A 60,948-nucleotide genomic window follows, 5' to 3' on the forward strand; every position below is an offset into this window, starting at 1 on the left:
ATGCTGAACCTACTAAGAGAGGAGAGGAATCATATGCAGGATCTGCAAGACTTAGCATGTAGGAGCTGCTGGGAGAGTATGCCTTGGAGGGGACCATAAAGCTGGACAAGGGAGAGTTTGTCAGGCTAAGGACACTGTTCCATGACACAAGATAACAACGCAAGGCCCTGGGAATCAGCTCTTGTGTGCTTCTGGGATGGTTTTGGAAGCTCGGGGAAAATGATGGTCCAAAATGGTATAAAGATGCCAGAACTGCTAAGATAGACTAAGTAGGAAATGATTAAAGACTCAAGAAGTAGACTTGTTAGAATGATCTATTTTAGGGGCACCTAGGTAGCTCAGTCGGTTAAATGTCTGCTTTTGGCTCAAGTCATAATCTCAGGGTTCTGGGATCCTGCACTGGGCTCCCTGCTCTGTGGGCAGTCTACTACTGCCTTGGCTCTCTCCCCTGCTTGTGCTCTCTCTCTCTCAAATAAAAATAAAAGAATTATTTATTTTATTAAAACCAGAAGACCTACCTGCTATTTTCTTCATGAGAACCCTGAGGATGACCATTTACCAGGACAATAAGGAACGTCCCAGCAACAAGGACCAAGATTATAGAGAAACTCTATTCTGGCTAGCTAACTGTAGGTTGCATTTTTGGCAGTAGATATTATCAAATGTGACTGTCTAATAGGAGTGGGGATTAGAGAACCCCAGGATAGCAAGGCTAAGTAACAGCACTCTACCTCCAAAAGTGGACTGGGTAAAAAGTAGTGGAGGGCCATGACTGAGTTATGTAAGAATATGCCTGGGATGCAAAATCAAGGAAGACACTGATTCTCAGGGTTGTGCAGGTACGAACCCTCAAAATGAGTGCCTCTTTAATGGTGAGGCATATACGGTTGCAAGGTTGGGAGGCAGTCAGGGGAGAGAACTTCCTGACCTATAGAAATCTCTGAAGAGGTTAATAGAATATGGTGTTCCTGAGGGTAAGGATTGGCCAACATAGGCATTGCATCATACGTAATCAAAAAAGTTCAAGAACGAGTGATCCAAAGACGGAGATAAACTGCTCCAATGAAAGTCATGATCTTTTGCCCAATTATGCTTTTTTTTTTTAACTTGGCAATATTCTTACCCATTCTCAAACTTAAAGACAGATTCCTTTGCAGAAGGACCAAGTAACACGATAGCAAGTATATACAGTAATATTTCTCCAATCCTTTACCAAAGGTAACTTCGGTGATTTGCTTTAGTGAATGTGCACTAGGACCTCTAGAGATGTGTTGGATCTGAGCTGTCTGTGATGCCTGGGAACAAAACGAACCACCACGACCCCAGTTAAAATAGGAGCTACAGGAGCCAGGCAATAAAATGATCCCTAGTTCATGTTTATCTCACCATGATTCATTGAGTTCATGGACCCACAAAGCAGTCATTTCTGTGGCTCTCAAGTGTACACAGTTTGTGGCAGTTTGTAGGACCTTTACATTAGTTCCCTGACCTTTAAAGTAAGAAAACCCATGTAAAAAGATCTACAAATGATATTAATACTGAAACACTGCATGATTTTCCCTTAAGATTAGGAATCAAAGCAGGGATATCTACCCTCATCATTCGTATTCAGCAATATATTGGAGGTCCTAGCTAGTGCAGTAAGGTAAGACAGATAAATAAAGGGCACTCAGTTTGGAAAGGCAGAAATAAAATTTTGTTTATTTTCAGACATGATTGTTTATTTGGTAAATGCCATAGAATGTATAGAAAACCTTCTCGTACCTATGAAAGAATTTCATAAGGTCACAACAGATGGCCAATATATAAAACTCAGTTGTATTTCTATACACTAGCACTAGCAATAAAAACTTGGAAATCAAAATGTAAAAAGTACTACCATCTCAAGGGCAATTTGCTAGGTGACAAAAACCGTTTTCAAAAGATCACATACTATATGATTTCCATTCTGTAAAACTTTGTCAAAGTGACAAAATGATAGTAATGGAGAAGAGATTAGTTGTTATCCTCATGGGAATGGTGGGCCAGGAGAAGGGTGTGAATATAAATATAGAGGGGTAGTTCAAGGAGAATCCTTATGATGAAAGAATAAAAAGTATATGTAAATAGTGTAGAGTTTCCACACACATTGAGCTAATGTCAATGTCCTGCTATTATCAATATCATTCTAGTTCTCTAAGATATAACCATCAGGAGAAACTAGGTCAACGGCACATTGGACCTTGTGATTTTCTGTGAATCCATAATTATTTCAAAATGAAAAGTTTTTAAAATGACACAACTCTATATGATGCCTGGTAGCTGGAAACTCCAAAGCATTCATGAAAGAAAGCAGAGAAAGCCTGATTAAATGGAGTGATGTATTGTGTTCATGAATTGAATTGAAAGACTCAATATTATTAAGATACCTGTTCTCCTCAAATTGACCTAGAGATTCAAAGCATTCCAAACCAAATCCCGGCAGATGTTTTGTAGAAACTGATGAGCTATTCCTAAGAGGTATATGAATAAGCCAAGGCCCTAAAATAGCCAAAACAAATTTTGCAGAATAAAATTTAAAAGACTCATACTTCCTGATTTCCTGACTTGTTATGAAACTACATGATCAACACATTGTGGTATTGGCATAGGAATGAACTTACGGATCCATGGAAAAAATAAAGTCCAGAAATACACTAACACACATACGGTTCATTTTAGACAGAGGTGCCAAGGTAATTAAGTGGAAAAAAGACAGTCTTTTCAACAAAAAGAAAAGAAAAGAAAGAAAGAAAAACTTTGACAACTCTCAGCCTTTACCATGTGCAAAAATTAACTCAAAATGTATCATAGGTATAAATGTAAAACTAGCCAATTTGGGAACTACTAGTTTAAAAGAGACAGTATTTATTTATTTCTCTATGTATTCCACAGTCTATTTTCATAACAGAAAAAAAGCTTCTGTAGAACTAAGATTTGGTTTTACCAATGTAAATATTTAATCATTTTAGTTTGACTAAAAATAAAAAATAAATTACTATATAAATTAAATTTTAGAAAATTAACTTCTATCTCTCATGGTCTTAATTTTTATTTGTATTTTAGCAAGTTTAAATGATGCATATCTACTATAAGCTGCTATATTCTAATTTTTTTGAAATTATTGTGTTTCTCCTGGTTCCTGAGCTAAACATAAAGGGAAAAAAAACTCCTTAAGAAAGACAACTATCATATGATCTCCCTGATATGAGGGAGTGGTGATGCAACATGGGGGCTTAAGTGGGTAGGAGAAGAATCCATGAAACAAGATGGGATAGGGAGGGAGACAAACCATAAGTGACTCTTAATCTCACGAAACAAACTGTGGGTTGCTGGGGGGAGGGGGGTTGGGAGAAGGGGGGTAGGGTTATGGACATTGGGGAGGGTATGTGCTTTTGGGCAAATTGGAAGGGGAGATGAACCATGAGAGACTATGGACTCTGAAAAACAATCTGAGGGGTTTGAAGTGGTGGGGGGGGTGGGAGGTTGGGGTACCAGGTGGTGGGTATTATAGAGGGCACAGCTTGCATGGAGCACTGGGTGTGGTGAATAAAATAATGAATACTGTTTTTCTGAAAATAAATAAATTGGAAAAAAAATAAAGAAAAAAAAGAAAACTCTTAAGCAAGAAAAATTTTCAGTTATATAAATTTGCATCGTTTAAGTGTAAATATTCATAATGGATGATAATCTTATTTTTAAGCCTAAAAACATTGGCATCAGTTGCTGATCTGTTAAAATGATGCAAGTACAGGATTAAGAGCTCTTTATAGGACTATTTGTGAATCAGAAATTTTTGGAAAACGGTGTTCCTTTTCTGACCATTTGCATCCGTCATTAGAAAACAGCAGCTTAGGGCACCTGGGTGGCTCAGTCATCAAGCATCTGACTATTGATTTCATCGGGTCTGATATCGTGGATCTCAGCGTCCTGAAATCCAGCCCCAGGGTCAAGCTGCTAACTCAGCATGGAGTCTGCTTGAGATTCTTTCTCCCTCTCTGTATCTTCTCACTGTCATATGCACACTCTCTCTTGTCTCTCTAAAATAAGTAAATAAATCTTAGAAAAGAAAAGAAAATGGCAGCTCAATCCATAGTTACCATTCATATATATTCTCTCTCTCTCTTTTTTTAAAATTTTATTTATTTATTTGACACAGAGAGAGAGAGAGATCACAAGCAGGCAGAGAGGCAGGCAGAGAGAGAGGAGGAAGCAGGCTCCCCGCTGAGCAGAGAGCCTGATGTGGGGCTCCATCCCAGGACCCTGGGATCATGACCTGAGCTGAAGGCAGAGGCTTAACCCACTGAGCCACCCAGGCACCCCTATTCTCTTTTTTATACATAAATTTTCATCTGAAATCTCTGATCTACCAACTGCCATCTCCCCAACTTTCTAGGGATGGGAGAAATCATTTCAAGAAGGAAAGTAAAGGTTATCAATGCTGACAGGGTGAATGTTGCATTAGGAAAAGGCCGAGGGGTATAGGGAGAAGAAGAGGGGCAGTAGTCTCATTTTGCATGGTAAACATTCGAATTAGTAAAGAAGCAGGCAGGAAACTGGAGAATCTTCTTCAGAAGAAACTGAACAGCAATAGAGAACACACCGACAAACACTGCTATTTGGGAAATCCTCTGAATGTGTAGGGCTATCAGTAGATTGCTAAAACAGAGACAGAAGTTTATATCTCTCTTATGCTACAATTCCGAAGTAGAGACATATTCGGGTTGGTTATCTGCTCTGCCCAATGAGGTCATCCAAGGATAGGATCCCTTCCCTCCTTGCCCCTCTAACATCCCCCGGGGCGTTGCCCTCATCACCACAGTGGAAACTGGCTGGCCAGCACCCTGTCAGCATTTCAGTGTGAAAGAGGAAGTGAAGGTAAGCAGCTTCCTTTTTAAGAAAGTTGAGTAGTAAGTTGCACCCGTTAGGCAGTTGCTCCACATGTGCCCTGCTGATATTTAAAGGGGTGAGTGCAGTTCTATTACTTAAAGGAGGTAAATCCTGAAAATGGATACCCGGAAACAATTAGCAGCCCCTCTGTAGCTCCTCAAAAGAAAAAATAGCTTACTGATTAGTCTCCCCAAATACATATAACTTAGATTAGCTTCTGTGGGCCTTGTCCTTAAGAATGAACGTATAAAGGACACCTGGGTGGCTCAGTGTGTTAAACATGTGTCTTCAGCTCAGGTCATGATCCCAGCATCCCGGGAGCCCTGTGTTGGGCTTTTCCCTCTCCCTCTTCCTGCCACTCCTTCTGCTTGTGTTCTCTCTCTCTCTCTGTCAAATAAATAAATAAAATCCTAAAACAAAAATAAAAATAAAAACAAATAAACATGTAGCCTAGAATCATCAACAACAGATGTTTCTGGAGACTAGAAATTCCAAAGAAACTATTATTAATATTCTGTATATGAATAGTCACTATATCCATAAAGAACAGAACACTTTTTATAAAAAATGCTGTGAAGATTTTGTAAAATGTATAAGACAATTAAAATACAAAAGCAAGGAAATATTCCTAAAGAACATGCAGGAGGGTCAAAACAGAGATGATGGGGCGCCTGGGTGGCTCAGTGGGTTAAGCCGCTGCCTTTGGCTCAGGTCATGATCTCAGGGTCCTGGGATCGAGTCCTGCATCGGGCTCTCTGCTCGGCAGGGAGCCTGCTTCCCTCTCTCTCTCTCTGCCTACTTGTGATCTCTGTCTGTCAAATAAATAAATAAAATCTTTAAAAAAAAAAAAAACAGAGATGATGGCATAGGAAACAAACAAACAAAAATACAAGAAAGTTATAGGATTGACAACAAGGTCCAACATGTGACCAGTAGAATATCCATAAAGAAAAAGAAAAGAAATAGAGATGAGAAAATTACAGAGAAAACTATACTCAAGAAAATTTCTAAAAGACAGTTTCAAATATACAGAAGCTCATGTTTTGCTTTCTAGATAATCATTTCCTAGGCAGCTCATTGAGGATGTTCTCTAAGAAATAGAGGAAATAAACCAAAAAGTGGAGAACGTGAGGCCAAGAAGCAAAAGCAAAGCAGGAAAACCAGTGTACAGATGTGAGAGCATGAGAACCCCCACTCATACTGAAGTGTGAAGCAGACACTGCCAAGTTCCTGTTGATATCATTCGGGCTCTACTGCACACTCAGGAACAACTTCAAGATGGTCAGTATCTGCTTTGTTTGCCCAGGCTTTTTCAAAAACTGCTGAAGGTTATTCTGACAACATGACAGCAGATCAAAAATACTAGGTAATTAACACTTCCCAGCTGCAGACCTTAATATCCTGAATATCCATAGAAGTTACTGTATCAATACCCCAGCTCCCTTGCTCTTTGAGTAAGATAACTCTCTGGTATGTCTTTGACATCCTTCAGAGTGTCCCCATGGGTTCAAGTCACCCACAGAGGTCTGTGGATTGACAATGCATCCCTTATTGGCTGCCTTCCCTCCTCTGTCTCACTGCTCCGCTCAATTTCTCAAATATTCGTAAAAACAGTTTGAGCACATATGGAACAATTCAGCAAGTATTGTGAGTGTATAACACACTTAAAATATCAATTATCTAACTATCTAACACTCACTGAACTCAAGAATGAGTTTTTGCAAGCAGAATGCAATATGATACAATACAAAAGGTAAATTAGGTTTCCATTCTATACCCCACCCAAATGTTTATTCTAATGTAAGTGAAGAGTGGACGACCTTGCTTAAGATATAAAACTAATTCAAATGGCACTTACCAAAGAAAAGGAGAAGTGGTGTGTTTAAAAATTGTTGCTTAATGATCGAAGACTTCTGAGTGAGGCTCGGTGGCAACAAGAGGGAGATGAGGAGGGTGTTGACACTTTCACTAGGGGGAGCAGGTGAGGGAAGATCCACGAAAGCAAGTCCATGAAGCAGATAGTTACCCATACCTCACCCTAAGGAACATTAACATCCTCTCTTCCGGGCCATGCAGACCTTGGAAGTTCATAGGAAGCACCACGGCAGGAAGCTTGGTACATAGAATGGGCATCTGTTGGTGTGCCCATCCAGGGGGGTCCCCAGCATCGTGGGGATGGTGGTGGGGGTAAAAAAATATATATATCTAGAAGAGACGTGTTGCTAAGGAAGAAGTACATGAGGCTGTGGAGGGGAGGGTCCGAGAGGACGGCTGGGACGATGAGCAGATGCCCCACGCACCCACCCAGATTCATGCAGGAGGACAAAGAGCCCCTGCTGCACCGGGGCCCCTCAGCGAGGCTGAGGGGGTTGAATGCAACGATTCACGTCAGTTTGTCTGTGTCCAGACAGTCCTAGAGCCAGAAGGAAAGGCGTGAGCTGCGAGTGGACTCCTGGGAAAGAAACGGATTCTCGGATTCTCGCATCAATGTCCTTCCCACCCTCCATCGTGCATCTCATTAACCCCCTGAGCTTTTCTGGTTCCCTCACTGATCCTAATCAGCCGAACCTCTTAGGATCATTACAAGGATTAAGTGAGAAAACTATGTATAAGGGACTTAAATCCGTGCCTGACATAGAATATGGACAACTACTTTTGTTAGTGGGAACTTCCAGTGATGCTATCAAAATAAAGAGTGACATGTAAAACAAAAATGAAATGAAATGAAGTGAAATAGAATAGAATAAAATAAAATGGCCATCTGATTGGATTTCCTTGGTTTACAGTTATAAAGCTCCTGCTAACAGGAGACCATGCTGGCAATCCAGTTTTGTTCTCATTTTTGTTTTTCTGTGATACGTCTGCCCACCTCCTGATAAGGCAAAGGCAACTATTTTTCTGTATGTCCTAAAATCTATTTTTAATGTGTGGTATAAAATTATTCAGGCTCTTTCCCTTCCTTGTCCTCAAAGCATCAGTGAGCATCCGACTGAACAAATTCCTCCTTATAAATTCTTCTGATAAGGCTTTTCTGTGCCTTTCAGTCTCACCTAGAAACTTAGCAGGCTTCTCTATGTTCGTGGATCAGATTTTCAGTAAATAAATTGGAAAATAGTATTTAAGATGCACACGAGAGGTGCCTGGGTGGCTCAGTAGGTTAAATGTCTGCCTTCAGCTCAGGTCATGAGCCCCATATTGGGCTGCCTGCTCAGCTGGGACCCCACTTCTCTTTCTGCCAGTCTCTCCTGCTTGTGCTCTCTCTCTGTCAAAATAAATAGATAATAAAATAAAATAAATAAATGCCCCCTAATCTAAATGACCAGCAGCTGATTTTCTACCCCTGAGAAAATGCCTGAGGCAGCCCCGGGGCTCATGGTGCACCCTCACACACTAAGCCAATAGGGAAAACTGGACATTTGCCATAATGGATTTTTAACTTATTTATAAATTGTAATCAAGTTGTTTTTCAGGCAGGTGTAGTAAATATTTGGTGAGACTGCACATAACAAAAGCCAGGAGTCTAGTGGTAGGTGAACGTCAAAGGACTCTCTAAGAAAATGAAAAGAATTCTGTTGGAGCCAACTAATACCAAATAATGCAGGGGTCTGATGAAGGGGGAGTTCTGAGTAGAGAAAGAGGGACAGGCCAGAAGAGAGGTCAAAGGAGAGCCACAGAGAAGAGGGAAGTACGGCCCAGGCCAGCTGTGATCTGCCCCTGTCCCTACACAGGAGGCTGCTGCTGGCCCCCCAGGGTGCCCTCCTCTACCAGCCTTTCTGCACCTGACCTTGAGCCCTGCCTCCAGAGCATGTTCAGTGGGGCTACAGGGTTGGCCGCCAAAGCTGCTGGAGCCAGGCTTCACCCATGAGAGGACAGAATCGGTGGAAAGATGCCCCATGTCCTCACCCCTGGAAGGACTACACAGAATGTGTCCCCCACACTCTCGGAGCACAGTCAGCCTCCCTGAGCCCCCGTCACCAAACACAATAATCACCCAAGTCAGTCTCCTTCCTTCAGCGGTCCTCCCTTTCTCACTATCCACTCGCTAAACACTGCTTTCCGGGGCCATCCTCCAAGGAAACCAGTGACCCACAAATCCTTGTCGAAGAGGAAATCCCAATTAAAATCTACAGATTTCCTAGAATCAGGAGCAGGCAAATAGCTTTCAGGACTGTCAGCAGAGACCTCTGTGTTGGGTCGGATTCTCTAAGTTTCTGTTGCCTCTAAAGTTCAGGGAAGGCCTCTGAGCCCCCAGGGCCTGTGCAGACTATATTTGGGGAAATAAGAACAAGAGGCCCGTGCTCCCCCAGAGAGGGCTATGAACAAAGAGGGAAGAGACAAGCAAAAGAGCTGGGACACAAATGAGAGATTTCAGAGGAGGCAACCCTTGGACGACGTGGCAAGTAGAAGGAACCGCAGTGTCCAGGGTACCCCAAGATGTATGGGTGATGGATGGGGGTTTCTCCTCATGGGTGGGACACCTGCTCAGGCCATGTCACCTTTCTTGTTAAGGACCAGGGAGGACCTGGGGACGCACAGGTGACTGCCATGTGGACCTCGTGCATCAGTCTGTCAGAGTTGTTTTCTCAAAATGGAAGAAGGAGGTCCAGGCACAGACACAAATCCCTTTCCTGTCAGGCATTCGTCGAGACGTAGCGTTAGTGAGGCAGAGGGCGAGCGCACAGGGGTTTGTAAAGGGCAGGACTCCCTTCAAATGGGGAGAACAAACTAGGAACATGGGGTGTGTTGACATTGACTCTAAATACTGAGGAGTTGAGGGATTAGCACGTGTGCAAGTGTGCAGTGAGGCGACCCGGGAAATGCTTGGCTGTGAGCCCAAGTCCAAGACTCTTAAACTCAGGAAATGTATTAACTTTCTGGAATGGGTGTGTTTAGGGACCTCATTAAGGACAGAGTCCTAATGACCACAAAGGCAAAATCATTTCTGATACATAATTTCTTTACTTGAAAAAAAATTTGCACTTTGTGTCCAGAAAAGGAAATCCATCAGGCACAAGATCATCAATAATTCTACAGTCACAAAGCACTAAATATGAACAAATTATCCTTTCTAGACATTTACTACCATAAATGATGGTGCAAAGGGGATAGTAGAGCTGATGACCTGAAGTGATCTGTATTGTATTGAAGGTGGCACATTTTTCTCTCTCTTTTAGGGGAAATTACAGTGTTGTCTCCATAGTATATTTCTTTTCCTTGTCTCTCCGTAGTTCCAGTAGTTCGATCTCCAAAGACAACTTATACAGCTCCATGGACATTTTCACATCCACTGGGTCAAGGAGACACTGAATGATCTTTCTGCCTTTGCGGACATGTTCACAGTCTTCGGAGATCACCTGAAAGAGAAGCAGAGGATGAGTGTGGTTGGGTGGCTTATCTCCAAATCAAGAAGAAGCAGGGTTGAGGAGGGACTCTTGGCAATGACAGGACTATAGCTCAGAGCCAAGACCAAGCCCAGAACTGCCTGGTGAGCAGGAAAACCAGAAAACATCTTGGGTCCCAACATGGTCCTTCCCGGAGGGATAGGGATCTGTTCTGAGACAGCTTCCTAGGGGGCTTCTGTGAGGACAGAGAGGTCCAGATGTTTCTGAGACCATCCAGAAATGGAGCACAGTGTATTATATAGTCTAGAAAAAGTCCCAGGTTCCTGAGACCCTCTTCTCCTTAAGGGACTTGGTTTTTCCTTCTCCTCCAGTGAGAGAGGAAAGCCTTCCACTCCTACTGAACCACAGTGTTCAAAAAAGAAACAAGTTCCTCTGAAGGACTCAGAACTGACTGCTGACAAGTCAGATCTCACCACCACTGTGGGCTGGAACAGTGCTTGGGGGAAGAACTCAATTTTAGGATTGGCTAACACAGGAGCTTTTCTTGAATCATGTCACTTACCCACTCACACTTGGGCAACTCAGGGTACCAGGTTCTGCTCTCTGAGCATGTGACACTTTGGGGACCAACCAATTCATAGCCAGAGTCACACTGGATGGTAACATTTGAAGATTGAAGATATTGATACTTAACCACAGACAGCTTTGCATGGGCTATTTCTGGTTTTGGACACAGCGCTGCAATGGAAACACAGTTTTAAGCAATATGTAAATCTAAGGAAAAAGACATGACAACAGGCTAGGATTATAAGAATTAACTATCACAGGTGCTGTGAATTGTTGTAGCTTTGGTTTTGGTAACAGTAATATTTGTTAGCATTCTGGTTGAGCGTTGGCCACACATTTATCAGACTCGGGCTGAACATTTTATGTGATTCAGCTCTGTGAGGTAAGGACTGTTATCACTCCCATTTTTCTGGGAGAAAGTTGAGATACAGACAGGTTAAGAAACTTGCCCAAGGTCTTCATACTTTTCAAGAACATGATAGGATATTTTAAAATGCATGTGACCCACGGTCCTCAGCTATCAAAGCAAGTATCCCTCATCTCTCGATCCCAGCAAGATATGAGCTATGAAATGTTCCCTCCTGTCGATTGGCCTCTATGTGGAATGGAGACTATGGTGGCCAGTCATCCCCAGAGTTGCTGATGGCAATGTGCTATTAACCTGTGTGCCTGTAAAAGTCAGACCTGACCTTGACTTGTCCTGTCCCCACAACACAGTAGGAGACCGTGGGGCCTTGCACGAGGCTGTGATGGAAGTCTTTACCACTTTGTGATGTTTGCAATTAGCCTATGAGAGCCCGCATTCATGCTAGTGCAAGCTTGCATGAAAATTTTGCCACAGGTTGTAGATGAACTGGGTCATTTGCAGAATTTTTCTGGAAATATACAGGAAAGTGGGCATAGGGGCTAAATTTTGTGACTGGGAGAAAGAGGAAGGGAGGTTGATGTTTATGTATTCTCTTTGTACTGTTTGCGTCCTGAACACAGTCACGATTTCAAATAAATCAAATCAAATCAAATCAAATGCTTCCATGCTTTTGTGACCCTTCCACCCACCCGACTGAAAAGGGAGCTGGAGTTACCTTTACACTGAGGGGCTTCGGGGGTCCAGTGTGAAGAACTGCAGGAGAGTTTGGCCTCTCCAACCAGAGTGTATCCTTTGTCACATCTATATATCACTTCATTTTGTATGAATACCCGCAATCTTTTCGTTTCTTCGTAATATCCGTGGGCAACCTCAGGAGGGAAATCACAGTCTTGACCTTGAGAGAAAAAAGTGAGAAAACATGAGCTTGTCGAATGTAAAAAATAACTCATTCCATAATTTTTGTGTTTTGTAGGAGGCTCCATTCTGTCCTGTCATCTTCTCTGCCCAGGGGAATACTTAGCCCAACCCCAAGACCTGGGCTGCCCTCCAGTAAGCCTCAGGCTGAGGAACCATTCTGGCCCCATCATTAGACTACCTAATGGTCATCTCATATCTTCAAATGGATAATGGGAATGGTTAAAATTAATACTTTGTTCAACCCCCATATTGAGTTCTTGGCTTTTGGGGTAAGACCTGTCATATCCAAGAAGTCAAGTAGAAGCCATTGATCTTGCTCATCCCCATCCTCCTTCAAGCAAAGACAGCATATTACAAAACATATCATATACCAAGGTGGAAGGGGAAATGGGGGAATTGGTGCCACTCTTAAAGAACTGAAGCTGCCTCCCCATTCCATTGCCATTTACTTCCCCAGTCTGTCTACAAGAGAAGTTAGGATTCTGGGGAATCATAGCCGACTATTCAAAACTCAACAACATTTTCGTTCTCATTTCAGATGTGATATCTTTGCTAGAGTAGATTTTTGTATCTTTGGTGAAATGATAACCAATGGTTTAGCAGATGCCGTCCTTCCATCGCTGTCTGAAAAGAGGGTCAGAGACAGTTTGCATACACACAGAAGGATCAAGTCATGTATTTGTAGTTTTAGCCCTGGGGTCTGATAACTCACTTGTCCCTGTCATAATTGAGTTTGATGATACTATGATTATCAGGACATCCACATTGATCCAATATGCCAATGGTCTCATGTTAATTGCATTGAATTAGCAGAAAGTAGTTAACATGATGATGCTATATGGTATGCATGGTTAAAACAAACAAACAAACAAACAGCAGGGTGGGGGTGTAGAGGAGAATGGGGCTTCCTGGGTGACTAAGGGGTTAAGGGGCTGCCTGCCCCTCAGATCATGATCCCTGGAGACCTGGGTCAAAGGATCATACCAGCATCAGGCTTCTTGCTCAGCGGGAAACCTGCTTCTCTCGCTCCCACACCCCTTGCTTGTGTTCCCTCTCTCACCATGTCTCTGTCGAATAAATTAATAAAATATTAAAGAAAAAAAAAGGAAGAAAGGAAGCAAATTCAGAAAGGTGGCTTCAAACAGATGTGTGTGCGTTTTGGACTGCAGGTTAATGCATAAGGATTGAAGGAAGGGAAGAAGACAGAGCAAACACCAAGAATCAAAGCAATAATTGAAAACGACAGCTGATTAATTAGATGTGGTCTATTTTCATTGATTCAGAAAGGAAAAGAAAACCAGGAAGGTTAAGAGACTGGCAACAAATTCTGGGGCAGTGATTTTTCACAAATCTGTCCGCTCTGAGAACCAGCAAGGTATACACAATCTTTTAGCTAATTTGAAACCTTCCCTTAAGAATCTCCATCACTTTGATACAAAGAAACTTCTAAATTAAGAAGCTTCTTAATTTCATAAGCTCTTACTCTCATCATATGCTGGTGTTTTGGGGTACCACATGTCATCTTCTTGGCATCTTGCTTCAAACCGATGTTTCTTACAACACTTATAATAAACTACATCTCTATAGAAATAAGTACAGCTATTCACAGAGCTAGTGCGTTGTGAAATGATTTCACCATTCTCCAGCTCTGGTACTGAGCAACATGGCTTGAAAAAAAAAAAAGTGAGACAAATAGTTAGTAAAATCACTGCACTGATACTCCCTTGGATAATAAACTCATTTCTGCTTTTCAAAGATTTCACCACTGAAGAGAGATTGGGGGAAAAGAAGGACACTCTGGGTCTGCTCTCCCTGCCCCTGATTGCTAAAGTCCTCCAACCCAGTCATTCCTTCCGACTAAATAATTTCATCAGGAGCCTCCAAACTAAGAAGTTGGATGAAACTTGCATGACAATGTAGATTTTCAGAAGTACTCCGAAGAAATGGCAAAAAGTCTGTGTCCTTATGGTCTCACTGGGACTGGAATCAAATAATGATAGTTTAGAATTATATATTTTCTAGAAACAAAAGTTTAAGAACATGTGCTAACCGTGCGTATTTAGGAGACCCTCTCCTGGCCTTTCCCACCAACGCTTTAACCTTAACTGCTGTTACTTTTTTATATGAACCCTCTTCTGTATGCTAATTAATCCATCTAGGCAAACATGCCACTAACATTCTCACAGCTGTATCTGTGCTCATATCCTCTCTCCTTTTTCTTTCTTTTTAAGGTTTTATTTATTCATTGGACACAGAGAGAGATAGAACACAAGCAGGGGAGACAGCAGAGGAAGAAGAAGCAGGCTCTCCACTGAGCAAGGAGCCTGATATGGGATTTGATCCCAGGACTCTGGGGTCAGGACCTGAGCCAAAGGCAGACACTTAACCAAGCTGAGCTACCCAGGTGCCCCCACGTCCTCTCTCCTACCTAGAATGACACTCTTCTTATCTATTTGCCCTTCAGTTCCATTTGCTTGTGAAGGCTTCTTCTACTGGCCCAGCAAACAGTCATCATTTATATCTCTGAGCTCCTACAGCAGTTATTAGGGAAAAAGTATATATCCTAACCAATTACCTACTGAGATTTTACTATAATCTGGACACTCTGTATACATTATGTGTATACTATGCCAAAATGTACACTATGTAGACATAGTGTACATAGTATATGTATTATGAATATGTATATGTATACATATACATAGTTTATGTATTATGATACTATGTACATGTAATCTGGACATTTCCTTTATTATCTCTTCCAATCATCACAACATCCCCCTATTATCTTCCCATTTTTTATGGCAGAAAACAGATCCTTGGAGAGGGTAAGTCTCTGGTTTCAGATGAGGTAGCTACTTAGTGGTAAAGATAGAACTGAAATCTGTCTTGCTCAAAATCCATGTTCTGTATGGTTTCAGTCTATACTCTCTAGTAATTATTTAACAGTTAATTGATACTATCCATATTCACATGTTTTCCCTTTTGACAGCAAGGAATATGTCCCAAGTATTTCTTTGTCTTTTCCCTTGAACAGGTACGTCCAAGATAAATGTTCCCTGTGTAGAAGTCTATGGTGCGTAAATGGAATTTTCTAAGCCTCAGATCATTAGAAAGCACTTTTTTATGAATTAACTCCACACATATTTATGCAAATTGATCCCTGTGAGACTGTTCTGCAGACATCGAGGCACATTCTTGCAATACCATAAAGACAATAAGTTCTAAGCACATAGATAACAAAACCACTTCAGTCAGTTTATAATAACGTGTTGAATAACAAGGAATGCCAACAAGATAGGTCTAAAAAAAAAAAAAAAGGAGAGAAAACCAAGACAGAAAAAATAAAGTTAACATTTTCTAAGAGAGACTGGAAGTCTATCCTAAGGTTTGGATAAAAGTTACTTTAATGGGTAAGATACAGGCAGGCATTTTGTGTTGGAGTGATGATGTGAGCAAGGGCTTAGGGGCAGCAGCTCGTTGTTACTAAGGATGAAGAAGAGGTAACCTTGGGCACAAAAGTGAGACAGATTGGAGTGTATCTTATCCTGAACATGGACCAGAAGTCAGGTGGGCTTTTGAAGGAATGGAAGAGAAGGGGATAAATAGAGAAAAACCTGAAGGAATTGTGACAAGTCTCTATGACTTGGACATAATCTAACCTCCCTGATTCATAAAGGAAGAGGAGCTAATGGAGCTCCGGGAAGACAATGAGAGTATTGCCGTGCAGTTAAGCTTTGGAAGAATAACAGCCATTTCAATTCCCAATGGAGGAGAAAACTTCCAAAGTAAAAAACTTTAGTATTCCCCTTAGAAAAACAAGTCTGGGGCACCTGAGTGACTCAGTTGGTTAAGCGACTGCCTCAGGCTCAGGTTATGATCTTGGAGTCCCAGGATCGACTCCTGCATTGGGCTCCCTGCCCAGCAGGATGTCTGCTTCTCCATCTAACCCTCCCCCTCTCATGCTTATTCTTTCTCTCTCTCTCTCTCAAATAAAGTAAGAAAGAAAGAAAAAAGAAAAGAAAAGAAAAACAACTTTGAAGTCACTCTGTGATATTAAGAGCACTCATAAAGCCTGAAGAGGAAGGGATCATTCTGGGACCCCAAAAATTAATCTTAATGAAGGATTACAAGATGGCCCCTTGGACCTCCACATTCTCTCTGCTTGCCATGGAATCCTTGTATCATTGGAAGTTGGGGAAATTGCCAACATCGCAAGAGTAGGATACATAAATCTCCATTGAAAAAGACAGAGCTCTTGGGAAAAAACTCTTCTCTGTCGAGTGATTTTGCCATTCCGAGCAAAATGCTCTATGTCAAATGTTCTGACAGACGGTTTAAGGCACAGATATGTAAATAATTTTTATAGTCTTAGAAAGTCTTTCTTTTACGGAAGAAATCACATCAGCAGATGAATAAGAAATATTACTTTCATTGGCATATTTGTCCTTATAAATGGAAAGAAGTACTCATGTCTGCATTCATAATCACACTAACTTAGTGGCCTGCAGGTCCTTGCAAACCCTTTCAGTGGGACAATTATTCCTTGACTTGCAATATAATACCTTAGACTTAATGTTTTCAGTTTATACGTGCTTTGTAATCTTACTCTGATAAATTCACTCATTATTTATAATAATATAAAATTTTGCTTTCCAGATGGCAAAAAATTCTACTCAATTATTAAAGCAACAGAAAAATCATGGACCCTATGGAAAAATTAATTCTTTGAAAATTGGAAATCACCCATTGAAATATAATACATTAATATAAAGACAAAAAGGATTTTTTTGTGACTAGATCAACTCCTCATGGGTTTGTAATATTCTGATTACTGAGCCATTATATCCTTTATGGGAAGGACTAAAATGATTTAAATATATTTCCTTTTTTTAATGTAAATATATTTCTTAATAAATACCCCATTGTACTTCTCCAAAATTGTACTGAATTATCACCATTTGGTTATATTTAACTAATTCTTAACCAGGAATTCTTTCTCATACTTGGTTTAAACTCTCCCCTCTTCCCTGCCACTCGTGTACTCACCGCACAAAATGGACGGGCACTGCAGTAGAAACAGAAGCCCAAGGAAGAACAGTGCAGGGAAAATTCTTTGCACCGTGGGGGACATGGTGGGGGCGTCTCAGAGACAGTGCACTGGGACTCTGTGTCCTCAGATTCCCTGAATCAGGCTGAAGAGAGGTTCTAAGTCAGTAGTAAATCGAGATCTGAACCAAGGAACTAAGTCTTGGTAAAGCCATAGATTCGAGTCACTAAAGGGGAGGGGCAGGGTCTAATGAGGCTCTCCAATTAAGCTCTAAGTCCTGGGAGTATGACATGAACTTGACGTGAAAGCTCTCTGTAATTCTGTATTTACAATTATAACCCTGAGAACTTCTCACTGTTGTGGGGGCACTTATTAGCTTCTTGTCCACATACCAGACATCATTTCTCTCTGAGTACTCGAGAAAAAGTAGGAATATGGTACAGTGTGTGTGTGTGGCAATTTCTTCTGGGATCAGGGCACAGTGCTGAGTTATGTTCTCTGCCATCTTCCAGGGATGTCCTGTCTTCATTCACTAGGGTGAGTTTCCAGTAAGAAGGCAGGAATAAAAAAGACGTGTAGTTAAATTTTCTTTCCAAACACGTCACAGCCTAACTGGAATAGAGAAAGCATGAAAGTCTATATTGTGAAAAGACAAAAAAATAGTCCCAACACAATTATTCTGCCAGTATTTAGTTTCTTTGAGTATCAGTGATGCCAAATTAACTGACTTTGGGATTATACCAGTTGGAGCGTAAAGGGAAATTTCCCAGAGGGATGTTTACAGCACAGATAGAGTGTGCATGGAAAATTAGATGGTAGAGGGTCAAGCGTCCTAAAGGGACAAGGGCTCGTGACAAATGCAAGGATTTCTCAGTGGCACTGGATCAGAGTGAAGGACCTTGAGCCCAGCATTATATTTCTGGAAAAAACACTAAATTATAAATTGTAGAAGGCATCTTTGTCAATGTCAAGACTTCATTGATTAATAACTACCTGGGCTAAAACTGGTCCCTTAATAACTATTTTGTCTTGCACTCAGATTATTTCTTTTAGTCTCTGCAAAGGGCATAGATAAAGACACCAACCTGACCTTCGTGTTTTCCCTCTTGGACCAGCCATAGATATTTGTTGCTTGAAGATACACTGATATTCACCCATAGAGGATGGTGAATACTGGAAAATGTCTGAAAATGACTCACACCACAAGTTGAACTCTAGTGAAAGCAGTATGAAGCATTTAATAGCCAAAGTGCTTAGCTCTCAAAAATAAAGAGGAACGTTGCCCAGAAATAAGTGAGCGGATCCCCCTAGAATACTGATGACAGCACAATTTCATTTCCTTCCTAGAGAGAAAGGAAAGTAAATAAATGTTTCACATGGTTGTTTCATTTTATCAAGAGGAACTAAAATACAATCTGAGTATGTCAGATAAAAGAGGTCATTTAAATAGTTTAACAGAAGATTTCTTTTCTAAAAAGTCCTTCTGCTTATTGACCATTTTCCCAACTTTTACATAAATTGTTGCATTAAATTTCTTCAAACAAAACTCTAACTCTAATTGCATTTAATTTCCTCAAACAAAACTCTAACATTGGTATTACATTTTACAGATGAGGGAATTAGTTGAGAAAGACTGAGTATACCTCCCCAAACATTTTTCATCAGCAGCCATGTCAGATTCTGAGCCCAAATCTGACTCAGATACCACACTCTTTCCATTAGGTCTTTTAGGGAATGTCATGAAAAAGATGAGACCACTAGTTGGCCTGTGAGCTGGACTTGGGCACTCGAAGGCTCCTGACGCCTCCCTTGCCCTTGGAATGTGGGTTCCACTCTCTCTCACTCCCCAGCCTGCTTCAAGGACATATCTTTGAGACAGTGATGTGGTATTGAGAACACCTGCATGGTGTATGTGACTGAGCCCAGCTTAGGCCTCTTTATAGATGGGCAGGTACAGGAATCCATTTGTCTTCTCACCGCCCAAGACAAGCCTCACAGGTAAGTTTCCTTTGCCTATCACACTGGCCACCTATCAACCTGGAGTGGCCTGCCTCTCTCTCTTCTGTCTCTCCCTGCCCTCCAAATAGAGGGGTTGGCTTCAAATTACACCCCTGCCCATGCTCTTTCTCGCTCTCAAATAAATAAATAAATAATTTTTAAATGATTTTATTTATTTATTTGACAGAAATCACAAGTAGGCAGAGAGACAGGCAGAGAGAGGGGGGAAGAAGGCTCCCTGCTGAACAGAGAGTCCAATGCAGGGCTCGATCCCAGGGCCCTGGGATCATGACCTGAGCTGAAGGCACAGGCTTTAACCCACTGAGCCACCCAGGCACCCCATAATAAAATAAAATTTTTAAAAATACATTTTAAAAAGCACTATGTGATACCACTGCACACCCAACAGAATTTCTCAAATAAATAAATCATAGCAAGTATTGTAAAGAACTTGCATGTTCTGCACAGTTAGGATGGGACAATATCCTGCAGCACAACCACAGTGGAAAACTGCTGAACAGACCCATATATCCTTCTTATGCTCCAGCAATTCTATTCTTAGGTTTTTGTTCATCAAAACGAGATGTGCTCAGGGACACCTGGCTGGCTCAGTCTGTCGAGCATGCAACTCTTGATCCCAGGGCTGTGTGTTCAAGCCCCATGTTGGGTGTAGAGATTACTTAACAATAAAATCATTTAAAAAAATAGACATGCTTAGCAAAAGACATGTGCAAAAATGTTCATAGCCAAAAACAAATCGAAAATAACACAATGTTTTTTAACAGTAGAGTGGATAAGTGAATTGTGGTAGATTCTTACAACGGTGGAATACTTAGAAATTAAAATGAATGAATGTCAACTGTAGACAACGTGGACAATTTGCACGAATATTATGGTTAGCAAAAAAAAATTAAGAGACATGGAAGTAAGAATGCATAATGTACGATTCCATTTCAATAAAGTCAAATAACTTAAAACCAATCCATGTTGTTAAAAGTGAGGATAGTGGAATTCTTCGCAGTGGGAGAGCGGTTGTTCAGTAACTACCTGGGAGGGGACAGCCAAGGGCTTTGGCAAATTTGACAATGTTCTTTCCCCATGCACCCCCATCTAGTTTCTAGTTACAGAAGTATGCTTACTTTAAGAATTTGATGACTTTTGTGCCCTCTTCTGTAAAGAAAAGGTAGGAGGTTTTAGATATGTTGGAATGTGGAGTAAAGTCATCCAGGCAAAGATAACAGTATAAACACATCTTGAATTTCCTGACCTACGTTCTTTCGAGGTACAAAAACAACAAACAAACAAGCAAACAAACAAAAAACCAAGGAAGTTAATTGCAGGCATTCGCATACCTTTTTATATCATTTTTTTGAAACATATGAGTGCATTAATCTACTCATAAAAATTGAAAAGAATAGTATTCTTCTGGGTTGCCTTATACTTACCCCTCTGAACACGTGAATTCTATAGTTGAACCAGAAAGAAAATCTGCCTTTCACTTCCAGTTTCCCACTGATTATGTCTCCTGGATTTCTGGATCTCTCTAGGAGAAAAATTAAAATGATGACTAGTGATTAAAATTACTTATAAAATATAACATGAGAAGGAAAATCTGGTGGAGAGTTTGAATTACTACTTCTAGATGAACTCAGAGATTTTTTTTCAATGCTTATCTCTGATCCTGACTTCATGAATTTTACTCTGAGGAAAAATAAGTGCAAACATTTATCCCATTTGTCTGATACATTTTAAGATGAGAGAAAAAAAATGTGCTTAGATTTTTTCATGCAGTTAGATCGGTGTGATAATAAAGGGTGTGATCCATGGACCAGTTATTCATACCAATGTAAGTTCTCAAAAATGTATGCCCTTGCTCACAGGGAAACAAGAAAAGGGGAAATATATTCAATATCCTTACTGTTAGAAAAATATCTCAGTGTGAATTCCTAACTGCCTTCTTCTAAAGAGTATAGGTGATAATGATTTTGAAAACTTTTTTGATCAAAGGTTTTCTTTGGAATTGAAGGATCATTAAGTTTCTAAGAGAACATCCCCAAATACCACAAAAGTACAAGTGAGAAAAATAAATGTTGATCCTGACACAAAAAACACTATGGTCCTATGAGCCTCTGGTATTACAAGTACTCAACTTGAACTGATTCTATTAAAGCCAGGATGGTTGACAGGGCAGTTCCGGATTTGAAGTCTGTCTCATACACCTTGTTTATTGGAGAAGCAAATGGTAGATCAGGTGGAGGACAATCGCTTGGACACTAAAATGACAATGAGCATCAAGTTGTAGAGCTTGGGACACAATGATAGCAATGCTTCAGCATAAGGCTTTTAGAACAGAGACAGACCATGATTTTCCTCTTCCATCAAAAGTCTTTTATTCCACTGTTCAATGAACCCATTGAGGAATCTTAATAATGCATGTTTGTTGACTGATGACAATAACAACAATAATGACAAAAAGACAGAAAATTTTCATCCGCTTTTTACTGTTTATGTGATAATTAGGTATCCTGATAATCATTGAATGGGTTATCTATAAACTTATTATACCTGCAGGCACCATACATGGTCACACAGAAGGCTTCTCAGAATGGGGGCACCTGAGCAGGTATCAGTCTCCTTATGTCTGACTTCCTCTTTCTTTGCCCTTCCTTCTGTATCCTGTGTCAAAGGACACATACAGGTAGTTGTTAAAGGAGTTGTTGCAAGAAGTGTTAAACACTGATGGTAAAGCAAATCAGAGTTATAGGAAAATGTTGAACCAGTAACGTTCAAAGAAGCTAGTAATTAAAGAACTTCAGGTTCAAAGGGCCAAATAGTCTGTGTTCCTGAGAAATCTCCATCAGTTTCTCATTCTGGTGAGTATTTTCACATTATACTTTGCAGCCACAAACTAAGCGGATGTACATTTTTGAGTGTGGATTTATCACTTACAGCTCTGAATTAGGGGACTGTAAGGAAACATGTTGTATCTATGTATTTTTTAAAAAAATCCATCCATGAAAAAGGAGCCAGATGTTGGACTTCAGAACTTCTGGCATCTAGTGGGTTGCAAATAGAACATGGGAAGGGGTACTCTTTTGAAGTTGATTCTTCCTTAAGTGCCCTCCCACAGCCCTAGAGTACCACATAAAGGTATTTTTCATATATATATATATAGGATATATATATATATCCTATATATCCTATAGTTAACCTTTTATCAAAGGTTTTTTTTTTGAAAAGAGAAAAAAATAAAAATCTTTTGGAAAGCATCATAAAATGGTCTTAAAAGAAATAAAAAAAAATTCAACAAAAGGGATGGAATGTAAAGCCAGAGAAATTTTCCAGAAAATGTGTGTAGGGTTGAAGGTAGGAATGAAGACAAAATGTGTAACAAAGGTACATAATCAACAAGGAGGTATGATATCAGGTTAATTTGATTTCCGTGAGGAAACATTATTAAAGAAATTGCATAAGAAAACTTCTCAGAACAGAAGAACATGAGTTTATAGATTGAAAGGGCTCATGAAGGGGCACCTGGGTGGCTCAGTGGGTTAAATCCTCTGCCTTTGGCTCAGGTCATGATCCCAGTATCCCGGGATCAAGCCCTGAGTCTGGTTGGGCTCTCTGCTCGGCAGGGAGCCTGCTTCCCCCACCACCCTCCTTTGCCTCCTCCCTGCCTCTCTGTCTACTTGTGATCTCTATGAAATAAATAAATAAAATCTTTAAAAAAATTAAAAAGGGGCTCCTGAAGAACTGAAAAAATAAAAGATAGCAAAGTGCAGTGACATATTTTAGAACACCGTGGGTAATGAGTATATCCTAAAAGTTTCCAGAATAAGGGGAAAAATCAGAAGTTTGGATGACCTCTTACTTCTCAGTATTGGTACTGGAATTAATAAGACAATTGAGAAATTCTTTTAAAATGAGAGAGAAAATTATTTTTACCCAGTTTTATATACCCAGCTGAATTCTCAGTCGAGTGTGAGAATAAAGACAGTTTCAAATATGTCAGGACTCAAATTTTTACTTCTTATGTATCCTTTCTTGGGTAGCTCCTAAAGAAAGTAACTTTAGGAAAGTTACTTTCTTAAAGAAAGTAACAAAAGCAAGCCTGCAGAAGACAGAACACCCCCTAAGGATGCAGCAGACACTGTCAGATGTCCTGTCCATATCACTCGGACTGTAACAACTCAGCACAGTCTGGAAAGCTTCCAGGTTCTGCCACCCTTTGCCCAGACTTCTTCCAGAACCATTTAAAGCTACTCTGATTTTTACCTGTAAGGATCAAAGGGAGATAATCCATACCTTTCAGAAGCAGATCTTAATTAACGACTGATGGAAACTAGTGTATCAATACCCCAACTCCCTCACCTTATGGCGATTACTTTCTCTGAGTGAGGTTCAACATCTTTACCAGTTTCCCTGGAACTCGGCTCTGGTCATCCTAATTGCCTGGATCACACACCCCTTACTGTTGGCTTCCCTTCCCTACCTCACTGCCATACTCATCTCCTGGTGTTTCCTGCCATTCCTAAACAAACCTTTTAACTTTAGTTCTTGTTTCAGGCTGCGCATCTGGTAGAACCCAAACTAAAACCAAGTGAGAGAATGAACTTTGGGAGAATGATCCATGGGGACAAAAAAGCAAGCTGATAAGGTTCTATTGTCCCTGAACATTCAGACAATATTGGTGGACCAAAAAATCTCTTGGAGCACTTAGGAGGAATTGGAAATAGAAACAAGGTTAACTAAGGAGGCAAACAACATCACTGAAAAGAACACCATCAACACCAGAGTATTATAAGGCAGTTATAAGGAAAAGAAACATGCTCACAGAACACTACTTGGTCCAGTGCAGTGATCATTCCATGCAAACATTATATTACTGATTTAACTAAAGTTGGGCAATAACCATATTGGAAAAAAAATGAAAAACAAAACCAGAAGATTGAATCTTTGGCTATAATCAATAGATTAATGGATAATTTATTTAAAAAGTGGGAAAAAATACAATTTCTAAAAGCATGGTGATAAATACCAGGGGAAAAAATGTTTTAAGAAGTAACTGTGGTTCTCTGGGCCTGGGGAAAAGGAATTGTGTGGGTCTGGTTAGCAAACGATTTTGTTAAATGTATGTATATTTAAAATTAATTTTAAAGATAAGTAGAGTTGATAGGTCAAGAAACAGCTGCACTTCTAATTTGGTTTATAATTTATAGAATTATACACAAAAATTAAAATTTTAAAGATAAAACTTAAATATAAAATGTGAAGAGAAATAGGAAAAAAAGTCTTGGAGTTATTTATGCCCACTTTTACTGTTTCAATATTTGTTTGCATATATATGCATTTATTTTAGATCATTTTAAAGGGATTTAAATGAAAGAATATATTAAAAAATGAAGAACTAATTCATATCTGTGTGATAATAAGTCTCTGCCCTGCTCTGATGTGCTCAGGGAAAATGTTAAGGAAGGAACCATGAAGGACTGATATTTAAAAGCTTCCGCCATGTTTTCTGTACAGATAAAGAATGAAGCCTGAGGTAGATAATTCTTCATGTGAACACATTAGTAATATGAAAATAGAAGCATACTTAGTTAGCAATTCAATTATAATCCACTAATAACGTGATGTAGAAGGTGACTTTTCAGATAGCACAGATACTAATTTTCCTTACGAAACTGGGAAAAACTGGGGCACCTGGTTGGCTCAGTCATTAAGCATCTGCCTTTGGCTCAGGTCATGATCCCAGGGTCCTGGGATTGAGCTCCACATTGGGCTTCCTGCTCTGCAAGAAGCCTGCTTCTTCTTCTCCCACTCTCCCTGCTTGTGCTCCTTCTCTTGCTGTCTCACTCTGTCAAATAAATAAATAAATAATATTTGAAAAAAAATATAGAACTTCCCTATGACCCTGCAATTGCACTCCTGGGTATTTACCCCAAAGATACAGATGTCGTGAAAAGAAGGGCCATCTGTACCCCATGTTTATAGCAGCAATGGCCACGGTCGCCAAACTGTGGAAAGAACCAAGATGCCCTTCAATGGATGAATGGATAGGAAGATGTGGTCCATATACACTATGGAGTATTATGCCTCCATCAGAAAGGATGAATACCCAACTTTTGTAGCAACATGGACTGGACTGGAAAAGATTATGCTGAGTGAAATAAGTCAAGCAGAGAGAATCAACTATCATATGGTTTCACTTATTTGTGGAGCATAACAAATATCATGGAGGACAAGGGGTGTTGGAGAGGAGAAGGGAGTTGGGGTAAATTGGAAGGGAGGTGAATCATGAGAGACTATGGACTCTGAAAAATAATCTGAGGGGCTTGAAGTGGCGGGGAGGTGGGAGGTTGGGGTACCAGGTTGTGGGTATTATAGAGGGCACAGATTGCATGGAGCACTGGGTGTGGTGAAAAAATAATGAATACTGTTTTTCTGAAAATAAATAAATTAATTTAATTTTTAAAAAAAAACAGGGAAAAAAAAAGAAAGAAATGGGGAAAAATTTTTCTTTCCCAGGCCACCTCAATATCCAAACCAAGCTGTTTGTATTGGTAAAACATTATTAAACACAAATACAAAAATATATACCAAGAATTTGAATGTATATAATGCATTTAAAGCATCAACTACCTAATTATATAAGATTCAGTGGACTCGGTAGTGAGGATAATTGCATGCAGTATGCGGGGAAACCCTACAGAACCAGATACAAATTCGGTTTTATTGTATGACTGAGAAAACATGTACTACAGTAAAGGAGTAAAGTCAAATCATGTGATGTAAATAATAATGAACTAGAAAATGAATTCAAACAACTTTAACAGAATATAAGCAAGCAAAGTCATGTTTGTAAAATTTTTGCTTAACGAAGGAAAATTTTCCTGAGTTGGTTTGGTGGCAAAGGAGAGGGATGGAGGCAGAGACACATTTGCTGGTGAAGAAAGGAGAGCCCATGTCTGAAAGAGGAATTGTCGAATATTCATTTACTTTTCACCCCAGGGAAATGGTCAGCATCACCTCGTCCAGTCCCGCTGATGTTAGACGAACAGAAGCAGAGACCCGGTGGCGAAACCGGGACGTGAACTGTTTGGGTTTTCTCTGCCTGCGGTTATAAAGCTCCTGGGAACACCAGACCACCCTGACAGCTCCATTTCTTTGAAATGATCCATCTGCTCCTGTCTCAGAAGGCAACGCAGTTGTGTTTCCACATGTTCTAAATTTTATTTTACATTTTTGGTATAAAATATCCAGGCTCCCTTCCTTCCTCTACTCAAACTCCCTAACGAGCGACAGATCAACCAAGTTCTTTTGTCATAAAATCTTTTGATAAAGACTTTTTAAGCCATTTCAGCTCATGAGCATGGTTAACAATAGCTTCCAATAGCTTTTGTAGATCATATTTTTGGTGCATCCTGTGGAAATAATAGTTATAACACAGAGATATTTAAATGGCACCAGCAGATCATGTGGCAATTCTATCTGCAGAGTGTCTGGGAGACCCCTGGGGCTCATGCCACATCCTCACACCCCAAACCAAAGGCGAGGAACCCATGTTTGCGATAGTAGCTTGTGGACTTCTTGGTGGTTTATACCTGTTTTGTAGGCAGGGCAGCAAATATTCGATATGTGAGAATTCCAATAAAAAGTGAAAGCTCAATGGCAGATAAAGAAATGAACAGCTCACACTAAAAATAACAATTCTGTTTGGGATGACAAAAGCAAATGTTATAGGCGTCTGATGAAGAGAAATGAGAGTTTTGAGTAGAGAGAGAAAAGAGAGAGAGATACAGGCCAGAACAGATGTCCGAAGAGAGCAACAGAGAAAAGGGAAGTGTGGCCCAGGCCAGCTGTGCTCTGCCTGTATCCCTACATAGGAGGCTGTTGCGGGGACCCCATAGTGCCTTCCTCTACCAGCCTCTCTGCACCTGACCTTAAGCCCCCACCTCCAGAGTGTGTTCAGTGGGTCCACAGGGTGTGTCCTCAAGTCCTCTGTTGGGGCCAGTCTTCACCCATGAGAGGAGGGAATTGGTGGAAAGATGTTCCAGATCCTCACCCCTGGAAAGACTACTCAGGATTGTGTCCCCCACACTCTCGGAGCACAGTCAGCATCCCTGAGCCCCCGTCACCAAGCACAATAATCACCCCAGTCAGTCTCCTTCCTTCAGCGGTCCTCCCTTCTCACCTGGTCATCTCACTATCCATGCGCTAAACACTGCTTTCTGAGGCCACCTTCCAAGGAAACCAGTGACCCACAAATCCCCATCAAAGGGGAAATCACAATTAAAATCTACAGATTTCCTAGAAGTGGGAGCAGGCAAATGGTTTTCAGGACTGTCGGCAGACACCCTCTGTGTTGGGTCAGATTCTCTGAGTTTCTTTTGCCTCTAAGGTTCAGTGAAAGCCTCTGAGCCCCCAGGGCCTGTGCAAAGTATATTTGGGGAAATAAGAACAAAAGAGGCCCGTGCTCCCCCACAGAGGACTATGAACAAAGAGAGAAGGACAAGCAAAAGGGCTGGGACACAAAGACAGATTTCAGAGGAGGCAACCCTTGGACGACGTGGCGAATAGAAGGAACCGCAGTGTCCAGGGTACCCCAAGATGTATGGGTGATGGATGGGGGTTTCTCCTCATGGGTGGGACACCTGCTCAGGCCATGTCACCTTTCTTGTTAAGGACCAGGGAGGACCTGGGGACGCACAGATGACTGCCATGTGGACCTCGTGCATCAGTCTGTCAGAGTTTGTTTTCTCAAAATGGAAGAAGGAGATCCAGGCACAGACACAAATCCCTTTCTTGTCAGGCAGAAATCGGGACATAGCATTAGTGAGGCAAAGGGCGAGCTCATAAAGGGCAGGACTCCCTTCAAATGGGGTTCATAAAGGGCAGGACTCCCTTCAAATGGGGAGAATGGACTTGGAACATGGGTGTGTTCACACTAAATCTAAATACTGAGGAGCTGAGGGATTAGCACGTGTGCAAGTGTGCAGTGAGGCGACCTGGGAAATGCTTGGCTGTGAGCCCTAGTCCAAGACCCTTACACTCAGGAAATGTATTAACTTTCTGGAATGGGTGTGTTTAGGGACCTCATTAAGGACAGATGACCACAAAGGCAAAATTGTTTCTGACACATAATTTTTTACTTGAAACAAAGTGTGCACTCTGTGTCCAGAAAAGGAAAACCATCAGCTACAAGATCATCAATAATTCTACAGTCACAAAGCACTAAATGTGAACAAATTATCCTTTCTAGACATTTACTACCATAAATGATGGTGCAAAGGGAGCTGGTAACCTGAAGGGATCTCTATTGTATTGAAGGCAGTACATTTTTCTTCCTCTTTGGGGGGAAATTACACTGGTGACTCCATAGTATATTTCTTTTCCTTGTCTCTCCGTAGTTCCAGTAGTTCGATCTCCAAAGACAACTTATACAGCTCCATGGCCATTTTCACATCCGCTGGGCTGGGGAGACACTGCATGATCTTTTTGCCTTTGCGGACATGTTCACAGCCTTCGGGGATCACCTGAAAGAGAAGTAGAGGATGAGTGTGGTGGGTGTCTTCTCTCCAAATCAAGAAGGAGCAGGGTTGAGGAGGGACTCTTGGCAATGACAGGACTATAGCTCAGAGCCAAGACCAAGCCCAGAACTGCCTGGTGAGCAGGAAAACCAGAAAACATCTTGGGTCCCAACATGGTCCTTCCCGGAGGGATAGGGATCTGTTCTGAGACAGCTTCCTAGGGGCTTCTGTGAGGACAGAGAGGTCCAGATGTTTCTGAGACCATCCAGAAATGGAGCACAGTGTATTATATAGTCTAGAAAAAGTCCCAGGTACCTGAGACCCTCTTCTCCTTAAGAGGCTTGGTTTTTCTTTCTCCTCCAGTGAGAGAGGAAAGCTTGCCACTCCTACCCAACCACAGTGTTCAAAAAAGAAAAAAGTTCCTCTGAAGGACTCAGAACTGACTGCTGACAAGTCAGATCTCACCACGGTGGGCTGGAACAGTGTTTAGAGGGAGGTCCCTATTTTAGGACTGGCTACCACAGAAGCTTTTCTTGAATCATGTCACTTACCCACTCACACTTGGGCAACTCAGGGTACCAGGTTCTGTTCTCTGAGCATGTGACACTTTGGGGACCAACCAATTCATAGCCAGAGTCACACTGGATGGTAACATTTGAAGATTGAAGATATTGATACTTAACCACAGACAGCTTTGCATGGGCTATTTCTGGTTTTGGACACAGCGCTGCAATGGAAACACAGTTTTAAGCAATATGTAAATCTAAGGAAAAAGACATGACAACAGGCTAGGATTATAAGAATTAACTATCACAGGTGCTGTGAATTGTTGTAGCTTTGGTTTCAGTAACAGTAATATTTGTTAGCATTTTGGTTGAGCATTGGCCACACTGATATATCAGACTCAGGCTGAACATTTTATGTGATTCAGTCTGTGAGATAAGGACTGTTATCACTCCCATTTTTCTGGGAGAAAGCTGAGATACAGATAGGTTAAGAAACTTGCCCAAGGTCTTCATACTTTTCAAGAACATGATAAGATGTGAAAAAAGTCATGTGACCCCTGGTCCTCAGCTATCAAAGCAAGTATCCCTCATCTCTCGATCCCAGCAAGACAAGAGCTATGAAAAACAGTCTGAGGGGTTTGAAGTGGCGGGGGGGGTGGGAGGTTGGGGTACCAGGTGGTGGGTATTATAGAGGGCACAGCTTGCATGGAGCACTGGGTGTGGTGAAAAAATAATGAATACTGTTTTTCTGAAAATAAATAAATTGGGAAAAAAAAAAAAAAAGCTATGAAATGTTCCCTCTCGTCAATTGGCCTCTGTGTGGAATGGAGACTATGGTGGCCAAACATCCCCGGAGTTGCTGAAGGCAATGTGCTATTAACCTGTGTGCCTGTAAAAGTCAGACCTTGACTTGTCCTGTCCCCACAACACAGTAGGAGCCCGTGGGGCCTTGCACGAGGCTGTGATGGAAGTCTTCACCACTTCGTGATGTTTGCAATTAGCCCATGAGAGCCCACATTCATGCTAGAGCAAGCTTGCATAAAAATTTTTCACAGGCCATAGATGAAATGGGTCATGTGCAGGATTTCTCTGGAAATATACAGGAAAGTGGGCATAGGGGCTAAATTTTGTGACTGGGAGAAAAAGGAAGGGAGGTTGATGTTTATGTATTCCCTTTGTACTGTTTGCGTCCTGAACACAGTCACTATTTCAAATAAATCAAATCAAATAAAATCAAATGCTTCCATGCTTTTGTGACCCTTCCACCTACCCGACTGAAAAGGGAGCTGGAGTTACCTTTACACTGAGGGGCTTCGGGGGTCCAGTGTGAAGAACTGCAGGAGAGTTTGGCCTCTCCAACCAGAGTGTATCCTTTGTCACATCTATATATCACTTCATTTTGTATGAATACCCGCAATCTTTTCGTTTCTTCGTAATATCCGTGGGCAACCTCAGGAGGGAAATCACAGTCTTGACCTTGAGAGAAAAAAGTGAGAAAACATGAGCTTGTCGAATGTAAAAAATAACTCATTCCATAATCTGTGTGTTTTGTAGGAGGCTCCATTCTGTCCTGTCATCTTCTCTGCCCAGGGGAATATTTAGCCCAACCCAAGACCTGAGTTGCCCTCCAGTAAGCCTCAGGCTGAGGAACCATCCTGGCCCCATCATTAGACCACCTGGTGGTCATCTAATATCTTCAAACGGATAATGGGAATGGTTAAAATTAATACTTTGTTCAGCCCCACGTTGAGTTCTTGCCTTTTGGAGTAAGACCTATCATATCCAAGAAGTCAAGTAGAAGCCATTGATCTTGCTCATCCCCAACCTCCTTCAAGCGAAGACAGCGTATTACAAAACATATCGTATACCAAGGTGGCAGGGGAAATGGGAGGGGAATTGGTGCCACTCTTAAAGAACTGAAGCTGCGTCCCCATTCTATTACTTCCCCAGTCTACAAGAGAAGTTAAGATTCTGGGGAATTATAGTCGAGTATTCAAAACTCAGCAACATTTTTGTTCTCATTCAGATGTGATATCTTTGCTAGAGTAGATTTTTGTATTTTCAGGGAAATGATGACCACTGGTTTAGCAGATGCCTTCTTTTCATCTCTATCCAAAAAAAGGGTCAGAGACAGTTTGCATACACACAGAAGAATCAAATCATGTATTTGTGGTTTCAGCCATAGGGTATGATAACTCCCTTGCCCCTGTCATAATAGAGTCTGAGGATACTATATTATCTGAACATCCACATTGATCCAGAATATCAATGACATTATGTTAATTATACTGAAAGAGCAAGAAGAAGCCAGCATGTTGAGATAGATATAGATAGATAGATAATCCATCTGGGTTCTTCGTGCAGACCTCCTAAACCCTTGTAAATTCCTAAATGCCTAGAACACTAATAGCATCTTTTGTTCTATTGAGGCAGTTGCAGTGTAATTGTCCTCTTGCTTTTAACTTAAGATGCAGCAGAGCCTCGTACATTGAAAGTGGTTATAGTCAGAAAGCATGCAAATATCAATGGGACCATCATAGCATATACCCTTGAGATCCTGAAGCAAGGCCAAGATATATGCTTAAGATATAACTCTTGACATGTTGTTTGGTCCTGATAGAAGCTGTGCCTGATATTCGGTCATGAAGTGAGCATGTGCCAAAATCATGATTTTGGTCAATCAGAACCAAGTTATAAGGCCAAGCAGACAACAAACAATTCATTATAAAACAGAAGTCGTCATCTGGGATTGAGCATTTGCAAGGACCAGATGGCACAAGCAGCCCACCCACATAGGAAGCCTACGTCCTCCTTATGCCCACCCACTGTTGCACAAGTGCCTCTTGAGCTCACACTCATGGCTATGTGGAGTCTCCATTATAACCAACTGACAGAAGAGAGAGAAGCCAAGCCTACTCACAGATGTGTATTTTGGGTATGTGTGAGCTAAATGGATGGGAGCTGCTTTAGAGGCTGATCATGGAAAGACAGTAATAAGGAAAAATCTTAGATGATCTGCTCATTCACTTTGCTGGAAAAAGAAGTGGGCTAAAGATAGATGAAACGAGCCTGGAATGGCCCAGAATGAATGGCTTGTTCGGCAGTGCCCTTAAGGGCACAGATTGGAAGATTAGGCCCAGGGAGATCTGGGGTAGGTAGAAGTAGGTGACCTGATATATGGGAACGACAGGAAGTGCAAAGTTTTATTTTGCATGTTAACACCAGCAGAGCATCCCCAGTAGGGTAGGCATTAAACAATTAAACAATATCTCAGCAACTTAAAGTCAGCCATTTTCTGCCATTGGCCTTTCCAGTGCTGTCACAAGAGGAAGAGGAACAAAGCGGGGGTATGGATGAAGAAGAAGCATGGGCACAACAACATGGACTGACACTTACCAAGGCTGTCACTGAATCTTCAAACTGCCAGCCACAACATTAAGTCTTTAATATGATACCATCCCTTGAGATAACTACAAAGCCACTTGGTAGCAAGTTGACTATATTGCATCCCTTCTACCTAGAAGGGACAAGTATGTCTTTTGACAGAAATACACAAGTGCTCCAGGTATAAGTTTGCCTTTTCTGTTTGTGGGACCTCAGTCAACACTTTTATCTGAAATTTATATTGCTTAAAGAATTGAAAATGGATTACTCTATGTGCAACTATAAAACCCACTCCCAGCAAAAGAGGCGTGATACTGAGATGGTGGCCATAGAATGTACTAGTCACATTACAGACTGCATCATCCCGAACCTGTAAATCTGTTCAGACATTGGAATGGCCTGGTAAAGGCACAGTTGAAGTGCCAGTTGAGAGATAATATTTTATAGTGATGAGACTTCACAATATTACTTTAGAAGATCTTCTGGAACACAGCAATCTGAACCACTTTAGGGCTCCTTCTCACACACAAGGCAAGAAGAAACATCACCGTCCAGCAGGGATCATTGTTCTTGACCATCAATAGACAGGGCCATGGAAAAACAGTGGGAGATGTAGGATTTTGTTGAGCACCTAAATGCTCTTGGTGAGGGAGAGATAGGCATTACACACCGGGGGAGAGTCTGAAGAAGAACTTAGAGACAGTAGAAGGAAGGAAGGAAGTTTGTGGAGGAAAGGAAGCACGTTTAGAAAGATGGGATCAAACAGATTTGGGTGGTTCTTAAACTGCAGATTAAGGCATATGAACAGACAGAAGAGAAGACAAGACAATAAACACCGAGAAACAGAAGGCAATAATTGAAAAGTTCAGCTGATCTATTATATTAGATACTGATTCAGAAAAGAAAAGCAGGAAGGTCAAGAGAAAGGGAGTAAACAATGAGGAGGAAAAAGAAAGTTGGATTGGGAGATGGGCAATGATTTTTAACAAATCTATCCACTCCAAAAATCATGCAGAGTGTACAAATTCTTCCTAATTTTAAACCTTCCCTTAATAATTCCATCACTTTGGTATTCAGAAACATGGAACAAATTGAGCATTGCTGGAGGGGAGTGGTGTGGGGGATGAGGTAATTGGGTGATGGGCACTGAAAAGGACACTTGATATAACCAGGACTGGGTGTTACATGCAAGTGATGAATCACTAAATTCTACCCCAAAACTAATAATACACTATGTGTAAACCAATCTGAATGTAAATTTTAAAAAGGAAAAGAAAAAATAACATAAAATTCCATAAGCTCTTACTCTCATCACATGTTGGTGTTTTGGGGTACCACGTGCCATCTTCTTGGCATCTAGCTTCAAACTGCTGTTTCTTATAACACTTATAATAAACTACATCATCATAGAAATAAGCACAGCTATTCACAGAGCTAGTGCGTTGTGAAATGATTTTGCCATTCTCCAGCTCTGGTATTGGGCAACACACCTCTAAAAAATAAAAAGTGAGACAAATGGTTAGTAAAATCACTGCAATGAGACTCCCATGGATAATAAACTCATTTCTGCTTTTCAAGATTTCACCACTGAAGAGAGATTGGGGGAACAGAAAAGGATACCTGAGGCCCTCTGGGTCTGCTCTCCCTGTCCCTGATTGCTAAAGTACTCCAACCTAATCATTTCCCTTAATTAAAAAATTTCATTAGGAGCTTCCAAAATGAGACACTGGATGAAACTTGCACATAAATGCAAATTTTCAGAAGTATTCAAAAGCAATGACAAGTAACAGTCATTGCTTATGATTTCATTAGGGTTACATCATTATTAACCTCTCTAATACCTTATAGTTCCTCGGCCACAGGAGGAAAAATGTCCTTAAAAGTTTATATCCAGGGCCCCTGGGTGGCTCAGTTGGTTGAGTGACTGCCTTCGGCTCAGGTCATGATCCCGGAATTCCGGGATCAAGTCCCGCATCGGGCTCCCAGCTCCTTGGGGAGTCTGCTTCTCCCTCTGACCTTCTCCTCTCTCATGCTCTCTCTCACTCATTCTCTCTCAAGTAAATAAATAAAATCTTAAAAAAAATTTTTAAAAAGTTTATATCCTGGGGCACCTGGGTGGCTCAGTGGGTTAAAGCCTCTGCCTTCGGCTCAGGTCATGATCCCAGGGTCCTGGGATCAAGCCCCGCATTGGGCTCTCTGCTCCGCAGGGAGCCTGCTTCCTCCTCTCTCTCTCTCTGCCTGCCTCTCTGCCTACTTGTGATCTCTCTCTGTCAAATAATATGAGTAAAATCTTTAAAAAAATAAAATAAAATAAAATAAATAAAGTGAGCTCTATCCCCAGGGTGGGTCTTGAACTCAAGGTCCTGAGATCAAGAGTCACATGTGTTAAAAAAAAAAAAAAAAAAGTTTATAGCCACCTGACAGTTAACACACAGAAATAAATTTAAATTACTGCATATGGTCAGGATTTTTCTTTTTTGATGCCAAATTTAAGAGAAATAGCTACTCAAATTCTTCCATTTTTATTGCAATAAGAGCTAATAAAGATATTTTTAAATTCACTATTAGGAATACTTTCAGGTAGAACTTGATATTGCTTGATGTAAGAGAAAATATCAGAGCAGATTAAAATGCCCTATTCTGGGGCTCAGTGGGTTAGGCCGCTGCCTTCAGCTCAGTTCATGATCTCAGGGTCCTGGGATCGAGTCCCGCATCGGGCTCTCTGCTCAGCAGGGAGCCTGCTTCCCTTCCTCTCTCTCTCTGCCTGCCTCTCCATCTACTTGTGATTTATCTCTGTCAAATAAATAAATAAAATCTTTAAAATGCCCTATTCTCCATATCAGGAGCTTGACTAGCACTACAATGGTCTTTTGGGCATACTCAAACACTCTCACCACTCATTTATTTATGAATTACAATAAAAATACCCAACAATCATGTTTTCTAAATTATAATATTACTATTTATGTAATACCATAGAAAATACTTCTAAATATTTAAGTCATAAGTCCAAACCCACACTGAATCAAATTTTCTGAAAAGTAGGATAAATATCATTTCACTTCTGCTTTTTAAATGGTTAAGTATATCCTTTATTAAGTAATTAAATAAAAAACTATAGTGAGTAACATAAATATAATTTTAAAGTAAGATTTTAAATTCCCAACAAACAAAAGTCCAGGGCAAAATGGTTGCACTATTCACAGGTGAATTCTACCAAACATTTAAAGAAGAGTTAATACTTATTCCTCTCAAACTGTTCCAGAAGTAGAATAGGAAAGAAAACCTCCAAATTCATTCTTCAAAGTCAGTACTACCTTGATACCAAAACCAGACAAAGACACCACACAAAAGAAAACTGCAGGCAATATTCTTCATGAACAAAGATGTAAAAATAAATAATTAATTATTTTTAATTAATTAAAAATAACTAGCAAATATTAGCTAATCGAACATAACAATACATTAAAAGGACCATTCAAATAAAATAAAATAAAATAAAAGGACCATTCAATATGGTCAAGTGGGATACATACCAGGGATGGAAGTATGGTTCAATATTTGCAAATCAGATTAACAAGAGGAAAAAATTTTAAAAACATATGAGCACTTCAAAGGCAGAAAAAGCATTTGACAAAATACGACACTTGTTCATGACAAAATGTCTCAACAAAGTGGGTGTAGAGGAAATATTTCTTAACATGACAAAGGCCACAATATGAAAAACCCATAGCTAACATCATACTTAATGGTGAAAAACTGAAATATTTTCCTCTAAGATCAGAAACAAGACAGGATGTCCACTCTTGCCATTTTTATTCAACATAGTACTAGAATTCCCAGCTGTAGCAATCAGACAAGAAAAAGAAATAAAAAGGATTCAAACTAGTAAGAAAGAAGTAAAACTGTCACTATTTGCAGATGACATGATACTATATATAGAAAACCCTAAAGACTCTACCAAAAAATCGTTAGGACTAATAAATTCAGAACTGCTGCAAAGTATAAAATTAACATATAGAAATCTATTGTGTTTTTATATACTAACAATGAGGTAGCAGAAAAAGAAATTAAGAAAAGAACCCAATTTACAATTGTATCAAGAAGAATAAAATACCTAGGAATAAATTTAACCAAGGAAGTGAAAGACCTCTACTTTGAAAACTATAAGATATTGATGAAAGAAATTGAAGATGACACCAAAAAAAAAAAAGGAGAGATGTACAATGCTAATAGATTGGAAGAATTACCATTATTAAAATGTCTGTAGTACCCAAAATAATCTACACATTTAATGCAATCCCTATCAAAATACCAAAAGCATTTTTTCACAGAACTAGAATAAATAATCCTAAAATTTATATGGAACCACAAGGACCTCTAATCGCCAAACAAACAAAAATCCTTAGAAAGAACAAAGCTGAAAGTATCACAGTCCTGGATTTTAAGAAGTACTAAAAAGCTATAGTAATTAAAACGGTATGGTACTAGCACAAAAATAGATACATAGATCAATAGAAGAGAACAGTGAGCCCAAATATAAAGCCGTGCTCATATAGTCAAGTAACCTATGACAAAGGAAGCAAGAACATACAATGGGGAAAACATAGTCTTTTCAATAAATGGTGTTGGGGAAACTAGACAGCTATGTGCAAAAGAATGAAACTGGATCACTTTCTTACACCACACACACACACACACTCTCAAACTGGACTAAAAACCTAAATGTGAGACCCGAAACCATAAAACTCTAAAAGAAAACATAGGCAGTAATCTCTTGGACATTAAAATCAGCAACATCTTTATGGATCTGTTGTCTCAGGCAAGGGAAGCAAAAGCAAAAATAAACTATTAGGATTATACCAAACTGAAACACTTTTGCACAGTGAAGAAAACCATCAACAAAACAGAATAGCAACCTACTGAATGGGGCGAAATATCTGTAAGGAGTGAATATCCAAAATATATAAAGAACTTATCAAACTCAACACTGAAAAATTGAATAATTGAATAATCTGATTAAAGAACAGGCAGAGTACTTGAATAGACTTTTTTCTAAAGAAAACATACAGGTAGCCAACAGACACATGAAAGGAGAATCCTCAAAGGCGTTTATCTATCTATCTATCTATCTATCTATTTATTTATTTATTTTTATGTGTGTTTGTTTTTTTTATTACATGAAAATCAAGTTTCCATTTTTTATATTTTTAAACTTTTAGTATTATGAGAGTCACCATACTAATGTTATGTTAGTCACCACACTAACGTTCATCATTAGTTTTTGACATAGTGTTCCATGATTCATTGTTTGCGTAATCCATGCCCTCCTTAATGGGTATTAAGGAGGGCATGGATTACGCAAACAGGCTCAGTCAACCTCCCATCAACCTCCCCTCTCAAACCCTCGTTTGTTTCTCAGAGTCCACGTCTCTCATGGTTCCTCTCCCACTCTGATTTCCTCCCCTTCATTTTCCCCTTCCTTCTCCTGAAGTCCTTCAGGCTGTTTCTTATATTCCACAAATAAGTGAAACTATATGATAATTGACTTTCTCTGTGACTTATTTCACTCAGTATAATCTCTTCCAGTCCCATCCATGTTGATGCAAAAGTTGGGTATTCATCCTTTCTGATGGCTGAGTAATATTCCACTGTGTATATGGACCACATCTTATTTATCCATTCATCTGCTGAAAGGCATCTTGGCTTTTTGCACAATTTGGTTATTGTGGACATTGCTGCTATGAACATTGGGGTGCAGATGGCCCTTCTTTTCACTACATCTGTATCTTTGGGGTAAATACCCAGTAGTGCAATTGCTGAGTCATAGGGTAGCTCTATTTTTAATTTTTTTAAGAACTTCTACACTGTTTTCCAAAGTGGCTGCACCAACTTGCATTCCCACCAACAGTGTAAGAGGGTTCCCCTTTCTCCACAACTTCCCTGACGTATTTTGTTTCTTGCCTTGTCAATTTTTGCCATTCTAACTAGTGTAAGGTGGTATCTCAATGTAGTTTTGATTTGAGTTTCCCTGATAGCTAATGATGATGAGCACTTTTTCATGTATCTGTTAGCCATTTATATATACGTCTTCTTTGGAGAAGTGTCTGTTCAGGTTTTCTGCCCATTTTTTGACTTGATTATTTGTTTTTTGGGTGTTGAGTTTGAGGAGTTCTTCACAGATCTTGGGTATCAGCCCTTTGTAGTGTCATTTGCAAGTATCTTCTCCCATTCTGTGGGTTGCCTCTTTGTTTTGTTCAGTTTCCTTTGCTGTGCAGAAGCTTTTTATCTTGATGAAGTCCCCCAAATTTCATTTTTGCTTTTATTTCCCTTGCTTCTGGAGACATGTCTTGAAAGAAATTGCTGTGGCTGATGTTGAAGAGGTTAGTGCCTATGTTCTCCTCTAGGATTTTGATGTCTCACATTGATATCTTTTATTCATTTTGAGTTTATCTTTGTGTATGGTGTAAGAGAATGGTCGAGTTTCATTCTTCTGTATGTAGCTGTCCAATTTTTCCAGCACCATTTATTGAAGAGACTGTCTTTTTTCCACTGGATATTTTTTTCCTGCTTTTTTGGGGACTAGTTGACTGTAGAGTTCAGGGTCCATATCTGGGGTCTCTATTCTGTTCCATAGATCTATGTGTCTGTTTTTATGAAAATCTTGTATTTATTAATACTTTGTTACCTAAGTGGTGGCAATCATTGTTAAATATATTTTAATTCAGTAATTTTGTTAAAACTTTTCATTTTATTGCCCCTAAATGAGACTAAATAAGTAAAATTAAACTTAAAGTCCCAATGTGAAATGATCTTCAGTGAGTTGATCTAAACTATCATTTTTCATTACTTGTTCATTTTACACATTTTTCAAATTCCAACCTGTAGAATAAAGCTCCCTGTATCCTGGGCCTCTGTGTCTTTACCTCTAAAATGGCAAGATTCTGATGTGCAGAAGGAAGCATTGTCTCCCTCTGTTGTCAATTCCGTTGAAACCCATAAAATTACGTCCACCTGTCTCTCAGTTCCTCACGTTCTCTCAAAGAGAAAAGACATCTTGAGATGGCAAAAAGTTCTTTTTCTTTCCCCTCTGAGGGGCCAGAGTACTAGGTCAGGGGTCAGGAGTCAGGGTCTGTCTTCTAGGGGCAGGTCACAAGACCCAGCTCCTGCAGCCCACAGCCCCTCAGCTCAAAGACATAGCCACTTTGCACCTGGCTGACTTAATGACTGTCTCACAGACTTTCCTTCTACTAAGCACCCCAAAGTTGACCGTAGGGAGGAAAGGGCTATGATGGAAGTCTGACTCTGGTAAATGTTGAACCCTATTCTCCATGCTTCTTCACCAGTGGGGAAGCTAATGCTCAGTCTGCTCAACGCTTCACTTCCGCTTTCCCTCCGTGTCCGCATCTCATTTGATTTTGAAATGGGATAAGGAAAGTTATAGTTACAGTTTCTCATCTCCCTCAAGACTTTCATGACCCCTTCTGACAATAATACTTCACTCCTCTGTTGAATTATTATAATCCTAAATGCATCTTGAAAGATAAAATTGCATTCATTTTAAGGAAAAAAAAAAAAAGAAAGAAAGAAAGCCTAGACCATGGTGGGCATCTAATCTACAAAAAGACTTAAAAAGCAGGGACTCACCCTTACATCCTATATGTGGGGTCCAAGTCAAATTTCTCTGACAAGTCACAGTTGTAGGCCCAGCCGAAGCAGGTTTATAGCCAGCAGAGCACGTGTACCTCAACACAGTTCCAATATTATACATTTGCTCTTTTGTTGGCGCATGGTTGTTATATTTTTCCCAGGAGGCATTTGGGATGTCTGGTAAGTCAGTACAACTATCTGTTCATAAAAGAAGAACAAGCGGGGAAAGTCACTGCTACTAGAGATGCAACGGTGATCACCAACAATCCTGTCCTACTAGAGGATCCCACGCGTTCATTCAGCCAGGGACTGTCTTGCCATGGCTGAGGCATCAGTCACTTCAGAAAACAAACCAGCACCAAGTTATCATTATTACTATTAGCAGAAGTTTTCATGATCCACGTGAGTTTATAGTTTCAGAATCATGGTTAGTTTATATAATTTTTTTGTGGAAATTGGAAAAAGGCATTTCTGACTCTCCCAACCCCCCAGGACACTTTACTATGAATCTTTCAATCAATTACCATAATGTAATGATTTTGTTAGAACAAAATAAGTTTGCTACTGTGAGAAAATTGTTGAAATAAATACACTAATCCACAATGTCTACAATGTTAATGTCTCCCTTTAGGGTTGAAGTGTCCACAACCTGCACATATGTATATGGCAACCTTTTGGGATTATATAAGACCTTACCCAGCGTACTGTAATCTTTCTTTTTCCCAAAAATTAGAAAAAATAAAGACAATTATTGATCTAAATTTAAATGTTTACTCTGGTTCTAGTGGGTTTAGGCATACAAATATACCTCCACTGGGTAATTTGGATGCCAAACATTGAACTTCCTGCATGGTCCATACTTACTGAGCTCACAGATGGGAGGAGGGGGATCCCAGTCACCATTTTCTCCACAATGGATTAAACTGCTTCCATTGAGAATAAAACCTCTCTCACAGCCAAATATCATGGAGTTTTTATAAGTATAGATGGTTCTAAACCCAGAGATCACTATTCCATTTTTAACAGTTGGCTTAACACAGACGATTTCTAAAGAATCACAAGAAAAGACAAGTGGGTCACAAAAAAGAAATGGCAATAGGATATCAGTTCCTATTGCTAATGCAGATTCAACTATGATACAAAAGGCTAATACAGTATACGTCCAGTTTATATGAGGAAAACATTTTAAAGTGAATATAATCGCTACTATTACAAGCCTCAGTAAAATGAGGTCTTATTCTATCTGTTCTGTTATGATATGATTGTGAATAACCCCAGCTTACTCAAGAAAAACCAGCCATCTATAACCCAAAAGAAACACATCCCTAAAGATCTCATAATCCTTCCCTTACAGTGGCCTACTTTTCTGCATGATTTCAGTGTGGGTCAGTGGCCAGTGGTGATGATATGGCCGTCATGAGGAAGAGGCAGTCAGGCATCAGAGATCTGTGCTCTCACAAACACAGAACAAACTGCCCTGGGCACCCCAACCCCACAGCAGTCTGTCCTCTTGCCCCCATGTCAGCCCTGCCGCCTTGATGACTCATGGCTATGGCTGAAGCTACCTTCACCACATGGCTGGATGGTTACAACAGGTGCCTATAAGTTGAGTTTTGTCCTCTTTCTTTTGTTGTCTCTTCTATGGCCCGACTTGTCTCTCTGAAATGCAACATATTTATTTCCCATCTGAAGCCTTTCAAAGTTTCCCTTTCACCTTCACTCTGAACTTCTTAGCAGGACACATGAGGCCCTTCGTAATCTGGCTTTGCTAAATTTCTGTCCTCAAACTCTGCTATTTCCACCTCTTGCTATCTGGACTCCTGACATTTTGAATTGCTCGCTGGATCACGCTTTATCACCCCCTGATTTGACTGTGTTCTGTGGTGAATGAGAATATTAAATGATACTATGTAGACACTTAGTCCCAAAGGAAGGAGCCTCAGATTAGCCAAGTAACAATACTCAATAGATTTTCTGATTTTTTTGTGTGTTTGCTTTGTCCTGTAGGCACTTGCAGTGAACATTGTAAGTGCTAACCAATACTTCCACTTCCTCTCCTAAACAAACAAAACACAATGCTTCTCAGTTCCCTTAAGATAGAGTCTACACATTACTAGTTTGGGACAAAAGGCTGTAAACTGATATGTGGTCACTTTGGACCAAAGCTCTTTTAAAAAGCCAGGGCATAATTTACTTTTCTCTCTTCTCCTACTGAAGAGATTTTGAAAGCACATTTTAATGCAGAAGTATCACAAGAGCAAAGCAACCTGGATTGCTAGACTTGTTGCTGAATTTACCCCTAGACTATAGCCAGCCTAGAGAGTCCCCTGGACATGGAGCCAACTTGGTATGAATGAAAATCAACTTTTACTTTGCAGAGCCCAGTGAGATCTTGGTTGCTGTTTGTTACGGCACGCTAGTACATCAAACATAAATACCAGTGGAGCAGATAAATGACTGCATGGTTACAATGATTAGTCTCAGAAGCATTCCCTTTCCCCCAGCAAAGTCACCTACTTTTTTCTTTTAAGCAAACTATTCAGGCCAAAATTCATCACTGTGACTTACTTTTACAAGTAGGAGGACTTGGGGTCCAGACACCTACTGTCTTATTTTCCACTGTGCAAGATATGGAGGCTTCGCCTATCATTGAGAAGTTGGGGTCACATCTGTAGGTGACAGAAGAGCCATATGTGTAGAAATCTTCATCTGCGCCATTGTGCTTCCCATTGATGATGTCTGGAGGAGGCTTACATTTAGCAACTGGGGTGGAGTGAGGAAGAAGAAATCATCAGGGAAGGTACCTTTGCAAATTGAGCATTCATGTTACAAATTCTAATGGAGGGTATGAGAAGCAGCGAAGATGCGCAAGAGTTTTATTTTCTAACATGGTTTAGCTTTGCAGTCAAGCCAGAAGAAGTCTTTACTTACTTATACATTGTGGGAGAGGATCACTCCAACCAACTCCTTTATCTTGGATCTCACAATAACTAGTGGTTTTGCCAATTAAAATATATCTGAATGAAATAGAGTTTAATGAAGAGTTTAATGAAATTCTTCTTACCTTAAATTAAGTTGGATAAAGGGATCTAAACAAATAAACTGTAAAAATGAAGAAATAATGTTTTCCAAATAACACTTCCCAGCATGTAAAACTTCAGTCTCTAGACACACCCCAACCTCTCAGGCCCTCTGACATGCAGACCCCTTCTGACTTCTGGGTGCTTACACTCTCCAATATGCCACTAACTCCCCCATTCACAATCCCCTTTTTTTATGGCTCTTGACAGTTCTAAGCTTCCTTCAGTTTGTCTTACTCCCCTCAGTGTACTATAGTAGTGGAAAGAAAAAGCATTGTTAGTATGTCTTAAAATGGTACTATCATCAAGGAATAAATGTACACTGTGGTTGAACACTAATGGAAATGTTACCTTTGGCAAACTAGAGCCCCTGGGACTTATTTAATACTAACTCAAAGAAAAATGAATCTTTTAATAAGATAAAAGACATTGAGAATTAAGCATTTACTTATTTTGGAATTTCTTGAAAATATGTTTTCTAAGCTACCCAGGAAACCAAGGGAAAAATATGGTTTCCAGTTACTCCAGTAGAAACACTTTCAACATTCCAACAGCACTTCCCTTCTGAATCTTCTCACTTCACATCTCACGAATCATACACCGTAAGGGAATAATGAGGATTACACGTGCGAAAATCAAACAAGAGGAAACAACAGTACTAGGGGAAAATGTTAAACACAGGGGACAAGCAAAGAGGAATCAACACATACTTGGTTGGGGAACCTGAAGAAGGAACACAAAACAGAACAAAATAGCTATTTTACAATGTATTTCAAATAGGTATTGCAGAAATAATAATATACATTTTGATTTATTTTATTTTATTGAAAGATTTTATTTATGTATTTGACAGACAGAGAGATCGCAAGTAGGCAGAGAGGCAGACAGAGAGATAGGAAGAAGCAGGCTCCCAGCTGAGCAGAAAGCCCCATGCAGGTTTTTATCCCAGGACCCCAAGATCATGACCTAAGCCAAAGGCAGAGGCTTAACCCACTTAGCCACCGAGGTGTCTACTTAAGCTAAATTTTAATAGAGCATCACATAGCAACAAAATGGTGAAGTAAATGGTCTGTATCAAAACAACTAAGAGTAAAATTACCAAAGATTATTTTGAGTTAAAGCACTTGAAATAGACAAAGGAAGGCACTCTGAACTCTCCTTTTCTTCCTGAAAGCAGGAAATAAAACTCTTATGTGAAAGATGCTTTCCCCATAACAGAGGAAAGAACAAACTTATCATGAGAGATGGGGAGGTGAAGCCAGGAGAGATCTGTACAAACAGACCTTGTCAAAATGACCCTTATCTACCTGCAACCTTCCATAGGTTACTTCCAGAGGTTACTTTTCCACAGTTGCTACTTTTTCTTCAACCTGGTATATAAACACTGAGGCTTAACCACTTTTTGGGTCTTCATTTTCCTGTGAAGGCTCCCATGGACATTTAAAACCAAATATGTATGCTCTTACCCTGCTAGTATTATGTCAACTTAATTCTCAAACCCAGTCAGAGACCCTAAGAGGGTAAAGGAAAAGTTTTGGGGAAAGTTTCTTCAAAAGTTAAGTTAAACACTAATCCAGTACTGATTTTTAAATATGCCTAAATTTAAACTTTATATCAAAAAATAAACAAGTATTGTCAAGAAAAATTAAAAGAAAAACAATAAGGCAGGACTACTCATACAGGCTATTGAAATATCTTATAAAACCTTGGTAGTACATCACTGTGAAATGTGTACATTACTATGTAGGCAAAACAACAGCATTAAGTAGAAACATATGCAGATACATACAAGATATATATGAGAATTTAATCCAGTGTTAAAAAGCACTCTTAAATCAGCAAACTAAAGGACTTTTGGTATAACAGGAAAGTCATATGGGAAAATATAGGCTAGGATATATATCTTGCACTGTATATTGTATATTGCCTCCAAATGGATCAAAGGTTTCGGCACCAAAAAATATGAAAACATAAAAGTAGCAGAAGAAATCTAGGCAAATAGTTTAAAATTTTGTATTAGAGAAGGGCTTTTAAATGAAAACCTAAAATCCAGAAGCCATTTTAAAAAGAGAGTTTGATAAATATGAAGCATGAAAACAATTTTTCCTTAAGGAAAAAAAAAAGTGAATCAATAGCCAAGTCAAAAAAATATATATATATACTTGGAGGGAAAGTTGCAGCTCCTATCAGAAACAAGATCTAGCAAAGAAGAAGTCAAACTATCACTCTTTGCAGATATTATACTATATGTGGAAAACTCCAAAGACTCTACTCTGAAACTGCTAGAACTTGTACAGGAATTCAGTAAAGTGTCAGGATATAAAATCAATGCACAGAAATCAGTTGCATTTCTTTACACCATCAACAAGTCAGAAGAAAGAGAAACTAAGGAGTTGATCCCATTTACAATTGCACCCCAAACCATAAGATACCTAGAAATAAACCTAACCAAAGAGGCAAAGAATCTATATTCAAAAACTATAAAGTACTCATGGAAGAAATTGAGGAAGACACAAAGAAACAAAAAAAAATGTTTATGCTTCTGGATTGGAAAAACAAAATGTCTACCTAAAGCAATCTATACATTTAATGCAATCTCTATCAAAATCTCATCCATTTTTTTTTCAAAGAAATGGAACAAATAATCTTAAAATTTATATGGAACCAGAAAAGACCTCAAATAGCCAGAGGAATGTTGGGAAAGAAAGCCAAAGTTGGTGGCATCACAATTCCAGACTTCAAGCTCTATTACAAAGCTGCCATCATCAAGACAGCATGGTACTGGCACAATAACAGACACATAGATCAATGGAACAGAATAGAGAGCCCAGAAATAGACCCTCAACTCTGTGGTCAACTAATCTTTGACAAAGCAGGAAAGAATGTCCAATGGAAAAAAGACAGTCTCTTCAACAAATTGTGTTTGCAAAATTGGACAGCCACATGCAGAAAAATGATATTGGACCATTTCCTTATACCACACATGAAAATAGACTCAAAATGGATGAAGGGCCTCAATGTGAGAAAGGAATCCATCAAAATCCTTGAGGAGAACACAAGCAGCAACCTCTTTGACCTCAGCCACAGCAACTTCTTCCTGGGAACATCGCCAAAGGCAAGGGAAGCAAGGGCAAAAATGAACTATTGGGATTTCATCAAGATCAAAAGCTTCTGGGGGCGCCTGGGTGGCTCAGTGGGTTAAAGCCTCTGCCTTCAGCTCAGGTCATGATCCCAGGGTCCTGGGATCGAGCCCCACATCGGGCTCTCTTCTCAGTGGGGAGCCTGCTTCCTCCTCTCTCTCTCTGCCTGCCTCTCTGCCTACTTGTGATCTCTGTCTGTCAAATAAATAAATAAAATCTTTAAAAAAAAAAAAAGATCAAAAGCTTCTGCACAGCAAAGGAAACAGTTAACAAAACCAAAAGACAACTGACAGAATGGGAGTAGATACTTGCAAACGACATATCTGATAAAGGCTAGTATCCAAAATATATAAAGAGCTTAGCAAACTCAACACCCAAGAATAAATAATCTAATCAAGAAATGGGCAGAGGACATGAACAGCCATTTCTGCAAAGAAGACATCCAGATGGCCAACAGACACATGAAAAAATGCTCCACATTGGGACGCCTGGGTGGCTCAGTTGGTTGGACGACTGCCTTCGGCTCAGGGCGTGATCCTGGAGTCCCGGGATCGAGTCCCACATCAGGCTCCCAGCTCCATGGGGAGTCTGCTTCGCTCTCTGACCTTCTCCTCGCTCATGCTCTCTCTCACTGTCTCTCTCTCTCAAATAAATAAATAAAATCTTAAAAAAAAAAATGCTCCACATCACTCAGCATCAGGGAAATACAGATCAAAACCACAATGAGATACCACCTCACACCAGTCAGAATGGCTAAAATTAACAAGTCAGGAAATGACAGATGCTGGCGAGGATGTGGAGAAAGGGGAACCCTCCTACACTGTTGGTGGGAATGCAAGCTGGTGCTGCCACTCTGGAAAACAGCATGGAGGTTCCTCAAAAAGTTGAAAATAGAGCTACCTTATGACCCAGCAATTGCACTACTGGGTATTTACCCTAAAGATAAAACATAGTGATCTGAAAAGGCACGTGCACCCGAATGTTTATAACAGCAATGTCTATAATAGCCAAACTATGGAAAGAACCTAGATGTCCATCAACAGATGAATGGGTAAAGAAGATGTGGTATATATATACAATGGAATACAATACAGCCATCAAAAGAAAAGAAACCTTGCCATTTGCAATGACGTGGAGGATATTATGCTTAGCAAAATCAGTCAATCAGAGAAAGACAACCATCATATGATCTCCCTGATATGAGGAAGTGGAGCTGCAACGTGGTGGGGTTGGCTGGTAGGAAAAGAATAAATGAAACATTTATGAAAAAGATAGGCTCGGGAGGGAGACAAACCATAAGAGACAATCCCACAAAACAAACTGAGGGTTTCTGGGGGGAGGGGTGTTAGGAGATGGCGGTGGGGTTATGGACATTGGGGAGAGTATGTGCTATGGTGAGTGCTGTGAAGTGCGTAAACCTGGTGATTCACAGACCTGTATTCCTGGGGTTAAAAATACATTATGTTTATAAAAAATTTTTAAAATTACTAAATAAAAAAGAAACAAGATCTATATCCTAGTATGCATAGGTTCATGTGTATATTTCATGTGTGTATGTGTATGTTCATGTGTGTAGGTATCTATCCTAGAAATTAGGATTAGAAATTTCAAGAAATTAATTCTTAAAAAGAGGCAAAGGATATGCCAAATAGTTCACAAATAAATACAAATATCTCTTGAACACATAAAAATACACTCAATCTCACTCATGATAAGAGAAATATACATTGAAACTACAGTAAGATTTCATGTTTACGTCTTAATTTGGAAAATTTTCAAAAATTTCACGTTTTCAAATGATTGACAACACAGTTGGGAAGTCTATGAAAAGACAGGTGTTTACATACTCTGAAAAACATTATAACCTCTAAGGAGAGAATTAGGCAGTATCTTTCAAATTTTCAAATATGTATACTCTGACCCAGAAATCTCACTCTGGAAATTCACCCTACAGATATAACTGCATCTGTATGAAATTATATATGTACAAAGTGGTTGATCAAAGCACTCTTCAGAATGGCAAAACATTAGAAACACCTATGGATCCCTCAAGAGACTGTTAATCCATGATACATGACACAATTATATTGTGTGACCTCGTGAAGGCAAATCACTGAGGAACTTCTATGCACAAACGTGGAACTATGTTCTGTATATATTGGCGAGTAAAAATAAAGCAAGACTCGAAGCTACATTTGTTATTGGAAAGGTGTTAAATAAAAATATATACTAATTTTTAGTTTGTGTTTATAAAAGTAAACACTAGAAAGATACATAAGAAACCCATTAAAGTGGATGCCTGTTTTTAAGGACACCTAAGAAATGGGGTGGATGGCAAGAGGGTAGAAGTGAAAATTCTCAGTGTATATGGTTTTACATAATTTTTACTTTTGAAATAATCAGCTATTTATTAAAAATTAAATTAAAACAACTGTTTATACATTGCTTCACACTCACCCTTCTGAACAAACGAATTTTAAGTGTGATCCAAAGATAAGTTCTGTCTCAGTTATCACCTTCCCATTTTCTAATTCTCCTGGGTGTCTGCATCGTTTCTCTGACAGAAAAATTAAAATGATAATGAGTGATTCCAAATACTCAGAGATAAGGCATTAGAAGACTGATTAGCTTTGACCTATGCCTCCAGAAAGATCTGGAGGTTGAGATCCAAATTTATTTCTGATTCTGACTCACTAAATTTTTACCTTGGAGGATAAATGAATACAAAGTTTGATCTCATATTTTTTGGTACATTTCACCCTTAGAGGAAAACACTCAGTTAAATCACTATGGTAATGGAGTCTATGGATAGTTATTGATCAGGGAGCTGTGCTCCACTCTGGATCTGTGGCACATACTTTGTATGTCAGCCACTTAAAAATGCATGTCCTTGGTCACCAAAAGGACAACAGAAAGTGTAGATACCCTTACTATTGTAAGAACATTACAGGATTTACTCTCCACTATAAGTGAATCACAGAACCTTCTTCCAAACACAGCGGATACTTTGGTTGAGGTTTCTTTGGAAACCACATTACCTCTCTCTAGCCACCGAACTTTTTATAGATTTGTAAAGAATGGGCCTTGTTTTCAAAATATTAAAATTGAATTTGTAGTTCACTTTGGAAAGACGTGTTAAGCAAATTACCGTGTAAAGGATAAGCTTCTTTTTCACTGCAACTGGGCAGTTCATAATTTGTTTTGTTTCTTTATTTGTGCTTTTCTAAAAGTAGCACATGTATGTACATTGAAATGAGTGACTTGACAACTGGATGGTTTCTTAGTGATCAAAGATTCTCATTTGCATTGAGAAAATTTAATTCCTGAGACATCTTTGTAAAGAAGTGAAAAGCGTAAATAAGAAAAATAAATGTTCATACTTACTGACGCAGAATTCGTAGTAGTCCCATTTGTTATGCCGACAGGTAATAGTCGGGTTTAGATAATTAACCCTGCCATAGCCAGGACGGCAGGTGTACCTCAGGACAGTTCCACTTTTGAAGTATGTCTCATTCACCACAGTTGTTAGAGAAGCAAAGTATAAATTCGGTGGGAGATCACAATCTCCTAGTCACCAAAATAACAAAGAGCGCCAGAAGTTAGAGCTCAAAACACAGCATCTTAATGTTTCAGTAGTATGATTTTTAGATAAAGGACCATTCTTTTCTTTTCCAATCAAGAAAAATAATAACTCTTATTGTCCTCATAGTTCAATGAATCTAGTGAGTGATCAGTAATACACATTTGCTGATTAATGATAATGATAAAAGGCAGAAATTTTTCATCCCTTCTCTAGTATTTATGAGATAATTTATCTAAAAGATGGTAGATGTGATTTCATCCTTCTTTCAGAGTCCCCGTATCTGCTGACTCAGTGATATCTGGGCAAAGTCAACAATTCCTACAAATTTCCTCAACAGAAGCAGTCTTTCCTGAATAATACCATTATATTAAATTGCTTGTCTCAGGGAAGGAAAACCAGGTGGCTAAGAGGTGAGTAAGAACCACATTCTTAATTTGCACCTTTATGTACATGTTGGATTTGAATGATGCAAACGAAGAAGCATGGAGTCCTTGAAACATAAAGATGTTAATCCTGCTTTCCTTGCAAGAATTAAATAGGAGATTTGCCTTTCAGGAACCCTAAGAGAAGTCTTTACTTATTTCTCCTCTCTCTTCTGGATAGATCCAGAGGCAGTGAAAATTGTTCAGTGGGGCTGATAGATCATACCAACTTGTTTCAAATCATGGTTGGGAGACAAACTGTTTTGGAAAATTCCTGGAGAAGAAATGCTAGGGGGAGATGGGTAGAAAACTTTCTCTTCTATGAATAAAACCAATTCCCCCTAAATCCCAAATAATTCCAAATCCCCTTTAATTCCAAATTCCAAATTCCTGATCAAGTCAACTCTTGTTGCTGAAAGTGGCTTTCTGCTAAAAGTTGAATCATCTGTTGGTGTTAAGCGAGAATGAGTGGATGATCTTGAATGTCTGTCACCAATCTGAACTTACTTCTCTAGTACTCACCAAGAACAGGAGCCATTAGAGCAGCAACCAAGATCATTTGGAACAAAGTTGGATCAGGGGCTCTCCACAGCCTAAAGAAGGACTGGGCTGCCATTTTCTCTTTTCTATGAAGGATCCCATTTAGAGCTCTGGGGTGCATGCCCTGATGATTCTCCCACATTTTTTTTTTCTGCAAAAGACTTCAACTTAATAAGCAGTCATTAAATTTCTAGTCATCATAAAGCACTACAGTAAGTACTATGCAGTCCACATCTTCAAGGAAATTATGACCTACAGTAGAAGAAAGCACATGCACATGAATGTTAAAACATGAAACAGGGAGTGTTAGTCTCCATTCAAAGGAGAGATGGGGAAGCGGTTGTTAAGAAGGGACAGCTTATAGAAGTGTCCAAATGGGATATAAGGGTCAGGTTTAGGAATTGATAGACGCTGCTCTTTAGGGAATAAAGAACCACTGTTTTTCATTTTGGATTTTGTTTCCCCCTTTTTTACTTTAAAGCTAAGGAGTGATTCATTATTGTGCTTTAATTTCTATTTATATATTATGATGATGATGATGATGATGATGTCCAGTTAACCAACATATAGTAGTACATCATTAGTTTTTGAAGTAGTAGTGTTCAAGGATTTATTAGTTGCATTGAACACCTAGTGCTTGTGCTTTTAAAAAAAATCACTGTGGCAGGTGTGTACCTGAGAGACTGAAGTAAACAAAGAGAAGAAACAGGAAGGTTGAAGAAGAAGACTACTGCAGCTGGCCAGGTGAGCCACAGAAATGGTCTGACCATGGAAATGGCAAAGGAGTTGGAGAGGAGGGAACAAATGTAAGACAAAATTATACTGAAAGGCAGGAAAATGATGAAATAGAGAAAAGGAGTCAGATCTGTGTTGTATTGAGAGTTCCTCATGACAATTGTCAACAGAGGCAATAAAGCATGAAGAAATTTGCAATTTTAAATGAATAGTTTATGGAGAGATACATATATCTATACGTATAGATATACATATAACTGTATAAAGAAAAAGAAAAATGTATGTGACAAATTATACTTTCATATTTGATCAGACTATTTGAAGACTTTTTTAAAGCAAAATCATGAAAAACACTTTTCTCTTCACTACCACTACTGTTCGCTTTGGGGAAAACAATATATCTTAAATCTTAAATTTACATTAGAAATAGTCCTTGTCCTCAAAGGAATATATGAAGTTAACTCCAAAGAAATATTGAGTTTTATCTTTTATTCGGATACCTGTTAGATCCAAATGATTCTATATGCCCGAGGTGTTCTTAATTCATACTATGCACATATCTGGTAGTGCACTCAATATTTACCTCAAAGATGTTTCTGTCCCACATTACAGAAAGAGACAAGTTTATAATGACCCTTCACACCACATGGAGAGGCCTGACTTCCTAACTGAGTAATGACTCATTTGATCCTATCTTTCCAAAACTCAGTTCTGATGAAGCCATTCTTCCACCCATCATCAGTTATGGACGATTCCACCTGATAGATAGCGTGGCCCCTGAGTTCCAGACAGGGCCACTAGGACAATTCCACCTAAATAAATAAATAAATAAATTCAACGAGATGATCCACTTCGCAAATGTATTGGCTTACTAAAGTGTGTTTACAGAATTTGTACTGAATACACTGAGGTGGCCTAAAGATGCGTGAAGGAGACCAGCACTGGGGCCCTTACATACCCACTTTCTTTTTTGTTTGCCCCTCCTTCCACTCCAGATCTCTAGACTCTTCCTCTTGCCCAGACAATCTGGATGAGACAGGAGACTAGTGGGAGTAAGTTAGTTCCACATAGTGAAAACCAATCCACTAAATTGTCCATAAAATTTGCAAAATACGATAAATTTCTCCATTCCAGTGAAAACTGTTATGACCTGTAAAAACTATGGAAATGAGTTTCTTTAATTTTTGATGAGTTCATAGCATTGGTTGAATTTCAGTGAAATTGAAGAAAAGGGTTAAAAAATCAATATGTATTTTAAAAATTTTTTAAAATAAGCTGGAAATTGTTTTTAACTTTTAAAAAATGAAATAAAGTAAAATAAAAATACCAATATATTGGCAAAATAGAATTTGACTACAAAAACTCAGGAGACTGATAGTACAGTATAAAGTGATAGTATAGTATAAAGAAATTCCCCATATGAATTGTTGCAGTTATTATGTTCACAATAAAAATATGTATATTGGATATACTCCAGAAAATATTCCTGAGTATATATATATATAAACAGAGCCATAAGATTAAATCTTGACTTTTTAAGAAATTGAATAGAAATACTTAAAATACGGCTACAAAGAACATATTCATTAGCTGTGTTCAAAAAGAAGACATTTACAATCATTGAGTATATTCAAAATGAATATTCAAAACGTTGTTCAGTAACTGACCATTCAACAAACTTAGCAAATTGATTTCAGCAAACTGATCCTTTAGGAATTGGCATTTCCTCACTGGCTTCTAGCAAGGAGCTTTTCTGTCATTTGGTGCTTTGTTGACCCCATGCTTTGGTTGACCCGAACAATCTGGATCCCTGATGGTCCCAAACATTTTCCTATAATGCATCCCTGCCCATTATAACTTGCCCTCTTATCCTTCTTCCCTCTTTGATTCCTACTTGTTCTGCTAGTCCTTTCTCCCAACGTTCCCTCCTTTTCTCCAGGCCAGTCTTCATATTCTAATTACAGCTCGATGTTTCTAACATTTTTTTCCAATTTATTTATTTTCAGAAAAACAGTATTCATTATTTTTTCACCACACCCAGTGCTCCATGCAAGCTGTGCCCTCTATAATACCCACCACCTGGTACCCCAACCTCCCACCCCCCTGCCACTACAATAGCCAAACTATGGAAAGAACCTCGATGTTTCTAACTTTGATTCAGCTGTGGCTTAAAACTGACATTTAATCTCTGTCTTCAACACTAGACCTCAAGGTCCTTATAGTCAGAGGTGGGTTCTTACTTGCCTCTGCCCCACCAGGTACCTGGTACCTGGTACCTGGCCCTGCACCTCACACAGTTAAAGCACTCAAGAAATGTTTGTTGACATTACATTCAAAAGCATCTAGTGATAAAATGTTTTAAAGAGGAATAATACTGCTCCACATCCGTATCTACTCTTAGAGGTTTTGTTTTGTCAAGGTCAGATTTTCACTGATTTTAAAGTTCTTGAGAATAGAGCCTAGTGATTTTACTCTAGGCTCTTCCCTATCCTTATCCTGAAGTCATCATATTCTCAACCATTCAACAGAGGACAGTGAGGAGGGAAGGAAAGAATAAAAACTAGTCTCCTCCTTCCATAGGTTAGGACAGGAGATAAAGGTCACCATATATACAGACCCTACACAGGGCTGAGGAATTCATATCACTCAACTTTACTCTGGAGCCACAGACACAGTGCTAGGGAGCACAGGAGGACAGAATGTTGCCAGACCCCGGAGCATGGGCTCTGAAGTCAAATCCAGGCTATGTGGATTGAATCCTGTCTCCCTCAGATGGGAACTGTGTGTTCCCGGGGCAGGATACTCCACTCCTCTAAGCTTCAATTTCCTGTTTTATAAAGAAGGAATGATAACTATACATGTATCACAGAATTTCTGAGAGGTAGCTGGGCTTGGTGCACAGTGGCACATAGAAAATATTCGAGAGAAATGTTAGAGAAAAGAAGGATGGGATTGGAGTTGGCATGTGACCTTGACAAGACCAGAATTCCTGGAGTCAAAACATCATCATAATAATCATGGGGACAGAAATGTCTGACTCTTGATTTTTGGCTCAGGTCAAGATCTCAGGGTCCTCGGATCAAGCCCCAAGTTGGACTCCGTACTTAGTGCAAAGTCTGTTTATCCCTCTCCCTCTGCTCCTTCCCCTTCTTTCCCTCTTTTTCTCTCATAAATAAAAATAAAATTAAAATGGTGATTTATAATTACAATGATATTTGGCTGCAACACCAAGGTACTTCAATTAAAACCCAGGGCAGAGGAACAACCACTGGACTTGGACCAGGAACCATTGGTTAGGTCTTCACTGTGGACTTTGGTGATGGTGAAACCCACACCCCCAACAGAGACTCTCGTGCACACAATGGCCTGTCCTGGGCATTCTTCTTCCCCTAGTTTTCCCTGTCTTCCAGAGAGGAACTTACCTACTCCCATGACTTTGACCTCTACCCATTAATCACTCACAGACCTTTGGGCCCAACTGTCTTCTTATAAAGTATATAAAAACTTACACATTTCATAAACTCAGTTGCTAATAAAAATCTTAGTCTGCCCTATTCAGTCCCATACATAAATTTTGAGTCGTTAAGCCGACCTCCTTACTCTGGTCACTAACAAGTGGAATTCCAGTGCTGAGCCTTAAAACTGTAAATATTTCTAAAAGTCAGGGAAAGAAATATCAGCAAAATAAGGAGAAACTATTTTGTCTTCCCCTGTAGCTTCACAAAGGCAGGTATCTGAATCTTAAAGGTGACCTTGCAAATGTTATTTCTGGACTTTAGAGATCATTGCTCTGCCACTTGAACAAAACCTTTAACTCTGGAAAAATCTATAATTGTAATAGGTTATCTTCACAAATTATTTTTTGCCCAGGATAATACAAAACTTACATTTCTAATTTTGAGTTTGATAAATACCTGTGAGTTTTCTTTGCAAATCCATAAATGAATTTTTATACTTTTCATTTGTAATCCTGAAAGGAAACTCAAACTTTTCACTCTGTTGGATTTCTCTCTCTTTTTAAAAATGCTTTATTGTTTATTTATTTATTTATGGGGCAGAAGGAGAGGGAGAAAGTGAAACTCAAGCAGATTCGACTGAGGGCTCAATCCCATGACAGTGAGATCATGATCTGAGCAGAAATCAGGAGTTGGATGCTTAACGAACTGAGCCACCCCTGTTAGATTTATTTTTCATTCTTTTTTTTTCTTTTTAAGATTTTATTTTTTTATTTATCTGACAGAGAACACGTGAGAACGCAAGTACAAACAGGGGTAGGGGCACAGGGAGAGGGAGAAGCAGGCTCCCCGCTGAGCAGGGAGCCTGATGCAGAACTCGATCCCAGGATCCCGTGATCATGACCTGAGCTGAAGGCAGTCGTTTAACCAACAGAGCCACCCAGGCACGCTCTTTTTCTTTTTTAATATCAGCTTTATCGAGGTGTAAGTGACTGAATTGCAAGATATTTAAAGTGTATATCATGGTGATTTACATAGGTACTCTTTGTGAAAGGATTGCCCCCTCCCCCACCACCCATCTTGTTGATGAACACATCATTAGCTCACATATTTGTCCTTTTCTTCTTGGTGTGAAGACTTATCTACTCTCTTAGCAAATTTTAATTATACAGTATGGTGTTACCAATATAGTCACCATGTTCTACATTAGATCCTTGGAACTTCATCTTACAGATAAAAATTTATATACTCTTACCAAGCTCTCCCTATTTCCCCTACCCTCAAGCCCCTGGCAACTGATTGTTAGATTTCTTATTTAAGCAAAAATCCCTTTTTTTTTTTCCTCAATTGTAAGATATAGTTCCCAAAGTTCAGATCAGTTTTCCAACTGCTTCCTTTGTATCTCCAATGCACCTCAAATCCAACATATCCCAAATGAAACCCACTATCTTCGCTCCAGCACCCTTGACCTCTATATTTTTTGTCTCAGCTCAGGTAATCATCTCTATCCAGCCTTCCAGACTAGAAGCTTCAGTCATCCTAGCCTCCTCTTTCTTGCCCCCTCCCATATTCAGTCTCTGAGTCCTGTCACATTGCCACAGCAACACTGGAATCTGTCCCTCTCTCCTCCATCTCACTTCCATAGTCTGGGTTTATGTTCTCATGATTCCCTTCACCCACCCTAGAGTACTAAAACGCCTTTATACATCCATAAGCCAGCTTCTAATATGACACTGTCATATTCCTAAAAAGGAATTTACTTAAAAATTCCAATGGTTCCAAATTTGCTAGATTTCCTTACCTCTCCCAACCCTCCCTCTGCTTCTACTCACTTAAAACACTGTAGTTCAACTTCATGGAGGTTTTCAAAATACATCCTGGATTTTTTTTTTAAAGATTTATTTATTTGACAGAGAGAGAAAGAGAAAGTGAGAGTATGCACGAGAGTGGTGGGGAGGGTCTGAGAAAGAGGGATAAGCAGACTCCCTGTAGAGCAATGAGCCCAAGACCCAGGGATCATGACCTGAGCTGAAAGCAGACACAACCAACTGAGCCATCCAGGTACCCCATTCTGGATTTTTTTTAAAACACTTGCAAGAATTTGAATATAATATCTCTTGTGACAGATGCTTTTACCTCCAACCTTCTCTTGATTCACTGTCCAGATCAAATATCACCTCCTTAATGAAGAATTGTCCAACTCCACTGAGAAATATCAGCCTCTTCTAAGCTCCCCTAGTATTTTGCTGAGGCCTTAATTGTAATGGTATTGTTTCTGCTCACGTTTGCCTCCTAAAACAGACTGTGGACCCTTGAAGACAAAGAAGATGTTTATTTAACTTCCTAGTGCTGACCTGATACTATAACTGGTGTGTAACAGTTACCCAATAAATGTGAAATAAGTAAAACTCAATATAGTTTTATCTTCAGAGTGCGAATGACTAACTGCCTTCCTGAGGACCAAATGGAATAATGTCTATGAAGTGCTTCATTAATGTAGACGAGATAAATGATGCAGTGATCCCACTTCCCTCCCTAGTTCTCAGGCTATGTGGTGGCTCAGTGAGACCTGGGGAGCATCTGGAGTTCACCATCACTACTCCTTTGGTCCTCCAGCAGAACCTTCACAGGATTCAGCAGACTACAGAGGATGGGGATGGAGGCTAGGACCTGTGGATTAAGAAGACCCAAATTTGAGCCCCATTTCACTACAGTCCAATCCTATGATCTTGAAGAAGCCATGTGAGCTCCTTGGGTCTCAGGTTCTCATTCTCTCAAATGATGACAGTAAACTTAGATCATCTTTCCTATAAAATCTAGAATGCTATTAGCTGCCCACTAAAAAACTAAGACTTCCCTAGTAAATGCCCTCATATTTCAATGACATCATCACCTTTTAAATTCCTATAGAGGTGAGACCAATTCAAGAGCTATGGTCTTGAACTGGTGACGGGTCTCTGAACATAAATACTGTTGGCATGCACAGTGCAGTACAATTTGAGAGGTGCTGGGAGAATCCTCAGCCCCCAAATTTCTCCTTCCATTAGAGATTACTTTTCAAGTCCATGTATTTATTTTGTCTAAACTCTGCTTGCATGCCTCTTGAAAGGATGATATTCTTCTCCAGTCTCAACTCCTTTCTTGCAGCTACACACTCAATCACATGGCTTTCAGATTCCAGAAAGAACTTGCTTCCACACTTGCACCTCCTTCCTAAAATCTCTGTATCTTTCAGCGTCTTCCTTGTGTACTCATATTATATCCAAGTGTATCACTACACTTAATTCAAACCTTCCCTGATGCTTCTGCTCATTCTGGATGCTCTGTCATTCTCTCTGTACTACTCTATTTTAGGGATAGAACAGGACTCAGCTAAGAGTGGCTGAGGAATTGAAATAAGAACAGTAGTACTGTGTCCTGCCCTACCAAGGAAGAAGGAAATCTCCAGAAGGAAGGGTAATCAGTGTTGTCAGATTCAGAAAAGTGGGGAAGAAAAAGGAGGTGAGAACAGTCAAGGCTTCTAGATTCAGAAAGTAACTGGAGGCTGACCAACATCCTTTTTATTATCAAATCAAAAGATCTTTGCTGGGACACCTGGGTGGCTCAGTTGGTTGGACAACTGCCTTCGACTCAGGTCATGATCCCGGAGTCCCGGGATCGAGTCCCACATCAGGCTCCCAGCTCCTCGGGGAGTCTGCTTCTCCCTCTGACCTTCTCCTCGCTCATGCTCTCTCTCACTGTCTCTCTCTCAAATAAATAAATAAAATCTTTTAAAAAAAAAAAAAAAGATCTTTGCTGTGGATGGTGGAGAAGATGGGGAGGGGTTAATAAAATCTCCAAAGGGCCCTGTTTCAATTTTTAGGATGCAGACTATAAAAACCGGGTCCTCTGCAAACCTCTTTGGACATTCTCATTTACCTCCTGCCCCAACTCCCCTGTGCGGAGAGATGGTAAGGAATCATTGAACCAACACTTTTAGATACAATAACAAAGAGTGACCTTCTACTTCCTTTCTGCTTCAGTTTATTTGTATGCATAATTATTCGCCCATTTATAACAAAAAATTGAGGCTTAGAAGGACTAAAAATACTTTTCAAATAATACAACACCCTAATGCAGGACTCCTGAAAAGATTTCTGCTGAAAATACCCCCAGGGTTTTGTTTTTCTTGCCCTCCTTAAAGGGCCAAACCACCAGCCTTTTCCCCAAGGCACCCCAAATAACTCACTGACCTGGCAGGTAGCTGAGGATGAAATAGAAGACTCAATCGTGGTCCCTTAGGTCGTTTCTCAAGGGGGAAAAAAATTGTCTGGATCTGTAATAGTTTCAGTTCTTCCCCAGATGAGAGTCTCCCGAGTACCCTGAAGCTAGCTAGTCATTGCACCACCAAGAAGTCCCTGAATTCCAGCCATGTGGCTGGCTGGTCACAGATGGGCTAAGTTCTAATGGATGGGCAGAGACTTTTTACTGGCCCAGTAAATGATTAACAATGGAAATAAAGCACTGGTATTAACCTAATCCCCTTCCTGGGCACTAACCCTGCTTCCTGATAACATGTTGCAATCGTTTTTTTCTCTTCTCTGCCAACCGTTTCCCCTAAGTGGAATGGTAGGATGAATTTGATGCCAGAATTCTTTTTTTCTTTTCCTAAATTCAAAACAGACCCATACGATGCAATCCACCTAGCCTAGAAAACATGGATACTGCAGGGTTGAGATTAGGCCCACCTTGACGCATTTTCTAGGATGTGAGGTCCAGCAGGCCTTCCTGGAGCTCCCTGACTGGTGACTTTTCCCTGTACTGGTCTTCATTTCACCCCAAGACAGTACAGTGGTGGGGAATTTAACAAGTTTGCTGACTTCCTGCTATGGGCCCAGGTGCCTGGAACATAATCCATACTTGATACATGTTAATTGATGGGACACAGCTATTAAAGGGCAATTTTTCCTGAAAATTTCACTTTTTCTGTCATAAACACCAAAAGTCTCATAAAGGTCTCAGAAAAGAGTGGCGTAGAAACACCACAGAGGCTTTGACAGAGAATCAGGATTTCATTTCCTCTGAATGAAAAGTGGAAAAATGAGTAGATGAAAATGAGAAGGCTATAAGAGGTAAAGAAAACATGAGCCAAATCAAAAGGTGAGACTGATTTGCCAATTTGACAAGAATGAATGTAGAGGAGGATTCTGAATTGTGCCAAGTCTTGAGAGCTAAATTGAAGGAAACACCACCTTTAAAGTTTTGTCTTCAAAATACCATTTCCCCATCTATTGGAGGGCTTTTCTTTACTTTCCATAGGGACTGTTGCAAATTTTTCTCTCTAGGTCACCAAATGGGCTTCTTCTCAGCAAGTGAGCTTGCCTCCTACTCCCACTAAATAATCATTCTACAGCAGCTTCTATCCACCTCACATTTTCTCTCTTAACCACTCTTTTTTATTTTTAAGATTTTATTTGTTTGAGAGCGAGAGAGAGAGAGAGAGAGCACGTGCATGAGTGGGAGGAGGGGCAGTGGGAGAAGAAGTAGATACCCTGCTGAGCAGGACCCTGGGATCATGACCTGAGCCCAAGGCAGACCCTTAACTTGTAACCATCCCTCAGAACAACATACTGCTTAAAATATAACCCATGAGATATTATACTGGTCACCGAGCATGCTTAAATATAGCCTTAAGAAAAACATGTACTAACAACAGGCCTCTGGGGGAGAGGATGATATGGGTCCTTAAAGCTGAGACTCTGGGAACGCCTGGCCCGCTCAGGGTAGAACGCTG

General features: G+C 39.8%; 2 protein-coding genes across 3 annotated transcripts; both read right to left on the minus strand.

Annotated features, from left to right (window-relative positions):
- Positions 1 to 10,023: 10,023 nt before the first annotated feature.
- On the minus strand, positions 10,024 to 17,319 carry LOC122918162 (apolipoprotein R-like). The gene is made up of 4 exons (XM_044266309.1): positions 17,152 to 17,319; positions 11,900 to 12,073; positions 10,813 to 10,988; positions 10,024 to 10,262 (listed from the first exon to the last, which is right to left on the minus strand). Exons 1-4 carry the CDS (start codon positions 17,234 to 17,236, stop codon positions 10,089 to 10,091), a joined length of 609 nt encoding a protein of 202 aa, XP_044122244.1. The 5' UTR covers positions 17,237 to 17,319; the 3' UTR covers positions 10,024 to 10,088.
- A 10,961-nt stretch (positions 17,320 to 28,280) lies between these two features.
- Positions 28,281 to 59,626, minus strand: LOC122918161 (C4b-binding protein alpha chain-like). Of its 2 annotated transcripts, XM_044266307.1 has the most exons (12): positions 59,408 to 59,626; positions 50,968 to 51,136; positions 49,825 to 50,007; positions 48,898 to 48,997; positions 43,152 to 43,237; positions 42,789 to 42,983; positions 41,085 to 41,267; positions 40,218 to 40,418; positions 33,877 to 34,062; positions 30,483 to 30,662; positions 29,232 to 29,407; positions 28,281 to 28,686 (listed from the first exon to the last, which is right to left on the minus strand). In XM_044266307.1, exons 2-12 carry the CDS (start codon positions 51,125 to 51,127, stop codon positions 28,513 to 28,515), a joined length of 1,824 nt encoding a protein of 607 aa, XP_044122242.1. In that variant the 5' UTR covers positions 51,128 to 51,136; positions 59,408 to 59,626; the 3' UTR covers positions 28,281 to 28,512. The 2 variants fall into 2 exon arrangements, with proteins under 2 accessions (XP_044122242.1, XP_044122243.1); XM_044266308.1 differs by lacking the exon at positions 59,408 to 59,626 and having other exon boundaries at positions 50,968 to 51,152.
- Positions 59,627 to 60,948: the final 1,322 nt, after the last annotated feature.

The sequence above is a fragment of the Neovison vison genome, chromosome 10 (assembly GCF_020171115.1).
Source record: "Neovison vison isolate M4711 chromosome 10, ASM_NN_V1, whole genome shotgun sequence".
Classification (NCBI taxonomy): Eukaryota; Metazoa; Chordata; class Mammalia; order Carnivora; family Mustelidae; genus Neogale; species Neogale vison.

Excerpts from the sequence above, each read along its gene's own strand:
- LOC122918162 (XM_044266309.1), bottom strand. The coding sequence starts at position 17,236 with ATGTCCCCCACGGTGCAAAGAATTTTCCCTGCACTGTTCTTCCTTGGG. Across the intron at positions 12,074-17,151 it reads GTGCCCGTCCATTTTGTGCG|ACTGTGATTTCCCTCCTGAG; the intron begins GTGAGTACACGA and ends CTCAAGGTCAAG. Across the intron at positions 10,989-11,899 it reads CGAAGCCCCTCAGTGTAAAG|CGCTGTGTCCAAAACCAGAA; the intron begins GTAACTCCAGCT and ends TTTCCATTGCAG.
- LOC122918161 (XM_044266307.1), bottom strand. The coding sequence starts at position 51,127 with ATGTGGGAGAATCATCAGGGCATGCACCCCAGAGCTCTAAATGGGATC. Across the intron at positions 43,238-48,897 it reads AAATTCGTTTGTTCAGAAGG|ATATATTTTAATTGGCAAAA; the intron begins GTGAGTGTGAAG and ends TATTTCATTCAG. Across the intron at positions 29,408-30,482 it reads CGAAGCCCCTCAGTGTAAAG|CGCTGTGTCCAAAACCAGAA; the intron begins GTAACTCCAGCT and ends TTTCCATTGCAG.